The following is a 72,089-nucleotide window of genomic DNA, read 5'->3' on the forward strand; positions in this document are numbered from 1 at the left end:
AACCATCCCATGTCACTATTTTAGTTAAATATTGAGTTGCTTGCCCTTGTGGAAAAATAGCCCGAGCCACTTGCCAATCAAACGTAATCGGCATCTAGTTTTTGATCAAAATGATTGATGTAAATAGATGCAAACACCTCCAGCTCGCAACCTCTACTTCCTAGTCAGTTGCTCTATTGTCTTGCCTATGTGAAGATATTTGCAAAGAAGAAATGACCTATTGATGATAAAGCTAAAATATAGGTTGTCCTCCCAAGATGCACCATGAGAATCCTAGCCTGACAACCCTAGCTCGGCACTTCCACCTACACATAGTCAAGCTAGTCGATATTTAACCTTAGCTCTGTCTCACATGTTCTATCAAAAACTCTCTCTCTCTCTCTCTCTCTCTCTCTCTCTCTCTCTCTCTCTCTCTCTCTCTCTCTCTCTCTCTCTCTCTCAATTAAAAACTCTCTCTGACACTCTCTCTGATATTATCTAGAAAATGACGTGCTCAAAAACATCCGCCACTACATTTTTTGCTGCATATTATGGAAGTTCTGGGTGATGTGCATAACTTGCAATCAATGCACTTCAAAAAAATGAGCGTCTTGGAACAGAAGCTTGAAAAACTAAGCATGTACTTTTGCAAGCATGGATTGTTTGGTGTGAGCGTCAATAAAAGCATTACAAAGCATAACATGGTTTGGATAACATTGAGCGTCTTGACTTGCCACTAACATTGCTACAAGTTGTGGTGAGAAAATTCTTAGTTGCATCTAATGAAAAGGCTCTTGGAGTTGTCAAAAAAAATGTTTTCTATCGCTTCGGATCACAAATATCTTATTTGGCACTAAGGCTGTTGAAGTTTTTTTTGGCCTGGACGAGTAGCTAGTACAACATGAGCATTTGCACTAAAACAAAAAAGGTTTTATAATATGCTAATTCATGGCAATGATCTCACTTGCTCTGCCATGAGAAGTTATTTTTGACAGGCAATATTGAAGATGCCGAACCTATTATCATCATGCTTAAAGTGAAGAAAACTTGAAGACGTTCAACTAGACGACATCGAGGTGATCATACGCATTGTAGAAAGAACAAAGAGAGCGTGAGAAGAGAAAAGTACCACCCACTTCTTCGTTGTTTGGTGTTTTGATAAGGAACCTATGTGCATGATTGTGTGCGTGTGTGTGTGTGTGTGCGGTCAGAGATAACGAGAAAGAGCTTTTGCTCTCTCTGTTTTGCTTGAATTAAAAAAAAAAAAGTGAGCTCAAGATTTCCTTCAAGAGGATTTCCATATTCGAGATAGAAAAAGAGGGGGAGTGTCCTGCTTTCAAACCGAATCGACATGAGGGAAAAAATAACGAAGGTAACCATCCCATAAGAGATGAGGGTCTAGACGTTGAGTGAAGCGATGCTCACCATGCAATTGTGAGGGCCATGCCCGGGGACCACCGACTGTACCATCTCCACATGGATACACTGGGATCTTCGACATCCCTCCCGCTTGAGACCGACACCAAGACAGGACTCCTCCTGCTCTTCGATGCCAACTCAAGGGGGTGATAACATTCAATTTCTCTCATATGGATCCCTTAGCCCCAAAGAACCTTGCTTACCAATCCATCTTACCCATCCAAGTCATCAAACTAATGTGGAACTCAACCTTCCAGGGTCAACTGGTGGGAGCTCTCTAATTCACCCTTGGTTCAAGGTCATTGACGCTTTTTTCCCGGTTAGGACCGAGCACAGCCGTCAATGCGTTCCCCTAAGGTGAGTGTATTATAATCTACACGAATCCCTCGATCCCAAGTTGTTCCCCGCTCCGTAGATCGGAATTCCCTTTTCCCCCGCTTTGGACTTAATTGCTAAGACAACATAAATTGAGTTCAACTTTTCAGCCAACAATTAACCCTCCGGAATTTGCCCATCCACCGAACCGTTTGATAAAAGCACCTTCACCAGGTAGTACTATGATACTAGAAAACAATATTCCAATCATGGCGAACTAAGAATACATTTCAAGCATTTGAAAGCAGCATGCAAACTGTTGCATATCCTTGCAAATGTGCATTTATCAGGTTGTTCCCACCTTTTTCTTTATAGAATATTTTTACTTCCTTTTTCCTTTAATATTAGTAAGATTATCTAGTTATCTTTGAAGCAATCACATATACTTCTCCAGGCATATCCCGATCCTCGTCCCAGGACTCGGGTATCCTGTCTCCTCCGCCACGTGAGAAGGTGGCGCCTTTACACAGATTCCAATTCTTATTTTTCTTTATCTTGTGTGGGAAAGGCTTCAAAAATAATCTACTTTAGGTTCCTTTTAAATCAATAATCCCGAGAAGAAGAGCAAAGGTCCGACTGATGAGGACAATTGCAGAATAGCCCATTTAGGTTCCTAGCCTTTCCAAGGTTCCTTTTTCCCAAACAATTTAAATAGTTCCTTAATTCAATCACATCTTCCTCCCTTATCATGATCCCTCCATGGATCCTTTTTCCTTCCTCCTTTTCCCGTCGGCATCAGGCCTACCCGGACTAGGCCGATTTCCAGACGCATCCGCGGGTCACATCCACCCGGCCGGGACACACTCCCATTCAATCCCATTTCTAGGGCAATGAATGAACCCTGAGCTCAAACATAGACCAACAGTTATTAGCCCTAGCCAAAAAGGACCATCCCCCGTTGTATCCCACAGGTAAACACCTGCACCGGCCTTTTTCCAAACAATGAAGACAAGTTCACACTTAAATCGTTATGTTATGCTAGGGCTATCCACGTCATTCTTCTCGGTAAAGCTTTTAATCCTAGTTTAAATTTTTAGATTAATCTCCTTGAGTTATAAATCCTTAATTCCTAATTCCTTTTAATTTTCTATTCAAACAAGACCTTAAGAAAACAACGAATCTCATGGAAGTTTAAGGTTTTGTCTCTACGTAAGTTTCAAGTTATCCCCGATTTCGATGAATCCCATTTTGGTCCCTTTTCATCATATGCAATCCATGGGGCATCTCCATGGAAGCGATGGGAGTTTTATGTTCAAACAACATGGTCACGACATCCGTGAAGCTATCCCCCCCCTTTGAATTTGCAAAACAAACTTGAAAGCAGACAAACTTGAAATGGACAATGCATATGCTTTCTATAATGAGTTTTTGCTTTGGCATGATCTATGGGTGATACATACAAAAATTCGAGATGCACCAACTTACAACTTGGGCAATTAATCAAAACTTCCTTTGAGTGCTTATGCAAAAGTAAAACCCTTCTATGCATGGTAGTGTAAAATGGCAAAGTTCCTAAGAGTGGACTTACTAGTGTATCGTAAAATATGCATGTAATAGTGTATGAATGATTAACAATTATTCTTTAGAAAGGGATTTAGACGTACCTTTAATACCGTGGAGAGGATTAGTCAAGAGGCTTAAGGTTTCGAAACCTTACTGTGTAGATAGTAGGGTCTTGTCCTTGCTTTGGACGAGTAACGACAAGCGTATTGATGTGGCCGGATATTTTCCGCTTCCCTTTGCTTGAAAACCTCCAATTTGGTTATGGGAATAGAAGGAGATTAAGAAAACTTCAAGCTGTGGAAAGCTTGTAGGTTAAGAGAGAGAAGGTGAAGAGAGTAATGGTGATTTGGATTTTGGTTATGGCTTCTCTTGAGAAGAGAAGTGTGTGTAGGTGTGTATGAAGAAGGATTAGCATTGGCTTTTCATGGCTCACTATCAAGCTTGCACTATCAAAATGTGTAGAGAAATGAAGTGAAGCATAGAGAAATGTAGCGAAATGAAGAGAAGAAGTGTTTAATGAGTAGGGAAGGCCTCTTTTTAAGCTTATTTTGATAAGGCCTTTAACTTATCGTGATAAGTTACTTTACATATTTTGATATGGTTTCTTCCTTCTCAAAGCTTCTCCAACAAGCTACTTATGCAAGAAGCTAATTTCCTACAAGTGGCTTATGCATGAAGCTACTTTTCCTACAAGTGGCTTCTTCAACAAGCTACTTTCAACTAGTGGATTTATTTTTTTCACCAAGTTACTTTTTCACCTTACCCTATTCTTTCTTTGTTTTCTTATGCACATTTATATTTTCTTGAGATAAAACTAATATCCCATGCATTGGTTATATCCACGTTCCCACGGTGATGACCGAAAGTGTCTCATGGATAGCTTTGCATTGATTATATCCATGTTCCCATGGTTAAAACCGAAAGCGTCTCGGGGGTAGCTAGGGTGCTTTACTCGATCGTATTCGGAAAGTCGATGGCTTAGATACTTCAGCAAGAGTAAGGCTAAGAGGAGGACCTTACAAACTCTCCAACAGAAAGAAAGACCTGTCCTCAGCTCGAAATAAATAAGGAAGCTGGGAAATCTTCATTCGCACGTTACACTTTCAACTTCTGGGTAACGCTAATTTACCCTTCCTTGGTTGGATACCCTATATAAGATGCACTATATTTTCATTTCTTCCAGTATTATTCCTTTTGTTTTTCACTTTTCTTTCCATTCCTTGTCAAAATTCCTTAGGTTGGTCTCTTTACCTATTATCTCACGTTATGGATCAGTGACAAGAGCTAGTTTTATCTGTAGCCATTCCTCATCTACAACAAATAAGTGAATCCGTGAGGAGAGATTTTGTGGAGTGATATGGGCACCTGCTATTTCCTCACTTGGGAACTTTAGTAGCTCAAACCAAATGGCGGACATTTCAAAGTGTAACAAGGGTGACCCTTTGGGGTTGGGATCACTTCTGTAATAATGTCCGTTTGGCTATGGTTACTGAAGCTATGGGTTTGGGTCCTCGGTTGTACTGCGTGATGAGGTCAATGCATCGAGGTTTTTCAGAACAGGTCTTTTTGCTTGCTCAATTTCTTCCTCATCAAAATATATATCTTTACCCTCATTTTGGTTTACCACTTAGAGGGCCCTTTAACTTCACACCTCATACTAGAGAGATTAGTGCAATAATTTCAGAGCGAATCTTTCCTATTGATGAGAGGCCTAATATGTGCCCTGCTTGTGATAGTTGCTTTTGTGATCATGTAATGGAAGGGCTTATTGACCTCTAGAAAATGTATCTTTGTTATATCCCTTAACAAGTTCATCATGTTCTAAGATCTTGGTGCCTGTCTTAAGTCCTTCTTTCTTTGATTTTTCTTGATGGATATAATGAAATTGGTTCTGAGTTCTTATATCTTGTATTTGATAGAGTCCTTGAGAGAATTTCAAACTTGGCTAAATCTATTTATTGATTTTGTAATTCCATACACAGATCCAAGTCACAAGATGTAAAGGAAAACGCTAATCTCGTTATTATTTAGCAAAAGATCAGTTACAAAAGATCAGTAAGAGAGAACTTGGATTTTGTAGTTACATGGGTTAACATGGTTTAGTTTGAGTACAAAAAAGAGGAGAATCCTACTAAAAAAGATGAGGAAACTGAGAAGTAAGGCGTTCCCAATCTTCCCAAGAGGCATCTTCAATGGGGTAGCCCTTCCACTGGACTAAAGCCTCCCGAATTGTTCGATGTCGTAGCTTCCGCTCCTTCATGTCTAAAATTTGTTCTAGCTCCATATGGAATTCTTCCTGTGTGATAAGAATAGTATCTTCGTCATTTAGGATGTGAAGGGGATCTGCAACATATCTTTTTAGCAAGCTGACATGAAAAATATTGTGCACATGCAAGTGAGGGGGTAAAGCGAGCTCGTAAGATTGGTCCCCTATCCTTCTCAAAATCTCAAAGGGCCCACAATATCTATATGCTAACTTCCCGTCTTTTCCCAATTTGAGTGAACTTCTCTTTGGCTTGACCCTAAGGAAAACTCTATCTCTTGCCTTAAAAATCCGGGGGGATCAATGTAAATCAGCATAACTCTTTTGCCTGTCACTTGCTCTCTTAAGGTTCTCCCTTATTATTTTGATTTGACGATCCATTTCTTCAAGTGTATTCTTTGCTGCAGGTACTGGGAGACTTGGGTCGGCCATTCTGAGCGGAATGATACAGTCTTGTCCATAAAGAGCTTTGAATGGTGACATTCCTAGGCTTCTATGGTAGGAAGAATTATAAGCAAATTCCACTAAGGGTAAAAACTTGATCCAAAGATGAGGTTGCTGACTGCAGTATGATCTCAACATATCTTCTATGACTTGATTAACTCTTTCAGTTTGTCCATTTGTCTCTGGATGATAGGCTAAACTTAGGTTTAATTAAGTGCCTAAGGATTGGAACATGGCCTTCCAAAACTTAGAGGTAAACTTGGCATCACGATCACTGATTATCCTAGCAGGTATTCCATGTAATCTGATAATTTCTTTTACAAAAAATTGAGCAATATCTGCTGCAGAGGCAGTGGTTTTGACTGGGACAAGGTGAGCTACTTTGGTGAGTTTATCCACTACCACAAAAATTGAATCAAAGTTTCCAGCAGTCTTGGGTAACCCTGTTACAAAATCCATATTGATGCACTCCCACTTCATTGTAGGTATATCCAATGGTTGTAGCTTTCCAGGAATCTTAAATCTTTCAGCCTTCACCTTTTGGCATACCAAACATTTCTTAACATACTCTAAGGTATCCTTTTTCATCTTAGGCCAGTAGAAATTCTGTTTAAGAGAGGCAAACATTTTGTGATAACCTGGGTGAGCTGCAAGGGGAGTTTCATGAGCTTCCTTTAGAATTTGCATCCTTAAGCATGTAGGTATGCACTATCGATTCCTAAAGAATAAGAGTCCATCTTGAATAGAGTAGCCTTCCAGATATCTTTTCTGAACCTGAGCTTGGATTTCTTGGATCAACGGACCAAATTGCTCATTAGTATGGAGGGCGTTTTGAACTTCTTCGGGTAGAGTTAAATGGACTAGCGTAATGGCAAGGGCCACTACTCATCGGCTTAGAGCATCGAGCTTGATTTTCCTTGCCTGGTCTAAATTTGATCTCAAAAGTGAACTCTTGTAGGAATTCAACCCATCGCCTTTGTCGCATATTGAGATATGGCTGGGTGAAAATCCACTTGAGACTTTTGTGGTCAGTATCATGTTCAAACATCTGACCTAGAAGATAGTGTCTCCACTTTTTGAGCGCATGAACCACAGCCAGTAGCTCGAGGTCATGGGTGGGATAATTCTTCTCATGAACCCTGAACTGTCGTGATTCATAAGCTATGGGATGGCCTTCTTGCTGTAGGATTCCACCTATACCTTGTATGCAAGCATCCACTATGACCTCAAAGGTTTTTTGAAAATCTGGAAGTTTGAGAACAGGTTCACTGGTCAAAATCTCCTTTAGTTTATTGAAGGCTTTATCCCTCTTGTCTGACCAGATAAAGGGTTCCTCCTTCTTACTGAGTTCAGTGAGAGGGCCTGCGATGAGGGCATAGTTTTTAATAAATACTCTACACCATCCTGTGAGGCCAATAAATCCCCGTACTTCTGAAACAGTCTTGGGAATGGGCCACTGAACTACAGCTTCCACCTTAGCTGGGTCGGGAGAAAGACCATCCTTTGAAACTATGTATCCCAAATAGGCAACCTTCTCTACAAAGAAAGAGCATTTGCTATGCTTGGCGTAGAGTTGGGCTTTTCTAAGAATCTCCAAGACATGGCGTACATGCCGTTCATGATCTTCTCTAGTCTTTGAATATATAAGGATGTCATCAAAGAAGACTAGAACAAAATCATCTAACTGTGTCCCGAAGAGATCAGTCATGAGACGGTTAAATGTGGCAGGGGCATTAGTTAGGCGAAAAGGCATAACAGTGAACTCATAATGCCCAAACCTTGTGTTAAAAGCCATTTTTGGAATATCCTCCCTTTTTATCCCAACTTGGTAATAGCCTGACCTGAGATCAATCTTGGTGAAAAATTTGGAACCACCGAGTCAATCAAGCAGCTCATCTATGCGAGGCAAGGGATACTTGTTCTTTGCAGTGCACTGATTTAGGCCTCGAAAATCTATGCGAAGTTGAAACGTTCCATCTTTCTTCTGTTGGAAGAGTACAGGAGCACCCCAGGGAGAGACACTGGGTTTGATGAAACCTTGTTCCAAAAGCTGAGTCAACTGATTCTTCAGCTCTATGGATTCAAAAGGTGACATCTTGTAGGGAGTCCTTGCTATTGGTTGGGCACCAGGAATGAGCTCGATCTCGTGTACTAATTTCCTATGTGGTGGGAGAGTTGTCAATTCCTCTGGAAAAATATCTTGATATTCATTTAGCCATTCAGGCTCTGATTCTTCTGATTTGGTCTCTGGTTTATTGAGCCTTATAACAAAAACTGACAATCCTTTCTTTAACCCCTTAACCAAACAACTGGCTTTGACCACTTTCAGGGGAGATTTCCCTGTTCTGCCTTGCACTAAGACTTGTTCACCATTTGAGTTTGAAAAAGAGATGCTTCCTTCACTGCAATGGATGTTGGCTTTATTTTTGCTCAGCCAATCCATCCCTAAGATTCCTTCAAATCGGCCCATCTTCAGGATTCTAAATCTTTGTTGGGTTGAGTGACCTTCTAGTTGAAAGGATAGGTCTACCATCTATTCATCTGTCAGAATGGTGGATCCCATTGCTAGAGAAACCCGTAACTTACGGCCTGTGGGTTGGGGGGTGACTTGCAATCTTTTTACAGTGTTAGGTGACAAAAATGAATGTGAGCTACCCGAATCAATAAGAAAGGAAAGAGGTTTACCCTCATACTCTCCCTTAGTCTCAAGAATGGAGAATTGTCGATTTCGGCCACTGGGGTCCAAGGCAGCATAGATGTGGGCTTGCTCCTCCATCTCATCCTTTACTAAAATGAAGTTCACACTTGATGATCTAGGTGGGTTGTTGGTTGGATTTTGTCCATGAAGATGAGGCATAGGATTAGGTCTTGCTTGTGCTCGATTTCTCCCTCTGGTTTGAAGGTTTCTAAATTGTCCCCATTGATTAGGTGAATTCAGACGGTTAGCAAGAGGCACCAAATAATTTGAGTCATTTCCTTTAGTGCATTCGGCTTTCTTATGACCAAACTCTAGGCACTTGTAGCATTGAATTTGTCTTCCACTCTGAGTGAATGGAAGAGCATTCACACGAACAAAATGTGGTGGCAGTTGGGGTTGGGCAGCTGGCTTTGGGATAAATGGTACTTTATTTGCTTGACAGGGATGACCGTGGTAAGAAGGAAATTCTCGCTTCTTATTAGTTGTGGTGCTTCCCTTAAAAAGGCTCTTATGTTTTGACTTGGCCCGAATTAAAGCGTCTGTGAGTGAAACAGGTCGGAGGGACTCTACTTCAGAAGCCAAATATCCTCCAAGTCCAAGGATGAAGTGACTTAGATTTTGTTCCTTTGTCATGAGAGGAGCATATCGTGAAAGCTGGACAAACTCCTCATAGTAATCTTTGACTGTTGGAGGCTCACCATAGCATAGGAAATCTCCCACAAATCTATCAATCCGGAGAGAGAGAGCATGACCCGGCTAGGGCTTGGAGGCATCACACAAAGAATGTGCGAGAGCGTCATCGGATGCAAAGATTGAGAGGATTCAAGAGCGTGCATCCTCCAATGCAAATAGAAATCATCCCAAATCAACTAATGCCAATCGCACATCAAGCATCAACTTCAAGCAATCATCTACACACATCAAGCAAAGAAGTGAAACACACTAATCTTGGAATCTCTCAAGCACAACTCTAATTACATGCATTGACGATTAAGCACACAAGATCGCATTCAAGTTGGCCACCCCAACCATGCCCATCATGGTGTCCAAATCAAGTCACACATAATCAAATTAAGCTCAAGGCTTCTTAAACCTACGCACACACACAAGCACACCATTAGAGGGCAACTCTAATCCCTCAATCACGAGTACACCCACTCCGCTTAATCGAGAGAGTTAGATAAGGACTCCACTAATCGGAGAAGCTTAGCATAAGTAAGAGTTAGATTAGAGAAGATCAACACTTCAAAACAATGAAGGAAAGTAGATAAACATGATTGACAACATAATAAAGACTAGATTAATTAAGAGAGGATTACACTAATTACAAGTGATTAGCACTAGCCTTCTAAGCATGGGCATTAAGCTCAAAGTCTAAGCCATCAAGACCTCCTCTAGGGAGAGAGTTCTCAAAAGGACCACTCAAGAAAGACCTCTCATTAAGCATAGGGCTATTTTATAGTTTTGGGCCTCAAACCCTTCAACTATAGGATAAAGTGAGCTCTCTAGCCTAAACTCATACATCTTTGGAACTCCTAAATGACCCCAAGCCCTATACAATGAAAAGTAAATATTGTGTACATCCATAACATATCCACAACTTGGTGCATAATTGGTGTAGCCGTTAGCCGCTTCTAACATCGACATACCTATTCCCCATCTTGTATGAAAGAAACTCATTCATCTTAGTGGTGGAGTAGTCTAGGGGAAGATAGCGTTCCTTGAGAAAATGCTTTAACTCATCCCAACTTTGAGTCACTTCTGCTACTTGGCGAGTTTGATAGTTGAGCTTCCACCATGTTTTTGCAGGTCCTTCTAGCTTGGCTCTCCCCATTATTCCTTGAGCTACTGAATTGTAACCAGCAAGAGCAAAGTAGTCATCCATCTGAATTATCCACTCTTCTAGTTGGGTAGGCACATCATCACCCGTGCCTAAAAATGGATGTGGTTGCACAGATTTGAGAAGGGCCTTGAGATCTTTGTCACGCCCAAAATCCTCTACAAGGGCTGCAGCAAGCGACATTTGGTTGGAACGTGGCACAGGTGTAGCTTGGGGTGTTGGTGGCACTTGTGAATCAAGGGGTGCATGATCTGAAGCACTAATTGATGGTACATCCCGAGTAGCCTGAGTCCTTGTGAGTCTACATGGCATTTTGCTGAGACAAAAAAAATATTCTTTCTCTTAGCAATCAAGTTGAAAAACCTTTCAGGTATACAAGACTAGTTAAATTCTTTTTAGAGATAAAAGGTAAACTCTTTGTTTTTTTTTTTCTCTCTTTCAAAACTTTTTTTTTTTCTATTATGTCAAAAGCTTTTTACATTGTTGGTCGAAGAGGGGGGAGATCGACCGCTTAAAATATTCAACACAAGCTTTCAAGCAATCACCATCAACCTGTCCACCTCTTCTTCCAATTTCCAAGCACACACACTCACCTAAACTATGACACACACACACACAAGTAAACATAGAATTGACATAGACATGCTTGTAAGAGAGTGTAAGAGATGTGTAAGAGATGGAGACTAGATTAGAGAGTACACAACAAAATAACCATAGCTTAAGAGAGTAGAGAAGAGAATCTGCAAGAGAAAGGCCTAAATCTAGCCCCAAACTCCACGGCACCTCTCTTGTGGAGTTGGTATTTAATATATTATTTTGAGTTTAAGGTGCCAAAAATTGAGGCCCCTCTTTTTACAACCACTTTACTTTTGCAAATGAGTGAAGCTCATTAGTTCTTGCATGACCCATAAGGGAAGTTCCCACTACAACTATTTACACAGCCATAGTGGCTTATTGAAATGATGTTCTAAGATGCTGTGCAAATATAAAATGGCCAAGAGTAATTGCCGTCGCCTCTTCATCAACTCCCCGCATTCCACTCTACAAGATCATCATCAACTCAATTAGTAAAATAAATAGACAGCACATAATTAACCATTACGCCCAGCTATCCCAATTGCAGCTAACCACTACAACAGGAGGGTGCCCAGTCTCGTAACATCCCTCCCACCAAGGATAGCAACTGTCCTCAGTTGCTCAATAGAGAAATCAATTGGACCGTGAGTGATGGAAAGTGTGGAGAAGGTTGGGAAAGTTGCAAAAAAACTTTTCAGGCATCCATTTGGCATCCTCTCTAGGGTGGCCCTTGAAAGTCAAAAGGTAACAGTTATAAACCATTCCAATGCGTGTAGTGGTGGTTTCATGGTCAACTATTTTGTCAGGGATGAGTTGCTCTTCTTGGTCTACAAGTGAAGGTGGGTCTTCATAAATGTGGTGTGTAGGTAGGGGTCCTCTGAATGGGCGTAAAAGGCTAATGTGAAAGGCATTGTGAATGTGCCAATGTAAAGGTGATTAACTATTAAAATGCTAAGGACATGGAGAATGCACAAGATCTTAAGAGTCCTCATGCCCAACATATCCTGCATTACAACCATAGAAGGTGGCACAGAAGGTGGCCACAAGTGTGATTATCTAAAAAGAAAACTTTACCAAGAATTTAGTACCTGCTAGGGCCAGTAAGCCCAAAGCTACAAGATATGCAATACCATAGCAATTTGTTAAACTTTAGTTTCTATCAAATAAGCAAATGTTATTATGAAGAAATTGGTGTATTTTGTTATATAGACACAGTTCTATGTAGAAATGGAGTTAGCATACTAGTAGTAAATAAAGTAATGATGTTATTTTAGCAACTTAATGAGTTGGCATTCAGCTTTTTGAAAAGAATGTAAGCCATATAGTAAATCTGATGTTTGAAGCTCACAATTTTCGAGAGAATTTTGTACTTACAAGTGATTGTATTTGTGATCTGTCAACATTAGAACTAAAAGTGGCATGATTAGTAGCATGAAGATTGAAAAACATATAACATGGAGTTTATCAATGATAAACCACATTTGTCAAGTAATGATCCATAAATGATAACAAACTGATTATTATCATGAATGAATGTCAACAAATTTTGTTCTAAACAATTAGAAGGGAGAGGAACTTACAAAAGTGAACAATCATATGCAAAAACACACACTCGATATGTTAGATGACCAAAACAAATCCAATGTGGCAGCTTATCGAGTGGAGAGGTTCCAAGGCAATTTATTTGATATGTAGACCCGTGGCGAGATTATCCTTAGCCAGGGATGATGAAACTTGGAGGCGATGTTCCTCAACATCAGTTGTCAGAGCACCTGTTAAAAAATACCTCAACCCAAGACTGCTTGGTCGTGATTAGTAGCTATAGAAAGTTTCAGTGTTGAACCATAATGAGTAATGGAAAATATTGAATAGTAGTTTAGGTATGATGGATGAGTGTTCCATATGTCGGAACCCAATTTAACAATTATCTATGAATATAGACACTTTATACACCATCTAGTTAATGTGTGTCCCATTGGTTGGCTCTTGATGAAATTGGATCGATCATGTTTAGACTAGATGTAGTGAGTTTGTTAACCGAATAACTCACCTAGAATTTCTTCATGTGTAATAAAAAATAAATGAAAGTGAGTCATGTCATTTGCGAAGATCCCGATCGAAAGGATCCTAAAAGCTATATCTATATTCGTCTTTGATTGGTAGTCGGGCAGCTATTGCGAGTATGGCCTAGGTGCCATGGGCAATTAACTAATTGTCTCAATGGTCGAGAAGTAGCAAGGATGGGTGGCTAAGGAAAAGTGGATATCTTCTGGGATTTTAAAACTAGAAATAAAGCTTGCAAATAAACAATGTGAGGGAAAAAAAATGATTTTTCCAACATACAATTTTCCTTTTCTTGAATTTTCCAAGAGGAAATTTTAGAAAATTAGGTTTAGTTTTTTTTTTTCGGGTTTATACACTATCTTTCTCTATTTTGGGGTAGAATTTCTTGTTTACTCTATGCCCTAAATTGGCATGTGTTCGAAATTAAAAATGGCACGATATTAAGCTGAGACACATTTTTTTTTTTGTGAACACGAGGGATGACCATGAATTCCGGGGGGGCAGGGGGGGGGGGGTGGGGCTTTGCAGACTAAAAGTCTTGAGTGAATGGACGCTTTTAGGCTTGAGTGAATTGCCCCTAGGTTAGATGGTAAACATGCAGTGGGCGGCCGGCCAATGCTTAAGTAACCACTGAAAGTTAAGTGGTATGTGAATGCATGGGGAAAAGAAGTGGCAGCGAGCAATCGACAGTGCGTAGGGTCTGAGGACGACAACGCGAGGGAGTTGGTGGCCGGCTCACGCCGTTTCAGGTAGCGGGTATGAATACAAAGGCATTCACAAGTCTTATGCGATCTATTTGATTCCAGCAACTGTCAGTTTTGCTAAGGTCGACCTCGAGCTTTATACGGGTATAGGCTGTCGTTCCTGCCATTTGGTACCATTTAGAATGACATAGATAATTCTCTCTCTGTCTCTCCCCCTCAATTGCAGCTTTGCTTCGGGTACAACACAGCAGTGAAACTGCAAAGTTTGGCAAGCTTGGAGTCCCTCTTGAGCCTCACATCCATGGGCCACCTTCATTGGAAATTTGTTTTCAAAAGACTTCTAATTTTTTCTTTTCTCTGCCCGATGTTATTACCTTCTCTAGAATCACTTCTCTGAACTTTCATAAATTACCAATTAACTTCTTTTTAATTGGCCTCTACTTCCTCCTCCTCACAACCATAACAAATGGCAAAAACAAAAGACAGAGAACAAATAATAGCGATACCTTTCTTTTTCTCTCGATGGGTGTCAATCAAAATTTCAGATGATTAGCCGAGAATAAATTTGATTAAAGCTAATCAAATTTCTAATTTGAAAATTCAATTTTTCATAATGTGGTTGCTCCATCTTCACAGTCCACAAGAGTTAGCCAATAAATTGAATTTTAAGCTTGTCATACCGGATTTTGATCGTCGATAAGTGGAAATAATTAGCCGTTTTGCCAATTAATCGTAAGGTAAGCCTTGATACTGCAAACTCGATGCTGCGATTTCGTAATTTGCTCCTTAAAATTTGAATTCGGTGCCGATTTTCCTCGAACCACCTCGCTCTGATACCACTATTGGTCGAAGAGGGGGGAGATCGACCGCTTAAAACATTCAACACAAGCTTTCAAGCAATCACCATCAACTTGTCCACCTCTTCTTCCAATTTCCAAGCACACACACTCACCTAAACTATGACACACACACACACACACAAGTAAACATAGAATTGACATAGACATGCTTGTAAGAGAGTGTAAGAGATGTGTAAGAGATGGAGACTAGATTAGAGAGTACACAACAAAATAACCATAGCTTAAGAGAGTAGAGAAGAGAATCTGCAAGAGAAAGGCCTAAATCTAGCCCCAAACTCCACGGCACCTCTCTTGTGGAGTTGGTATTTAATATATTATTTTGAGTTTAAGGTGCCAAAAATTGAGGCCCCTCTTTTTACAACCACTTTACTTTTGCAAATGAGTGAAGCTCATTAGTTCTTGCTTGACCCATAAGGGAAGTTCCCACTACAACTATTTACAGAGCCATAGTGGCTTATTGAAATGATGTTCTAAGATACTGTGCAAATATAAAATGGCCAAGAGTAATTGCCGTCGTCTCTTCATCAACTCCCCGCATTCCACTCTACAAGATCATCATCAACTCAATTAGTAAAATAAATAGACAGCACATAATTAACCATTACGCCCAGCTATCCCAATTGCAGCTAACCACTACAACAGGAGGGTGCCCAGTCTTGTAACATACATCTCAGGCAAATACTTACTGATATAGGCTTGCACTTGTTTAGTAATTTCTATACATCAAGTTCTTCCATTTGCTTTTGGACAATTTTGAGTACTTCCTCTTCTTGAGAGGTCCCCATCATCTGCAATTTGAGAAGTTATTTTCCATTACATCACCCTACAAGAGTCAGTTAAAACCTTTATCTACCCAAGGATAGAAACTGCACTCTGATACCACTTGTGAGGGCCATGCTTGGGGACCACTGACTGTACCATCTCCACATGGATACACCGGGATCTCCGACATCCCTCCCGCTTGAGACCGACACCAAGACATGACTCCTCCTGCTCTTCGATGCCAACTCAAGGGGGTGATAACATTCAATTTCTCTCATATGAATCCCTTAGCCCCGAAGAACCTTGCTTACCAATCCATCTTACCCATGGAAGTCATCAGACTAATGTGGAACTCAACCTTCCAGGGTCAACTGGTGGGAGCTCTCTAATTCACCCTTGGTTCAATGTCATTGACGCTTTTTTCCCGGTTAGGACCGAGCACAACCGTCAATGCGTTCCCCTAAGGTGAGTGTATTATAATCTACACGAATCCCTCGATCCCAAGTTGTTCCCCGATCCGTAGATCGGAATCCCCTTTTTCCCCCGCTTTGCACTTAATTGCTAAGACAACATAAAATTAAGTTCAAGTTTCCGGCCAACAATTAACCCTCCGGAATTCGCCCACCCACTGAACCGTTTGATAAAAGCACCTTCACCAGGCAGTACTATGATACTAGAAAACAATATTCCAATCATGGCGAACCAAGAATACATTTCAAGCATTTGAAAGCAGCATGCAAACTGTTGCATACCCTTGCAAATGTGCATTTATCAGGTCGTTCCCACCTTTTTCTTTATAGAATATTTTTACTTCCTTTTTCCTTTAATATTAGTAAGATTATCTAGTTATCTTTCAAGCAATCACATATACTTCTCCAAGCATATCCCGATCCTCGTCCCAGGACTCGGGTATCCTGTCTCCTCCGCCACGTGAGAAGGCGGCGCCTTTACACAGATTCCAATTCTTATTTTTCTTTATCTTGTGTGGGAAAGGCTTCAAAAATAATCTACTTTAGGTTCCTTTTAAATCAATAATCCCGAGAAGAAGAGCAAAGGTCCGGCTGATGAGGACAATTGCAGAATAGCCCATTTAGGTTCCTAGCCTTTCCAAGGTTCCTTTTTCCCAAACAATTTAAAGAGTTCCTTAATTCAATCACATCTTCCTCCCTTATCATGATCCCTCCATGGATCCTTTTTCCTTCCTTCTTTTCCCGTCGGCATCAGGCCTACCCGGACTAGGCCGATTTCCAGACGCATCCGCGGGTCACATCCACCTGGCCGGGACACTCTCCCATTCAATCCCATTTCTAGGGCAATGAATGAACCTTGAGCTCAAACATAGACAAACGGTTATTAGCCCTAGCCGAAAAGGACCATCCCCCGTTGTATCCCACAGGTAAACACCTGCGCCGGCCTTTTTCCAAACAATGAAGACAAGTTCACACTTAAATCGCTATGTTATGCTAGGGCTATCCACGTCATTCTTCTCGGTAAAGCTTTTAATCGTAGTTTAAATTTTTAGATTAATCTCCTTGAGTTATAAATCCTTAATTCCTAATTCCTTTTAAATTTCTATTCAAACAAGACCTTAAGAAAACAACGAATCTCATGGAAGTTTAAGGTTTTGTCTCTACGTAAGTTTCAAGTTATCCCCGACTTCGATGACTCCCATTTTGGTCCCTTTTCATCATTTGCACTCCGTAGGGCATCTCCATGGAAGCGATGGGAGTTTTATGTTCAAGCAACACGATCACGACATCCGTGAAGCTATCCCCTTTCTCCCCCCTTCGAATTTGCAAAACAAACTTGAAAGCAGACAAACTTGAAATGGATAATGCATATGCTTTCTATAATGATTTTTTGCTTTGAGATGCACCAACTTACAACTTGGGAAATTAATCAAAACTTTGAGTTTTTGACACAATAAATTTGAGGTGCACCAACTTACAACTTGGGAAATTAATCAAAACTTCCTTTGAGTGCTTATGCAAAAGTAAAACCCTTCTATGCATGGTAGTGTAAAATGGCAAAGTTCCTAAGAGTGGACTTACTAGTGTATCGTAAAATATGCATGTAATAGTGTATGAATGATTAACAAATTATTCTTTAGAAAGGGATTTAGGCATACCTTTAATACTGTGGAGAGGATTAATCAAGAGGCTTAAGGTTTTAGAACCTTACTGTGTAGATAGTAGGGTCTTCTCCTTGCTTTGGACGAGTAACGGCAAAGGTATTGATGTGGCCGGATCTTTTTCGCTTCCCTTTGCTTGAAAACCTCCAATTTGGTTATGAGAATAGAAGGAGATTAAGAAAACTTCAAGCTATGGAAAGCTTGTAGGTTAAGAGAGAGAAGGTGAAGAGAGTAATGGTGATTTGGATTTTGGTTATGGCTTCTCTTGAGAAGAGAAGTGTGTGTAGGTGTGTATGAAGAAGGATTAGCATTGGCTTTTCATGGCTCACTATCAAGCTTGCACTATCAAAATGTGTAGAGAAATGAAGTGAAGCGTAGCGAAATGAAGAGAAGAAGTGTTTAATGAGTAGGGAAGGCCTCTTTTTAAGCTTATTTTGATAAGGCCTTTAACTTATCGTGATAAGTTACTTTACATATTTTGATATGCTTTCTTTCTTCTCAAAGCTTCTCCAACAAACTACTTATACAAGAAGCTAATTTCCTACAAGTGGCTTATGCATGAAGCTACTTTTCCTACAAGTGGCTTCTTCAACAAGCTACTTTCAACTAGTGGATTTATTTTTTTCACCAAGTTACTTTTTCACCTTACCCTATTCTTTCTTTGTTTTCTTATGCACATTTATATTTTCTTGAGATAAAATTAATATCCCATGCATTGGTTATATCCACGTTCCCACGGTGATGACCAAAAGTGTCTCATGGATAGCTTTGCATTGATTATATCCATGTTCCCATGGTTAAAACCGAAAGCGTCTCGGGGGTAGCTAGGGTGCTTTACTCGATCGTATTCGAAAAGTCGATGGCTTAGATACTTCAGTAAGAGTAAGGCTAAGAGGAGGACCTTACAAAAATGCTTTGTGGAGTGAGAGGGATTATGCGGAAGTGCTAGGTCTTTTGAGAGTGAGAGAGAGTCACCACGGCTGAGAATGATGATGGGGAGTTTGCTCGAGTCGGAGGGTCCGAACCCACACATAGTTAAAAAAAAAAAAAACAACAAACTAATATTCATGATCACCAAATTTTTTGCGTGGTCGAAATAGGGTGAGTGTTGATTGGAGAGTCGCCAGTGAGAGGTTGCAAAGGGGCACCGTGCTGAGGTCCACATTTTTTTTTGGCAGGGGGATCTCTCCATGGATTTGGTTAAGCGAGAGAATTGAGAGAGCCTTGGTGCTCGCTCTCTATAGGGAGTGGAAAGAGAGAGGGGGAGAATAGGGTAGCCTATTCCCTCTACATTTTGAGAAAGAGAGCATGTCCTTTGCCCCTCAGATGGACGTGAATAGAGGGATATAGAGAGAGAAGGGTCTTTTGAGCCATGTTTGATAGAGAGAGAAGAGAGCTTATTGTGAGAGAGAGCCAAAGTTTGGTGCTACTGGATATGATGTGTGCAGTGTTGCCCTATTGGATGTAAACCAAGCGATGCGCTGCCCTATAGGGTGTAAGCCTTGAGTCAGTGCCTTGGCAAAGAGCTGCCTCGACAAAAGTTCACAACATAAGTTTTTGTTAAGCTGTTGTAAAAACAATGTTCTCAATATTCATAATTGCACGATAATTCACACTAAATCTTGTGCTCATCTCTCCTCTCTCTCTCTCTCTTTTGAAATAATGATGATGTTAAATTTCTCTTAGTCTTTATGAATGCTGAAGTGATCATTTTGTTTGTGGATTCATTGGTGAGATCTAACACTGAGACTGCATTGCACATTCCTTGGTAGTAGATTTCAGTAGCACATCTCTAGCCATAGTTCCTTGTTGGTGGGCTTGGGTTGGGGTTTTGAGTATTATCCTTGCTTGGTTTTTCTTGTCTGGATCTGCTCCATTGCCCAGGCCTAGAAAAATATCCATTAGTGATACGCCCGGTGGGACCCAAATTCTAGCATTTTTGCTTGAGCGAAGTACCTACGATTTCAAGAGATAAAGCTAGTTTTTTTGTTATATTTGACTTTTAGGTTGGTTTCTTTCCTCGCGGCCATCTGGGATGCTTGCATATCTAGGCGGAGGATTCCATAAAGAAAATTATTTTCACGTCAGTTGCTACCCAGACCTTGAGCGTTGATGATGATATTGGTGAGCCTTTAGGTTTTTATAGAATTTGGGATGAGTTTTTAGCCCATTTGAGCAATGAAGTTGATGAAGACAAGGGCATTTCCCTTGAGGATATTGCTTCAAGCAAAGTGATGAAAGTGAATGCAACTCTTGATGAGTGCATTTGGGATGGCTTTTTAACCAACTTAGTGGATGATGCCACTTTTGACCAATGTATTCTTGAGGAGGAGAACGTTGACCTACCTCTTGTTCTTTCCCACCCTCCCACCCTTGGTCAGGAGATTTCTGGAGTGGGGTTTACTGCTTCTTTTTTACCATATTGACGATGAGATGCAGCCTTTTAAGGGGTAGTGTTTGTACCAAGAGTTAAGCCATTAGTTGCAGCCAATCTTTTTAAAGATGATGTTCTTATTGAAGATGTTCCTGATGCTTCACCTTTTTATTCATTTGATGTTTCGGATGACGATGAGCCTTCCATTTGGCAAGGTTCTCACTAAGGAGAAACTTGATCCCGTCATTGTTGCTTCTTATGTTGCCGAGTCACCACTTGTTCTCCAAGCTAGGGAGAGACCTATTGATCAGTGGATAGTCAAGTTGACACCCTATGATGGAGTTGGGGTTGCTGCCAGCTGATTCTCATTTATTGCAATTTGTGCAAGCTTGTTGGCTTGAGGGTTATGACAAGCCTAAAGACCTCATACGGTTCTTTCCTGCCTTTCTAACTGAGGTAGCTATGGAATGGTACCATAGTATGCTGCGACATTCTCCACATTTGATGCAGACTTGGATGGATTGTGCCAAGCTTTTGTTACTAGATTTTCCCCTATTATGCCTTCTAATTTAGCCTTTGGGAATCTGTTAAACTTCTTCCAAGGGGAGAGCGAGTCAATTGCTGATTATGTTAATCATTTTCACGCTTTAAAGAGGAATCATTGTGACCCCTACTGTTTTGATGAAAGGGTTTTATTGGAATGTTTTCTTAAGGGTATGTTTAGGGATATCCAACTCCATGTGAGGTTGTAAGATCCAAAGACATTTGAGGATGCATGTGCACGAGCTAAGGTCGTGGGGGAGGCCCTTACAGCTACCAACATATTCGTCTCATGGAGGGTTACCTTCGAAGCTGAGAGATACCAAAGAGAGACTTGTTTGAATTCTACGAGGAGTGCCCTGATGGTGCCTGTTCCACCTTCTTTTGGAGTTAACAATTTGCCTACTCCACATTGGGTACCACATGTGCCCAAGAGTGAGTTTGTTTCCCATCCAAGGGGGTTATGGCAAGATAAAGGGAAGAGAGAAAGTAATAGAAAAAGGGTAAAATTTAAATGGAAAGAGAAAGAGAAGCCCAATGGATAAGGCACTGGTCTAACCCGAAATTTTGGGTTCGCACTAGTAGGCTAGTTTTCCCCGCAGGACGCGGCTATTGGAGGTTTTTGGGCCTGGACGAGCAGCTACTATAGCATGAACATTTGCACTAAAACAAAAAAGGTTTTATAATGTGATATTTCATGGCGATGATCTCACTTGCTCTGCCATGGGGAGTTATTTTTGACAGGCAATATTGAAGACACCGAACCTACGATTGTCATGCTTAAAGTGAAGAAAACTTGAAGACGTTAAACTAGACGACATCGACGTGATCGTGTGCATTGTAGAAAGAACAAAGAGAGTGTGAGAAGAGGAAAGTAGAGCCGCACTGCGCCGCGTTCAACCGCTTCACCGCCACCGTGCTATCATCACAATGCTCGATCACACACACTCTCTCTCTCTCTCTCTCTCTCTCTCTCTCTCTCCCCCCCCCCCCCCCCCCCCAACGCATACACACACACACAAGGAGATGAAGAAGAAGAAGATGGAGATGGAGCAAGAGCACTCTTCAATTGCACAAATGAAAGAATGATGATTTTTAGGTTTAAGTGACTTCTATATGAGCTCGCCCCATTCACACTTGGATGCCCATACTTAGCCAACTAGCCCTTGAATGTTCCTGTTAGAGTGCACCTCTCATCGGCGATCACTCTTACCCTTTTCCTATTGGACCGACAAGCCCGGCCCGTGACTACTAGAAGTGGATGCCAGTGGTTAACATGTCCCCCCTTCTTGATGTAGATTCCGTCCTCGGAATATAATAGTGTAGCATCGGGATCCACGATAGAAGTACCTGTGTCAGAAGAAAAACAACATTGTGAAAGATCAAAGGCAGCATGTACAGGTGTGCAATAAGTGAGATGCATACATGATATTCTAGGAAATGCAAAAACAAATTCATGAATTGTAACATTGACAACTAGAACAAGCGTAGTACCTGAATAAAATGCAATTGAATTAGGGTCTATTAGGTCGACTCTAAGAGAAGTACACAAGAGCTAGGGCTACTAGATTGACCAACGTTAATTAAAAAATGTCGACTAAAGAGTAGTTAACCTTAGGAATGCTCTCCGAGTCTAAGGACTAGTGGTCTTGTCACTTATACCACTTAAGTGTGATCCACATAAAATACAAGGAAGTTTGTGCTATTTGCTTTCTCTTTTCTTTTTTGTTAGGAAATAAGACGTAGCTAAATAGATAATTGAGTAGATTACTTAATGGAGAGAGACAGATTTATACACACGAGATTATAGAGTAGAGAGAGAGAGAGAGTACACACGATATACGTGGTTCACCCAATGTGGGCTACGTCCACGGGAAAGCAGCCACTCAATGGCTTTAGTACTTCAAAACAAGAAGTAGTTTACAAAGGGATTATACCCTTAATGGAGCTCCCGCCTTGCTTCACTCTCACCACCTCACACTCACCTTGTTGCATCAACTTCACACTATGAAATGTGTGTAGAAATGGCCTCCTTTTATAGTCCAAAAGGGCTGCCCTCTCTTATGAGAGACAGCCATGTGTAGCCGCCCTTGTGCGAATAAGTCCAAATCGGACCCTCCAATTCGCCCATGTGTGGCTGCCCTTGAGAAGACAAGTCCGCTTTTGAATTCGGCCACCGGTGAGTGATTTTCCTTCACGCACGATGGCTTCTCCTCATAATGGGGGCCTTACAAATGTGCGCTTTTACCACAGAAAATTACAAGGGTAAATCAGGCTCCATACTTAACAATCTCCCACTTGGAGACTGATCTCCAAACCAAACCTACGACTGCTTTCCATTCTGGCTTCTTATCCTTGAATGCCGATTGAAGATGAGCAAAAGCTCAACTTCTCCTTGTTGACCACCTTTGTAAACATGTCTGCAGGATTTTCACTTGTATGCACCTTTCCTAGCTTTAGTTGTCCCTCTTCCAAAAGAGTGCGTATGAAGTGATATCTCACCTCAATGTGCTTTGTCCTTGAATGAAAGGTTGAGTTCTTCGCAAGATGGATAGCGCTTTGGCTATCACTGTACAAGACACAATTGTCTTGTTTGAATCCAAGCTCTTCTAAGAATCTGTGAAGCCACAAAATTTCTTTGCTTGCCTCCGTCATTGCTACATACTCTGCTTCCATGGTAGAAAGTGAAACCACTTTCTGCAGCTTTGAAGCCCAGCTTACTGCTGTGCCTCCAACCGTGAACACATAGCCAGTAGTGCTCCTTCGAGTATCTTTGTCACCTGCCATATCTGCATCAGCATACCCTTCTAGAAAAATATCAGTTCCTCCAAAATACAAAGCATTTGTTGTTGTCCCTTTTAGATACCTAAGTATCCACTTCACAGCTTGCCAATGCTCTTTACCTGGGTTGTCCATGAACCTACTCACAACTCCCACTGCATGTGCAATGTCTGGCCTTGTCCAAACCATAGCATACATTAGAGAACCTACCGCTGCAGCATATGGAACTTTAGACATATAGGCTATCTCCTCTTGTGTCTTTGGACACATATCCTTCGTTAGTTTAAAATGACCAGCCAAAGGTGTAGAAACTGGTTTTGCATTTTGCATTGCAAACCTTTCTAGTACTTTCTTGATGTAATCTTCTTGAGATAGCTTTATTGTCTTCTTCGTCCTATCCCTTGATATTTTCATACCAAGTATCCTCTTTGCACCACCTAAATCTTTCATTGAAAAAGATTTGGACAGCTCCTCTTTTAGGTCTTTGATGTCCTGCATGTTAGCACTTGCAATCAACATGTCATCAACATACAACATTAGGATGATGAATTTCCCATCTCCCAAATTCTTCGTGTAGACGCAGTGATCGGAGTTGCATCTTGTGAATCCATGATCCAACATCCATCGATCAAACTTCAAGTACCATTGTCTTGATGCTTGCTTTAAACCATACAAGCTCTTCTTTAATCTGCAAACCATTTTCTCCTTACCTTTTACTTCATACCCCTTTGGTTGAAGCATGTAGATTTCCTCCTCTAAGTCACCGTGAGGGAATGCCGTATTTACATCCATTTGCTCGAGATTTAGATCATGAGTAGCCACAAGGCTTAAGACAAGCCTAATTGAGTTCATTTTTACAACAGGAGAAAATATTTCATTGAAGTCAATACCTTTCTTTTGAGAAAAACCTTTTACCACAAGCCTAGACTTGTACCTTTTCTTCCCACCTTCTTCTTCCTTTAGCTTGTACACCCATTTGTTTTGAAGTGCCCGCTTACCTTTAGGCAACTCAACCAACTCCCATGTTTGGTTGCGATGTAGTGAGTCCATCTCCACTTGCATGCTCTTCGTCCATTCTTCTTTGGATTTATGTTGCATAGCTTCTTCGTATGATTCCGGCTCTCCAGAATCTGAGATCAAGAGATGGTTGAAGGAAGGAACAAACCTTTCTGGAGGTCTACTTGCTCTTGTAGATCTTCGGGGAATAGGTTGAGGCTCCTCATTTGGTTGACGTTGTTGCACATTGTCACCGTTTGCAGTCCTTGAGTCTTCACCGTCCTCAAGCTCCATGTACTCATCACCTATTTCTTTTGTTTGTTTTCTTTCCAAGTAATCTTTGTACATATTTTGTTCGTTAAAAATTACATCCCTACTCCTTAAGATTTTACCATCTTCAGGATTCCATAGGCGATACCCAAAGTCTCCTTCTCCATAGCCAATGAAGAAACACTTTTTGGACTTTGCATCTAGCTTTGATCTTAGGCTTCTATCTATGTGCATGAAAGCCTCACACCCAAACACTTTGAGAAATGCATAATTTACCGGTTTACCTGTCCATGCCTCTTCTGGAACTCCTCCATCCAAAGCCGTTGAGGGTGACCGATTGATTAAGTACACAGACGTACTTACAGCTTCCGCCCAAAGCTCAAGCGATAGGCCTGCATGTAGCCGCATGCTTCGTGCTCGTTCCATGATTGTCCTGTTCATCCTTTCCAAAATCCCATTTTGTTGAGGTGTCCTTGGGGTTGTCCTTTGCCTCCGAATGCCATTGCTAGCACAAAAGCTTTCAAAAGCTTGGCTGCAATATTCGCCTCCATTGTCGGATCTGAGGCATTTAACCTTGGTACCTGTTTCATTCTCCACAAAGGCTTTCCACCTTTGAAATATGGAAAATACATCGGATTTATTCTTCATGATATAAACCCATGTTTTTCTAGTCGCATCGTCTATGAATGTTACATAGTACAATGAGCCACCAAGTGATGGTGTACTTGCAGGACCCCAAACATCAGAATGAACCAACTCAAGTTTTTTATTTTTTCTTTCATTTCCTGATTTTTGAAATTTTACCCTCTTTTGTTTACCATAAACACAATCTTCACAGAACTCTAAGTCCACTTCTTTCAAACCTGGTAGAAGCTTCTTTGTTTGAAGGATTTGCATTCCTTTGGCACTCATATGCCCAAGTCGGTAGTGCCACACCGCACTGTCAATTTCTGTAGTTGCTGCACAAGCTGAAGGTTGCGTGCTAACAATACACAAGTAAAGTGTACCGACTTTTTCACCCTTGGCAACCACCAAAGATCCCTTTGAGATCTTCCACCGTTTGTTTCCGAATGCAATGTTGTGACCTTCATCGTCCAATTGTCCTGTAGAGATCAAATTTTTGCGAAGAGAAGGAACATGCCTAACATCTTTAAGCTTCCATTCATTTCCGTTAGCAGTTTTGACAGAAACTGTACCTTTGCCGACAATCTCACAAGCTTCATCATCTCCCAAGTATGCATACCCAAAATTACCTTTGGTGTAGTCTTGGAAATGTTGCTTGTGTGGTGTCGCATGGAATGAAGCCCCGGAATCTACTATCCAGGAATTAGACACATTGTCTAATGAGAGAATTAGAGCATCTTGCTCTACTTTACCTGCCACATTGGCCTCCGATGTTGGCTTGTTGTCTTGAGACTCTGTCTCCTTCTTCTTCTTGGACCAGCAATCCTTCTTGACGTGGCCCTTCTTGCCGCAGTTCCAACATTCAAGAACTGACTTTGTTCGTGACTTGCTCCGTCTTGAGCGATCACGACCCTTTTGGTTTTTGAACCTCTCCTTAGGCCTTCCTCTTGTTTCCACTGATAGTGCAGCACTTGATGATTCTCCTGTGCTTCTCCTTCGCATTTCCTCGCTTAGGAGAACACCCACAACATCATCAAACTTAAGAGTATTTGTGCCAGAGATAGAATTACTTACAGCCATCACAAGGCTGTCCCAACTATCCGGTAGAGATGATAGTATAAGGAGAGCTCGCACTTCGTCATCGAAATTGATTTTCACTGATCGAAGTTGACTTATGTTTGTGTTAAAGTCATTTAGGTGTTCTGCAACTGAACCATTCTCTGCCATCTTTAGATTGAACAGGCGCTTCATAAGAAATACCTTATTGGATGCCGATGGTTTCTCGTAGAAGTCGTCAAGTGACTTCATCAAGTCCTCCGTGGTCTTCATCTCTGAAACATTGAAGGCCACCGTTGACGCCAAGCTTAACCGGATTGTTCCCAGTGCCTTTCGATCAAGGACAATCCATGCTTCATCTGCCATTGTTGCGGGCTTCTTCGCAAGACCGCCTAGTGGCAAATAGAGGTCCTTCTGGTAGAGATAGTCTTCAATCTGCATCTTCCAATGTTGGTAGTTTTTGCCGTTGAACTTCTCAATCTTGAGCTTCCCCTTCTCCGCCATAACTCCCACTCAATTCAAGGAATCCTTTCCTTGAGATAATTTAGCTACGAGCAAACCTTGCTCTGATACCAGTTGTTAGGAAATAAGACGTAGCTAAATAGATAATTGAGTAGATTACTTAATGGAGAGAGACAGATTTATATACACGAGATTATAGAGTAGAGAGAGAGAGAGAGAGTACACATGATATACGTGGTTCACCCAATGTGGGCTATGTCCACGGGAAAGCAGCCACTCAATGGCTTTAGTACTTCAAAACAAGAAGTAGTTTACAAAGGGATTATACCCTTAATGGAGCTCCTGCCTTGCTTCACTCTCACCACCTCACACTCACCTTGTTGCATCAACTTCACACTATGAAATGTGTGTAGAAATGGCCTCCTTTTATAGTCCAAAAGGGCTGCCCTCTCTTATGAGAGACAGCCATGTGTAGCCGCCCTTGTGCGAATAAGTCCAAATCGGACCCTCCAATTCGCCCATGTGTGGCCGCCCTTGAGAAGAAAAGTCCGCTTTTGAATTCGGCCACCGGCCACCGGCCATTGACTTCCGACCACCAGCCATCGGCCATTGACTACCGGCCACCGGCCAACCGATCGGTTGTTTTCCGACAACTTTCCGGCCGCCGTGCGGCCATAATATTCCGGCGAAAAAAAAAAAGTCTCGGGGGCCTCCGCCCCCAAGGCCTTTAAAGTTGCCCCTGATTCTTGTCCATGAAAATTTTGGTTTCTGGTGAGTGATTTTCCTTCACGCACGATGGCTTCTCCTCATAATGGGGGCCTTACAAATGTGCGCTTTTACCACAGAAAATTACAAGGGTAAATCAGGCTCCATACTTAACATTTTTCTCCATTTTTTTCCCTTTTTCTTTGTTTTCTTTTTGTTGTTGTCATAGTTGGTACAAGTAGCTGGGCAACTAGAGGTCTCAAATACCAGCAGCTGGGAGACTCAAGGTCTCAAATACCAGCTTGAGCATAAACTAGCCGGGAGACTCGAGGTCTCAAATACCAGCTTAACACATGGGCTTCCATAACACAAGTCACACTTAGGTGGAATAAAGTAGAGAGAAGTATATCCTCATAGCCTAAAACATTACTAAAGTTACTGCATTTAATAGACTATTTAGAAATTAAAGTCAGCAATTAAGTGGCCTAGTTTAGCCTAAGGTCCTGATACCTATTTAAAACCAACTAATAGACCAAACTCAAAGAGAAGAACAAGGTACTAGAAGTTTGAAAAAATTATAGCATCTAAATTGGCAATGTCACAACTTCATAAATTTTATGCATTTTAGAATTCAAATGACAAGATGCAAACATGTAAATGTGGAAGCATAGATAAAAGAAAGTAGTACACCTGATATAATGGAGAACATCCGTTGTAACATGTAAACATCCATTGTTGTTGTCTTTCAAAGGCATCCTTATGTAGTCACAAACTGCACAATAGTCACCACCAAACATCCACTTTCCAGAGGCACATCAGTAGGAAAAGGTACCAACACTTATTGAACACAATTAAAAAACATAAGGAACCCTAACCTAATTATTTGCACTCCCCCTAGAGAGTCAAGGGAATAGGATATTGTAGAGATTGTGGGGGGATCGTAAGGCTAAACCCCTATCCTTGCTGTTGACAAAAACAAAGTCATCATCCATGAGACCATATGTGCCATCCGTGTAATCATGTAAATCTTCTTCTTTATCAAAGGCACCAACGTTTACTAAGAAGGTCACTAGACGCCTTTAGTCATATTGGTCAAAAGGGTAGGCTTGTGCAATGGGAGAAACACTCTCTACTAAGTATGGATCAGTCGTGGTCAAGAGATGTATCAACCATTCTAACTCCTCAAAATTCCTCTCACATGCTAGCATACCTACCAAATCCCATTCACAGGCAAGCACCGGAAAGACCATGTGAAACACTTGTGAAAAGTAACAAGGGTACCTCTCACCCAAGGCAGGAGTGGATCTCTCTAGTGTACTAGCCATATCTGTACACATAGATAGATGATGGTTAGAGTGCAAATATTACAAGGGTCGTATTCTTGTGCATAATGTGTTTTTATGATTTTGTGTTATGTTAGAACTTGTAAGTTTCCACATTATTGTTTGGTGGCTCTTCCTCTTTTACTTTTTGTTCTTGTTTTTGTGAGTATAAGGCTCTATATATACATTCCCTAGGATTGGAGATTGAGAGGTCAGGGAGGAAGGTTGAGAGGGAAGCAAGTGAATGATGGATGTCAGCAAACACTCCCCCCTTCCTTGAGTAGATCATACTTTTTGGGAAGATGTCGTCACCTTTTGAAACCAGTTGTTCCAAGTTGTTATGGGTGAAGGCTTTAACCAATAGTTTTCAATCGCCCTATGCGTTTCATCTAGTTGCAAGGGTGGTAAGGTACTCTCCCATGATTTTATTTGCAACGTTGTTGTAGGTGGTGAAGTTACAATGGGAGGTGCAAACTCTTCCTTGTTTGTATGGATATGTACAATGGTGGGTGGAGGTTGTGTAAAAGCTTCTATTTCCGTATAGGAACTACATGAAGAGCAAGAAGCTTCATTTGACTTCCTTGTTCTTGAGCTAGTTGGAACAAATCGTTCTTTCTTTGGTACCCAAACTAGCTCTGGAGAGGGTGTGTAGCATTCCGTGATTTTTTCCTTTCCCCAATATTCAATTTGTTTTGGAGCCACAGGATTGGTCTCACATGGGCCAGGTGACAAGTAAGAGCACAATTTACCTTTTGGCACCCAGATTTGATAATTTCCTTCATAGTAGCCTTGGGCTTCCAATAGTTTTTTAGAAATCCAACGCAGCGTTTCTTTACATTTCTTGGGGCGAGTGGGACGTCTCTTACAAGGCTCCTATCTTTTAGCACTAGCTATGGTCACTAAAGAAGCTTTAGGGACCCATTTGTATGTTTTCTTTGTTATATTGGGATGGGTCTTGTGTGTCTCAAGCTTTATTTCAACTACATTAGTTGAAGCTCTAGAGAGTTGGGCTATGGGGAAATATGGTTCAACCTCTTGGACATGCAATGTTCTGGGTTTTATTTCCTTAAGAGGTAATATCTCAGGGACTATCTTGAGTGGCAGGGCTAAGAGTTGGTTTCTGCGTTGTGACACCCCTTGTCCCTCAATCAATAGTGCATTTGGTGGCTATCATCCACGTGCATCCTAGGTTTATATTACCCTCCATAGTTCCAACATGCATGACCAAAAAGTCTTGAGCTACAACCCCATTGTCATAACTGACAAAAGTGTGCTAGATTCCAAAAACCACATTTTTTTTCTTGTTGACACCCTTGCCCTTGGGTAATACTTTCAGATAGAGGTGGCTTCCCTAACTGACACCACACCCCATATGATAGCAGATTATATTTAGCACCCATCTCTAATAAGGCATTATAGCACTTTTCCATAGGTGATGTTTAGCTCAATAGGGTATCGTAGAGGTGTGTCAGAGTCCAACCAATCCTCATCGGTTTCTCGTTGGCGTCTTATGCGTTGTTGTCGCTCCTTAGCCTCAGCTTGAGCTTGTATCTTCTTCAATTCTGTTTGTGCCTTGGCTGCCTTTTTCTATGGATGGCACGTCGCTCCTCTTGGCTTAAAGGATCCTACTATCTTTTAAATTTGCTCCCATTGAGGAATCAATGGTTTGAACTCCATCAAGAGTCTCCACATGAATGGTTCCTTGTGGGATGATCTCACATACTCTATATGGTCCTTTTCCTGCATATTTCAACTTTTCTTTTCGTTACACACTCCATACATAAGGATTTTATCACCAACATTGATATCTTTGTTCTTTAGATGGCGGCCAAATCATTTCTTCCTCCTATCTTTCTCCACAAGTGCATTTTGCATAGCTAATTGCCTCTCTTCATCTAGCCTTTCAAGGATATATAATCGCTCAACTAGGGGGTTACCATCCCAACCTTCTTGAGAAGCTACTCGAAGACTTGGAACGACAAACTCCCATGGCATAACCGCTTCTTGGCCATACACCATCTTAAACGGTTTGCAGTTAATGGCAACTTTGTACGCAGTACGATAAGCCCATAGAGCTGATGTAAGCTTTAAATCCCAATCTGTGTGATGAGCTTCCACCGTTTTGGTCAAGATAGAGATTAAGGTCTTGTTGGTGCTCTCAACTTGGCCATTTGCTTGTGGATAATAAGGTGTGGACTTATGGTGAGCTATCATAAAGTTGGTAGTGAGTTCTTTTATTAATCCATTTATAAAATGAGTACCATTGTCACTCACAATCTCAAAGGGACAACCAAATCTTGTAATAATGTTCTCAAAGAGAAACTTGGTAGTTGACCTTGCATCGGCCTTACGTGTCACTCTGGCTTCCGCCCAATTTGTCACATAGTCAGTGGCAGCGATAATATATTGAGATTGAGTGCTACGAGCTGCCGAACTAATTGGGCCTACAAAGTCCAAACCCCATTTTGCAAATGGTTGAGTCACTTTAACAGGATGTAAGGACATCTTATCCTTTCGTTGTGTGATCTTGTAACGTTGGCACTCATCACATCCTTTTGCAAAAAGTGATGCATCCTTGAATAAGGTAGGCCACCAATAACCTGATTGCAATACCTTTCTAGCTGTTAGTTCCCCTGAGAAATGTCCTCCGGCTATACCCATGTGGGCTTCTTGTAGTATGTATAAATACTCATCCTCACGGGCACAACGTCTAAGAATATCATCCTTCCCTAGCCTGTAGAGAGTTCCTGCAATGAGAGAGTAAGGCTCACATTCTTTTAACGATTTTCGAGCTATGTCCTTACGAAGCTCTTTGGGTGGAAAATCATTAACTAGAAAGTTCACAATCTTCTCACTCCATTCAGGTATGGTTTTGACTAGGAATAGAGAAGTATCGGGCAACTCATCATCGATTCCAATAGGGGCTTCACCATTGGGTATGCGAGACAAATGATCCGCCATGACATGTCTTTTACCAAGTCTCACCACAACGGTAAAATCAAACTCAAGGAGAATTAACAACCATCATGTAATTCTTCCCGTGGAACAAGGTTTATTTACTAGATACAACAAGGCTTGATGATCAACATAGAAAACAAATTTGTTGGCTAGAAGGTAGTAGCGAAATTTCTTCACTGTATAAATCATACCTAAACCTTCTCACTCTGTAGTGGTGTAGTTTCTCTCGGCATCATTCAATTGACGACTTGCAAAGCTACTGGGGTAGTCCAGTTTATGTTCTCCTGGTTGAGCTAGAACACACCCAAGAGCAAAGTTCGATGCATCAATATGCACATGGAAAATTACATTCCAATCGGGTACTCGTAGAATAGGAGCACTAGTCAAGGTCTTTTTCAATGACTCATAAGCATGGTCACACTCCGCGGTCCATTGGAACTCAATAAGAAGCTTGTACAAAGGACGAGCTATCTCGGCAAAGTTTAAAGTAAACCATCAGTAATAACCAACATGGTCCATGAACCTTTGAACTCCTTTATAGTTTGTAGGTGGTGGCAATTCAGTAATGGTTTTAATTCTGCTCTCATCTGTGGAAATCCCATTTTTGGATACTATATGCCCTAAAATGACTCCATTTTTAACCCAAAATTGGCATTTGAAAGGGTTTAAGGAGATGCAATACAATCTGCACTTCTCAAACACTTTTCGTAAGCATGATAGATGTTCTTTCCAAGAGGAATAAACACAAAAGTCATCTAAGAAAGCTAACACGCAATGCGAACACTCCAAAGTTGGTTATAAAGGTTGTTTTAGCTTGGTCCTCCAACGCAATTGTGCTTTGATTGTAGCCAGAGTACCCATCTAAAAAGCTATAAGCTTCCTTCCCTGCAACTCTTTCAAGCACATGTTCTGAATATGGCAAGGGGTACTGGGCCCTCCTAGTGGCGGCATTGACCTTCTTGAGATCCACGCACACTTTGAGTTTCCCATTCTTTTTTGGCACAATCACTATTGGAGGTACCCATTCTGAGTGCTCAATAGGGTATATGAATCCACATTTCACAAGCTTTTCAATCTCTTCTTGAACGATCTTTGCATATTTAGGATTCATTGGATAGGGTCGCTGCTGAACTGGTTTAGCCATGCTATTCATGGGAATTGTGTGTTGCACCACGGAAGGTGGAACACCTTTAATATCATGGTACGTCCAAGCAAATATATCCCTGAATTCCTTGAGAAGTTCTTTAAGTAAGTCTATGTCAGATCTTGGGCAATGAAAACAGGTTTGGACTCTTCTCCTGGGTCTGCTAACTCTATTTCCTTAACTATTGATGGACCGTTCATAGACTCCATTGCTCCCATCGACAGGTTTTCTTTGAGCCTTTGTATACACAACCTTATGTTCCTATGTGGTATAGGATTTGAAATGTTCAGGTGCAGGGTGTAAGTTTGTGGGGTCCTGTTGTTTTGTGGACTGTGATTTCACTTCCGATTCCTTTTGTTGTTGAGCTAACTCTCGATTTTGTGGTCTCCTTATGGTACGGCTCAACTTTGGCTTCTTTGTAGCCTCTAGTTGTGCGATGTCAATGGGTTGTGGACTACACCACATAACGCTTTGAAGGTATTCACCCCAGTTATCTACCAACTTCTGATGAGCATCACATGCCCCTATATAATTAAGCCATTCTGCGGTAGATTTCTTTTCATTTATTCTAGCACGCACATTTGCTCGATATCGGCACCTCTTATATCTCTTACTCTTCTTGTCTAATTTTCGATTACGGCCGATCTCTAGTGAAGAGTCACTAGATGAATCGCTACTTGTGTCTTCTGCTCCCTTGGATATATTGTCATCTAGGGTACCACTGGGCCCTGAATGGTTTGTCCCCACCTTTGCACTAAGGTTTAACTCAGATTCTTTGTCCTCAAAGTCAATTTCAATTGATGATTCTGACCCCAAATCGTGTGGGCTATAGTCTTGTGAGACGCTACCGGTTCCTTCATCTTGTAGGTCATCAGAAGCTATATGCATTGCTTCTAGCATATTTAAGGGCATGAGTGGTGGCGTTTCATCCCCCTCAGGTGTTACCCAAGTCGTCTCCCTATTTCCCCAAGTGTCTATGGTTGCTGCTAGGTGGACCCAATCCACATTGTCCGACTCAGTCATCCCAAGTTGTACATCCATATAAGGAGAATCTTCCCCAACATCAGTGTCCGCTTTACATGTGTAGTAATACTGCAATGGGGCTGAGTGAACTGTGGTGTCAGATCTCTGATCAATTATAAACCTGTTTCCTAGGGGATGTGCTCGACCAGTTACAAGATCCACTCAAATGATAGAATCTTGGAACTGGGGGTAGAAATGGTTTTTAGACCAGTCATGAACCATTTTTGCTTCCCTCATGAAAGGACGTCCTAAGATCATCTCCGATGCCATAGTGTGCTTGGAGAAATCCATAACAATGAAGGTAATTCTTATTTTATGTCCAAAGACCTTGATCTTGAGATCTTCTAGCATCCCAATAGGTTTAACAATAGAGTCATTGGCCATCTTCACTACTATGGTTGTGGTTGCAAGGTGAGGTCTTCCCATAGTTTCCCATCAATTTTTAGTCACAATGCTAACCACATCGCCACCATCAAGGATTCCTTTCACAATTAATCCCTTAGTAGTGATTGGTATGGTTGCATTGGATTCATCACCCTCAAAGTAATGTCCCAACTTGTTAACATGTATTTCTACCACAAGGTTCTCATCTATGTTGGGTTGTGGATCTAAGTGTTCCTCCTCTATTGGCATCTCCCCAGCTCCATCCATCTGTGCAAATTGTGGTAGCCCAAACTTTAGTTCTCCATTGAGGAAGGCTCAAAGAGCTGAGACTAGCTCAGAGTCTTTATATAGTTTGGACATGTTGGTGGTTCTAACTTCTGAAGACATGAAATCCATCAATTTGGCAATGTTTAACGCCACCTTTTGGGCTTCAATCCCTTGACATGGGGAAGATGGGATCTCCATTTCTTCGATAGGATCAGGTAGTCCCTCTGTAAACATTCTTTCCATCAAGAAGTGAGTACGCCCACGTTCCCATGACTTTAAGTCACTTTCTTCTTGGATAACACTAGGTATGGCTAAGGGTCTATGGACTTGGTGAGGTTGTTGTTGCGTATGGAACACGGTGTTTGTAATCTAGATGTACCTAAGTGTTGGTTCTAGATCCCTTTGGGTATCTTCTACTGTTGGAATTAGGGTTGCAGAGAAACACACACAGCTTGGAGAAGACGAAGGAAGCTCAAGGCACACAATAGAGAGAGTCTTACCATGCACCGAGCGAGTTTTTCCGAGCAAAGACAAACCCGAGCAAGTATTTGTACGCATACTAAATTTTATCATCAACATAATATTTATTGTTTGTTATATATTGATGCACTACAACAAAAAGAGTTTTTAATGGATAGAATACCTCCTAAATTCCAAAATATCAAAGTTTCCTTAAAAAAAAGTAACACAATATTTGAAAATATTGTCTTCTGGCTCAATCTCTATTTATTTAACTATAATCACCTCTGCTTCTACTCTTCTTTGGCTTGGAATTTTCTCGCTTGGGCTTCATATGTTTGAGCAATTTTTTTTGTCAAGAATACGGATTGGGATTGGCTAGGGTTGAGCGATCGAAGCTGGCACTTGCACGTACAATACCTCATACTATAGAAACAAAGTTGCACGATATAGTCGAGCATTGGATGGCCTGTATCGAAAAGCACCTGGATGGACGAGAAGAGAGAGGTAGAGGTGATAGAAAGGCAACTTTACAGAGCTTGCCGACGAGCGAGAAAAGAGATGACGAGTGAGATGGCTGCAACAACACACACACACAGAAACCCTCACTCTCCTCTCTCTCTCTCTCTCTCTCTCTTAAAAATAGAAGGAAGCGTCAATGCAAATTTGCATTGACGCTTCCTTCTCTTTTTAAAAGAGAGAGAGAGAGAGAGAGAGAGAGAGAGAGAGAGAGAGAGAGAGAGAGAGGGATGGCTTTTGGCAAGTGTATGGTCACAGTGTTTCTGGTGCTAATGGTGGCAATGGCCGGACTGAGTGGTGCCGCAGCATAGCCGCCTCCTCCGACAGTACATTGCACGTCCCTACTGAATCTGGTGCCGGCCTGCTAGGCTCTGACTCTCCATGTGTGAAGCTTACCTTGCCCAACCTATCGCTAACCACTTGCCCTGGCCTCAACATCAACATTGCTTGCATCATCTTCGGCAACAACGGAAGCTGCGTCTGATCACCATCGCCTGCATCGACCTGCCTCATCATGCACTTCTCTTCATTTATGGTCATTTGTAGTTAGATTCCTGCATGTTGAAATCAACTTTTGTTCTCTATGATACTAACTGCTTTCCCACACAGATGTTCTCTCTCTCTCTCTCTCTCTCTCTCTCTCTCTCTCTCTCTCTCTCGGAGTAAAAAGCAGCTCTGAAGACTCTTGCTCATCATAACAACACAATATAAAACTTAGATACACCTCTGCAAAATTCCTCATTTGAGATATCAAAAGCACAACCTTAATCCTAATAACAAGCTTGGATACACTCATATTAAAATGTCCCAAAAGTAAAAGACATCGTAGCATTCAAAATTAGCTTGAGCTCAAAAATTTCACATGAGCATAAGACAAGCCTGATTCAAAAAACTCTTTGTGTTAAGAGACCCTAGTACTATACCTCAAAAGGGAACATCAATCTGCAAAAGAGAAGCCTGCTCAAAAAAGAAACTCAAGCCACAGTTCCCTTTAGAGCTCCTGCTTTTTTCTTGGCTTCTTCAACAATAGACAGCTTAATACCCTTGCCTCTTGGTAGTGTCACCCAAGGCTTTATTCCTTTACCAATAGTAAACACATTGCCAAGCTGGGTGGCAAACTCTTGATCGGCAGTATCTTGTACGTGCAAAATTTCAAAACTTCCCTTATGCTTTTCACGGTGCTTGATAATCCCAATCCTGCCTTTGTTGCGACCACAGTAACCATAACAATGTTGCCAATGTCAAACTTGATGAACTCTACAACCTTTCCAGTCTCAATTTCAATTTTAATGGTGTCATTGGCCTTGAAAAGGAGATCTAGATAGCCAATGGTGCACCTATCAAATGTAGTGATGTAGGGAATCCCCTTCTCACCGAAGCAAGCAGCTCAGACCTTGCATAGCTTGTACTTAGACTCTTCAAGGCTGATGGAGTGCAAAGTGAATCTCCCCTTGCAATCCTAAAGCAACCGGAAGTTCCCTCCGGTTTTTGCAATGGACACAACATCCATAAACCCAGCACGGTAACACTTGTCCGTCCTTACTTTCCCATCCATAGAGATGAGTTGCTACATCACAATGGCAACCACTTCACGATAGGTCAAGGCATACTTCATCCGATTCCTCAACAAGACAACCATTGGCAGACATTCCCTGGTCTTATGTGCTTGCTGCATGGGACGTGGTGAGCCGAAAATTGCTAGCATGGCTCAGAGGTGATGCTCAACAGAGAGGCGACATATCCATAGTCCAGCTAGAGTTGGCATCATGTACAAGAGGTAGAGTTGGCCAAGGAGTGCATGCAGTAGCACTATTGTGCTTGGACAACGAGAAGCAATGGCAAACACTGAGAGTCAGCCACTGTAAGGAATATCTGGTTGATTCGACTCCCTCTCTCAGGTGAATACTATCAAGATGCACCTGAGTGATATAAATTAAAGCTCCACTTGTGGGGATGCACCCCTAATGGGGTTTTCAAGCTGAGACTAGAAGGGGGCAAGGATCATGAGGGACTCGGGAGAATGGCAAGGCTAGCGCCTTCCCAAGGTTCTGAAGGAAAAAGACCAGGACTAGGTTCGAAGGACGGTTGTCCAAAAGGCAAGGCTAGCAAGGACGGTTGTCCGACTCCGAAAGGACATAGCAAACAGGAAGAGCTCTATGAAGTCGTCTAGAGGAGCAGAGTAGCGCGTCCGCAAGGTGTTTCGGAAGCTGAGAGAAAAGGCTATTGCTAACTCTCTAGCCACTTGAAAAACTCTCTCTCTCTCTCTCTCTCTCTTGGCGCTGATGGCTAGAGGGAGGCAAAGAAGCCTGAGGGATTTTGAACACCTTCGAAGAGCATGAATGAAAAAAAAACTGTCTGTAGCTGTCCATGCCGGCGTGGATGGCTAGAGACAGATTTTTTTTTCAACCCTGCAGCAACGTGCGTACCCTCGATCTCCACCCGAACCTAAAGTAGTAATAAGACATGTCACCTATTGGTCCTATCAAGCTTCTCTCTGTGCGAGGGTGCCTGAATCGAGGGCTGGCAGCGTGCAGAGTTGACATAGCGTCTTCGGGTAGAACTGATATCATATAGGCTAGAGTCCTCTAGCTCCTACTGTGCCCCCCCGCCCCCCACCCTCACACACGGAAGTTGGAACACGAGGGGCCTGCCGCTGCTCTCTCTCTCTCTCTCTCTCCCCTATGTGCGTTAGTACGAGTGAGTGAGAGAGAGAGAGAGAGAGAGAGAGAGAGAGAGAGAGAGAGAGAGAGAGAGAGAGAGAGAGAGAGAGAGAGAGAGAGAGAGAGAGAGAGAGAGAGAGAGAGAGAGAACAAGAAGAAGGCGATAGAGAAGAAGCAATTGTAATAGTGATGCTGGGAGTACACGTCTGGCGCAGCATCTTGGACTGCAGGAGAGGCCGCAACACACAACTCCGCCTGTGGCCGTCGCCATGCCATCAATTGATGCGATTGTCCATGAGGCTGGCATGCGCGGGCTTCATCGTCACTTTTATAGTGAAAAAAAAACTATTTGTGGTTGTCCGCGCCGGCGCAGATGGCTAGAGACAGATTTTTTTTATTTTACTTGGTGAGCCCAAGGCTCTTTTTGCAATTTCTGAAGCAGAAGCCACCATGTGGCATTAGATATAATTATTTTTTAAAACATCACTGCCATGAAAAGCTCTAAAAAATACCCAGCGCGAAAAGCTTAGAAGCAGATTCAACAACCCTGTGCTACAGGCGAGTAACAAACTATGGAGCTTGTCTTTCTGTGCATGAGAGTGAATGTGCATGCATCCACACAAAATCCAGTTCCACAAAGATCCTACTCTATCTAGTAGATTTTGCAGCACCAGGCGCAGGTTCTGAGAGGAGTGTAAGTTATCCTCTCGTGGCTTCATCTTTCTCTCCTCGGCCATCCTTCAATCATAGCAGCTTTCTATGCAACAAGATGCAGTGGCTAGCTGAACAATATGTCCGGCTTCAACTACCTTACTCAGCTCGTTTCTGCAGGTGCAACTAGTTATAGTTATGTGGCTCCAAGTATATATTCTGATGTAGAAGGTTCCCATGCCTAATTCTCAAGATTCACACCAATTCTTTTCCGCGCAGTTTGCCTGTGCAGCAATAAGCCGGGCAAAATCGGAAAGGAGTACCGGAGACCTTTCAAACCCTGGTTATATTTCGTAGATCATCAAGCTGGAGGGTACTTCGGATGCTTGCCGACGTGATGAGCATTCTCAAAGATCAGATATTTCGTGCAATCCACCAATGGTAGAGGTCTGTTCTAGTGCTACTGAAACAAAAGATAATCATATTTCAATCGATGATTAGTTGGCCTAATCTGGAGTCAAACCACCAAAACTCATTGCCTTCGTAGGCTCGTTCAACACATTTTTTTGTTGATGCTATCAGGGTGTTGGCGATGCCATCAGGGTGTTGGCTATCCATATTAACCCAAACGACTTTTGACCTAATCGTAAGACAAAATATCAATGTAACAAGCAATAAATTGGCAGATCCCTTTAAAAAATAATGTGTTCTCTTGCTCGGTGATCTTGCCCAACTACCCCTAGTTTGTAGTCACACACGGGAGCTTTGTAACACATGCCATATCACAAGTTCTGTCCACTGGCTACATGCAACTTTGTACAAGATGTCATGCTCTATAAGACATGCAACGGACCCTGAATCTCTTCAGTTTCTCACCATTTTTTTCATGAAAGAAAACCAGTAGATGAGAACAATTGTACCTTGGGTGCATGTATTCTAGATGAAGCGCATGTGCATGACTACATCAACAATCTACTACGATAATCTGTACTCAGATGTCAGACGTTCAACACCATAACAACCTTGCCTTGAATAAATTGTACAATCAAATCGACATTATAAAACTTGAAATGAAGATGAACGCGGGTAGCATAAATGTCCTTCAGTAGTGGCTCCTAGACCCTAAGTTCAATGAGCTAGATTTGATCACAATTTGTGTGCACTGCATGATCACTGAAAATATTGACTTGACAATCGATGTGGCAAACGGTGCAACATGCATTGTTGATGCCATAACACAGAACACAGAAGGTGAAGTTACATGTATCATTGTCATCATTCATTGTATTAGGAACAACTACAAAATAAGAAAGGAAAAACACAAAAAACTATAAAAGAAGAAAGGCAAAACACACTCCAATCCATTAAATCATGGGGCCACTATGTCCAAGAATTGTTAATGTCGATGTCGCAATAACGAAGGTCCATAGCATGCAATAGCAATAGCCAAAGTCAATAAAAATACAATATCTTTCATTTGTTGTACCATTATCTGCGTGACATGCCCATAAATGGTTCCAACTATTACACCCAAGGGGGATGTTCCCTCAAGGCCATAATCAAGGAGAATAAGAAAAATTCTTCTTTTACACTTGTGGTGGTGTTTCAAAGCAATAGATAAACCTTGACGGGTTTGCCTTTTTTTATGAAGTACCTTGTTTTTTCTTGCTCGGTTTAAAGCTCGCTCAAAAAATCTCGCTCGCAATTTGGAATTCCTCCAATAGAGAGTGTGTTACTTAGTGTGAAATGGAAAGATAGATAGCCCTAGAGTGATGGGCTATATACAATGCTCGGGGGAAAAAACCTCCTAAAGAGGGAAAAAATGCCCCGGCGGTCCTAGTGTGTTCACACACATCACTACCACATGTATATGGTAACAAATCCCCCTTGGAGTGATGCGGTGAACGAGAGCTGGCACATGAGTAAAGGGAAGTGCCATGCCCTGAGGACATGATCAGTCCACAAAGGGAAGTAAGCCCAAAGCTTTGCGGAAAGCTTCAATCTTCTCACAAGACAATGCCTTTGTGAAAAGATCTGCAAGGTTGTCCTGTGTTGGCACATAAGCCAAGCTGATCTCTCCTGCTGAGAGCCTCTCCCTGACATAGTGGTAATGCACCTCAATGTGCTTTGTGCGAGCATGAAAAATTGGGTTCCTCGCAACTGCCAATGCGCTCTGACTATCAGTGTAGATAGTATTGGCAGTGTCTTGTCCAACACCCAAATCATCCATAAGGCGTCTGAGCCATACACACTCAACCGTAGCTATGAAGACTGCCCTGTACTCAGCCTCAAAACTCGAAGTGGCCACAGTAGGTTGCTTCTTGCTCAACCATGATATACATGAACTGCCAAGCATGAAACAAAAACCACTTGTGGACACTCGCGTGTCAAAACAACCAGCCCAATCTGAGTCCGGAAAAGCATGTAAGTTTGGCGGCAATGACCCCCCCTTGGGATAAAACAAGCCAAGATGTAAAGTGCTACTAAGGTAGCAGAAAATCCTCTTGACAGCCTGCCAATGCTTAGACCCTGGGCTATGCATAAATCTGCTGACCTGTGAGACTACAAACTGAATATCTGGCCTCGTGTTGCATACATAAATGAGGCAGCCAACAACAGTTTGGTAAAGAGTGACATCAGTAGGATCGCCAGCATCATGTAGACTCAACTTCAAAACTATTTCCATGGGAGTGGCAATAGGTTTGCAATCCTCAAGTCCAAACTTACATAGCAATGTCTCTATGTAACTTTTCTGACACAAGGCAATACCACCATCACACTGCTTAAATTGTGTACCCAAGTAATGATGCAACAACCCCAAATCTTTCATCTTGAAAGTAGCATTCAAATCAACCTTAAATTCAGCAATATGTCTCTCATTTGGTCCAGTGATCAGCAAATCAATGACATAAAGAACCACAATGAGAAGTACATCACCCTCACGCTTTACATACAATGTGCTTTCTGTTTTACTGTTACGAAAGCCTCGTTTGACCAAATGAGTGTCAACTTTCTCATACCAAGCATGAGGAGATTGATGAGTCAACCCATACGAAGCCTTCTTACATCTGCACACTCTGTCCTCTTGTCCTTTTATGATAAAACTGCGAGGCTGCATAGCATAAACTTCCTCAATTATGTCACCATTCAAGAAAGCAATAACATTGTCTGATTGACGTACATCCCAACCAAAATGAGTCGCCAATGCAGATAAAAAACACACAGTAGTCATACGACAAGTGGGAGCAAAAGTCTCTTCATAATCTATGCCTTTTTGCTGTGCATAACCCTTTGCAACAAGTCGAGCCTTATGGCGATCGATCTCACCATCCGGCTTGCGTTTCAACTTGTAAACCCACTTCATACCAATGGCCTTTTTGCCAGGAGGCAAATCACATAAAGTCCATGTGTCATTTTCTATAAGTGCATCATATTCTGATTGCATGGTAGCCATCCAATTTGCTGAATTTTGTGCTTCATCAAAAGACAGAGGCTCCTCAACATCATGTAAGCTAGACACAGCCAAAGCATAATAATCTGATGTATAAGATGCATGGTGAGAGCCTGAACGAGTACGACTAGACAAAGGTGCATCCAATTTACTGTCACGCAAAGTGTGCACCAGCCATTTTGGCATACCTCTAGCCTGCTCATTTTCAGCCCTTTTCTCATCAAGTACATCATGTACATTTGCATCAGTAATAGGCTGATGTGTAACATTTTCAGAAACCCCCATAGGATGTACATTTGCCTCATTGGAACTTACATTCGTATTTCCACCACTGAAAAGAGGCAACAAAGTGTTATAAATGTCCTGTGAGCTTACATTACTGTCTCTAGTACATGACAACAAGGGCTGAACAGAATCTTCCACAAACACTACATCTCGTGAAACCAGAATACGTTTTGTTTGCGGATGATACAACCTGTAACCTTTGCTTTTAGCACTATAACCAACAAAAATACATTTGACAGCCTCATCATCCAATTTTCTGTGCTGTGTTTGTGGCACCAAAGCATATGCCAAACAACCAAAAACATGCATGTGCTCAATAGAAGGCTTTCTATCATGCCATGCTTCATATGGAGTAATAGACTGCGAAACTTTCATAGGACACCTGTTAAGTACATAAGTGGCACACATGATGGCCTCAAGCCAAAAAGAATGCGGCAAAGCTTGACTTTTGACCATACATCGCGTCATTTTTGTCAGTGACCTATTTTTCCTCTCAGGCAACACCATTTTGCTGAGGTGTATAAGGCACTGTATATTGGTGTTTTATCCCACAACTAGCCAAAAATGCATTAAATTCATGAGACATATACTCCCCCCCTTGATCGGAACGAAGGGTGCCCATAGTACATTTCGAGACATTTTCAGCCATAGCCAGAAATTGTTTGAAGCACATAAAAACTTCGGACTTCTCTTTAAGCGGAAATACCCATGCATGCCTGGAGTAATCATCAATGAAAGTCATGAAGTAAAGGTAATCGCCCAAGGATGGAGTTTGCATGGGCCCACAAACATCACTATGCACAAGCTGCAACCTGCATGTGGCCCGAACTGAACCATCCTTTTGGAAACTTAGAACGCTGCATCTTACCCAAAATACAGTCTTCACAAACATGTTTGACAGGTGCTTCAAGAGGCGGCAAAGAAGCAACCATATTAGATTTTTAAAACGCAGCAAAGTGGCAAAATTCTGATGACCAAAACGTGCATGCCAAAGTTTTGCATCTGAAATAGCCCTTGAATCTGTAACAGCATTTGCAAAAAAATTTCCACACTTGTCATACAAAGTGAGCTGATACAGCCCAAGACACAAAAGGCCAGATGCAACAATTCCATCACCAAAACTGAGATCATGAACTGTACATCTGTCATCCATAGATTTGACTACAAGTCCAAGTCTAGCAAGTGCGGATACAGACAAGAGATTCTTCTTGATCCCAGGTACATAAAGTGCATCAACAAGTGTGAAGGAACTGCCATTTGCAGCAGTAAGCACAATCTTTCCAACTCCTTGAACCGGATAAGAGGCATCGTTGGCACAAGTGACTGAATTCCCATGAGGGACAGACTCGAGAGAGGTAAACAATTCACGATGTGAGGTAATGTGCTTTGTACCACCACTATCGAAATACCACACATGTGAATCTGCAGCAACTGACAAGCATGAATCATGGATAACAGGATTGTAAGTGCACTCTGCAGTAAAAGCCCATGCTGCATCAACATCAGCAACACAGTCTACTTTCATAGAAGACTCAACAATGGTTGCATTTGTAGTGGAACCGGCATTTGCAGTGGAACCACCCTCTTTCTTCTTAGCCTCTTTGGCCTTCAACTTAGAACACGACTTGATCAAGTGATCATTAGCTTTATAATAATGGCAACGCATCTTCTTTTTGCCCTTATCACCAGAATTTCTAGACGAATTGCTGCCAGCAGAAGCATTAGGAACAGAAGTTTTGCCACTCGCAACAGAACGATAAGAAGTCGCCGCATTGCTGTTACCACCCTTTCTTTGAAAAGCAATAAAAGCCTGTTCAACTGCACGCTGCCTAGTTCTGTTTATTCTGGAAAGTGACTCTTGCAACAGCAATGTGCATAATGCATCAAACTTGACAACTTTAGGATTTCCTTGGGTCATCAGTCTCCAAGTACTAGCAAAAGTCTAGTAAGAATTTGGTAAGGCATCGAGAACAGTCTGCACAAGGGAACTATTTGAAATGACTTCACCTGCAGAAATAAATTGCTCATTAATATCCTTGACACTAGCAAGGAAAGTGTCCATATCATCTTCCTCAAGCATAACCTTCGACTCCAGCTCTTTACGCAGCAAAGCAATTTTAGCCTCATTGTGGCTTGCATAAAGACCAGCCAAAATATCCCAAGCCTGTTTTGCAGATTTTGCTGAACGGATGTGAGGAACAATAGTGCGCTTCACAGACAACGCAATCAATGCATGAGCCTGCGCATCCTTTACATACCAACGAGCTTGTTCTGCCGTAGGCAAAACAACTCTAATAGCAGCAATCCTTGCAGCAAGACCTGCAACATCCTCAACATCGCCTACATCCTCAGAACCAGGACGTATAGCAATGCCTTGCACAATGTTCTAGACGCCCTTTGACACAAGAACATGTTGCGTCATATAAGCCCACATAGGGAAATTGTCCCCATCCAACCTGTCCTCAGTAGCAAACATCTTGAAGACATCTGTGTTGTTGTCAGCCATGGTAAATGCTGCACCTGATGTGAAAACTGCCCGAAGATAGGAGAAATGAAGTGGGAACAACACGTTCTATATAGCACAAACCGTAGAAGACTGTAAGGCACCTTTTATGCAAAAAACGACACCGACAAAATTTTTGCACAAAATGACAAAATGCCTGTGCAGACTTGCCTATACTGGAAACGGAGGCCGACCTGTGAACGCTCGCCAAACCTCACTGTAATTGGAGGAAGTGAGTAGGCGTATGCTGGCGCAGCTGGCGACCAAGACCGGGAGGACGTAACCTGCTCTGATACCAATTGTTGGAATTAGGGTTGCAGAGAAACACACACAGCTTGGAGAAGACGAAGGAAGCTCAAGGCACACAATAGAGAGTGTGTTACTTAGTGTGCAATGGAAAGATAGATAGCCCTCGAGTGATGGGCGTATATACAATGCTCCGGGGAAAAAACATCCTAAGGAGGGAAAAAATGCCCCGGCGGTCCTAGTGTGTTCACACACATCACTACCACATGTATATGGTAACATCTACCAAACTCCTTATTTGCTTGACTCGCTCGATCTCCTCTGTAGGGTTTGGATAAGTTCCTATCTTCTTCTTGGATCCTAGCGATTGTGGCTCGTGAAGGTCTTCCTTGTTGGTTTCTATCTTAGTGGTCGTTTTGGTCTCCATGGTTTCACCTGAACCAGAATCCTCTTCAACGTCGTTCATATATACGGGGTCGTTACCAGTTCCTAAGTTGGTCTTTGAACTGGGGTCTGACTTCGCTGCTTTTTGCGATCTCTTCCTTCGTATTTTCTTCTTTTTCTGAGATTGGGCAATTAATGCCGTGTCTCTTTCCTCAAGAATCTAATTTTGTTTTTGGAGCATCGATCGTGTGAATACATTTACCGGTACCATATGTGTACTTTTTGATGGCTCCTCGATAACCTCAATCAAGTTTAATGGCGTGATCTACGGTGCATTTGGATTATTTGGACATTGGCAATCAAATGATCTATGCCACATCGATTACACATGAGTATCGACATTGTAGACGTGCTGGCTTGATTGGTTTGCATTAGTGCGGCGTTCTTTTGTAGCCTAATAGGACACTCGGCCACACGATGTGGACCTCCACACTCATAGCATTGAAGAGGTGGTCTCTTAGCAGTGTAATTGATATTTTGGCCTCTTGCAAAAAGAGCAGCTACTTGATAGACAGGTTTGACTTGTCCCCAATAGTCCTCCATGTAGTATTGTGGACTTTCTTCAAGCGCATCCATCCCATAGGCAATATTAGGGTCTATATCTTCCTCACAGTCTTCCAAACAAGCAATAGATGACTCACAACCCACTTGATTCACATAAGTGATTCTCGGATGTGGTGGTTGCGGTCCTAGCACTGGAGGTGGTAAGGGTGTTGTTTGAACAACATTTTGGGCCCTAGGGACCATGTGTTGTGACGTTTGTTCAAGAGGTGGGGCCAAGGTGTGTCTGCCCATGCTAAGGTTGGTCTATTCGCCATCGCGCACTTAAATACTATGCAATCCTTAGCTTGATGACCATACCTCCCACAGGCATTGCAGTTCCCATTAAATTTTACTCTAAAAGTAGGGCATTCACTGGTACTATGCGGTCCATAGCATACTGAGCACCATTGTTGCTCCCTTCTTGGATACATATGATTGTTTTACGGAGCACGATTGTCTCTAAGACTCTCTTGAATGGCCTTGGTGAGATCTGCTAAAGTCATCTCAGACATCTTTGGCTCCTTAGCAATAGGCTTTAGGGTCATTGACTGATGCCCCGATGCTTGTGGGCTAATAGATTTAGGCTCAACAGACACTCTTTCTCCTTGAATCATTAAATTACCCTCCAATTGGATTGCATTGGTGGTGACTGCTTCCCAAGTGGTGATACCTCTAATGACTAGGCCATTGTAGATATCCTCATGTCGTAATCCCCTAATGAATCTATCAAGCAATTGATCATTATTGAAGCGCTCATTTGAATTACAACGAGAATTCAAATGCTTCAAGCGACTAATAAAGTCTCTCACCGATTCTCCTTCCTCTCGTTGGGCTTTCTGGAGCTGAGAGGCTACACCCCAAAGCACTCCCTCTCGTATGTCTTCTTTTAAGAACAATCTCCTAAGAGTAGGGTAAATCGTTTTTTCTTCCACCCTTAAGGTTCTATACCAATCCCCAACCTTCCCACTTAAGGTTAGGCTTAAAGAATTACTCTTATGCAGGTCATTGTGTTCTCCTAGAGAATTGCATATTTGTTCAAACACTTCGATATGCTTTCTCACATCCCCGTCTCCACTAAATTTTTGTGTGAGCTTGGCTATTTGTACTACCTTACTTCTAGGCTCTCTATCAGGCGTGTTACGCACATTCTCAGCAATAGATCGATCGATAGCTTGAGCAAATGTTTCCAAGTCACCTAAGTGAGCAGGAACCGTGGGTGGAGGTGCTACAGAGACTACATGTGGAGTAGGTATTGGCATTGGGCTTGGTGCATAGGAAGCCCAATGCCAATATCTACTCCACATGTTGCCAAGTCACCTAAGTGAGCAGGAACCGCGGGTGGAGGTGCTACAGAGACTACATGTGGAGTAGGTATTGGCATTGGGCTTGGCGCATAGGAAGCCCTTAGATTTCACGTTTGGTACGGTGTTGTGCCATGTGGTAGTCCAAAGTTCATATGTGTGACCCTAGGCATAGCAGACGTCGGATGTGACATGCTAATGCTAGCCAGTATGGTCCCATGGAAATAAGAGCTTGGGTGTTGTGGTTGTGGAGCATAGGTAGTTGAAACAATGGGAGGGGTAGAAATTACACGCGTACAAGGACCCATGAGTGTATACGATTGATACACACTTGTAGGTACTGTTGTCGGCATTGAGCTACCATGTAGCGATGCTTTACTAACAAATGAGGTCCAAACAGCTTACTTTTTTAAGCGTCCATTTTCACTCGTTTTTTTAATGTTTTTCAATGATCGATTTTTGGATTAGAGCGTGTGATAGCTCAAAAAGAGCGTATCGCTCAAGGGGTCATGGTGTGCTTTACAGCACAGCGTTCGATTACTCGAAGCTCCGTTGGTCCTGAAAAAAGGTCAATTTTTACCTACATGTGAGGCTAAAACACGTAATTTTAAAGGGGGACTAAGGCCCGAACCTGAGCGTGGGCTTGGGCTTGGGTCTGGGGGATATTCCCGATCCCGGTCCTACCTTTAATATATATATTTTTTTAAATTTTTTTGGGATAAGGTCGCCGCAGTCGCGCTGTGCGCGCGAGCACACACACAGACCTTACCTACCTACTTACAACTGATACAACTACTGTTACACACTAACACACTACTACAACAACTCATTAGCTAACATACTACTTACTGTACTTTACATAGAACTAACATTATAGATCTACTACCTTAATCCTAACACCTTATCACAGAGAAAACACCTTACGAACAAAAAAAACACAGTACCTTTCAATACCTTATTAACAAAACAATACACATCAGCAAAACAAACTCCTTCTCAACACACACGCCTTCCTTCTCTACCTTTCCTACATTTCAAAATGCACCACAAAGTAGCATAGAGTGCTACTCAAGTATAATGCAAGGCATTCCTCGGCAACGGTGCCAAAAATTTGCACGTCTATCGCACGTGTCAATGTAAGGGACTTGCCGATACATTGTGTGAGAGCCACAAATGGCTCCAAGCACACAACTACACTAATCTAGCAAGCTCAAGAGAGCAAAGATGTGTCACTCACCACCCTACGTTCGCCTTCGTGGAGCCTCCTCGCGAAGAAGAAGGAGCCGCCGCTGCACCGCACTCAACCGCTTCACCGTCGCCGTGCCGTCGTCGCAATGCTCGATCACACACACACACACTCTCTCTCTCTCTCTCTCTACCACGCATACACACACACACAAGGAAATAAAGAAGAAGAAGATGGAGATGGAGCAAGAGCACTCTTCCATTGCACAAATGAAAGAATGAATGATTTTTAGGTTTAGGTGGCTTTTATATGAGCTTCCCCATTCACACTTGGGCGTCCATACTTAACCAACTAACCCTTGAATGTTCTTGTTAAAGTGCGCCTCTCATCGGTGATCACTCTTACCCTTTTCCTATTGGAGCGACAAGCCCGACCCATGACTACTAGAAGTGGACGCCAGTGGTTAATATTACCTCACAAAAAAGGGCAATTATGTTTAAAAATAATGAAGCAATTGGTCTCCAAAGCCTACATAACCAACTCAGATTCTAGTTTTAGCATCTTGTATTGATAGGCAATCAATCTTCGTATCTATCTTTGGAGAAATTTTACCTCAATTCCAGGGGTATTTTGGAACTTTTGGAAGATTTGAAGGGCATTTTGGGAATTTATGACGAACTATCGGGGATACTTTGGGAATTTTTGAAATTTGAGGGGTATCTATACTATTATAAAAGGGGAAGGGATCCCCCCCTGCGCGCGCCGACAAGTGGCGGCTCTTTCTTCATCCGGCCATGTCCGATAGTGTAGCTTGCAGTTGTGCGCTTAGAAAGAGCACGAAAAAAGAGAAAGAGAGAGAGGCGACCGGAGGCCGTCGACAAAACTAGTTTTGGTAATTTTCCCTTTAGTTTTTTCTTTGGACGTTGCAGACTCCAAAAGGCCCAATCCCGCCCTCAAGAATAAGTGGCACGGGCATGAGGAGGTGGGATCTACGACGAGAGGACTGTGGGCCGTAGATCTTTGCGCGGATACCCTAGATTACTTTTTCTAGATTACTAAAAAGTAATCTAGGGTACCCTAGACCCTAAAAAAGTAATCTAGGGTACCCGTATTTCGAAGTAATCCAAGGTACCCCATTTCACGAGCGTGGGGTTTCACGAGTGTGGGGTTTGAACTCGTGACCTCACCCATGGAAGGCACATGCTCTAACCACTTCGCCTTGTGCACGTTTTTGAATCATGGGGGCCCTAATTTACTTAAAACACGTGTGCAAGGCGGGAAGATCCCACCGCGCCATGCTCGTGCCACTTAGTCCCGAGGCCCACATGGTCAGGCCATCGTATTGCATCAACAAAGGTGTTGGGATCGGATCCACGGGCCGTGCGATCGCTTTTTTGCTTGCCGTCCATCTCCGATTTACACACGTAGTTTGTCCCCATGACGGCCGTGGCTTTAGTCTCTCTCTTTCGTTTTGTGTGTGGGAAGCTCTCTCTGCGTGAAAGACAGCTGAAAAGGATAAGACTAAGGTTTTAGCTTCTTGTTGCATTTCTCTTGGAGAGGGTGGCCAGGCTAGATGGCCATGGCGGGGGCAACAGCAATCTCAGCTGCATCTTCATCATCGTATATGAGCTTAACGTCTTGCGTCTCCATTCGCAGCAGCAGCAACAACAGCAGCACAATCGTATCCTCACCTCCCTCGCCCTCCATCTCCACTCAGAAGACCTCTTCACAGCAGGCGCAGAGAAGGAAAACCTTGGCTGATCAACTGCAGCCCCTATCGACAGAGTTTCTGGAGGCGCCACCCCCTGCACGCGTGTGGCATTCTCCCACTCGCAAGAAAGCTCGAGACTCTGTACCTCAGCGCAGAGTAAAGCCCTCCTCTGAGGGCTCTACAATCAGCAAAGTCATCAGCTTTCTCACAAAGGAACCTGATGCCAACCTCTCATCTCTTCTGGACTCTGAGGTAACCTTTCTCACCTCTAAAGACATTGTTGCCATCCTGAATGCACAAACCCGCTGGCATCAAGCTCTATTCTTCTTTGAATGGGCCAAATCGAAGTCCTCTTTTCCTATCAATAGATTTGTTTACAATGTCATGCTCAAAATCTTGCGCAAGGCTGAACAGTGGGAAACTGGCAATGCCCTTCTTGAGGAGATGATCAAGAATGACATAGCTCCAGACAACATTACGTACTCTACCATTATCAGCTTTGCTCTCAGGTGCAACAAGACGGAAGAAGCTCTTAGCTGGTTTTCAAGGATGCAGGATGCGGGCTGTGCACCGGATTCTGTTACCTACAGTGCAGTGATTGACATCCTTGTCAAGGCTGACCGCATGCAGGAGGCCGATGATGTTTGTGCAAAAATGCAGCAGGACATTAAACCATGGGATTCTGTCGTCTATTCACAGATTATGAAGCTGCATGGATTGCGGAATAATTTTGATCAAATGTGGGATGTATACAAAGAAATGCGTGCAGTTGATATATTTCCGAATGTGGTGACATACAATACCCTTATCTCCATGCTTGGAAATTCAGGAAGGTCCATTCAAGTAGTAAGATTGTTCAATGACATGTTGAGTGAGGGTTTGAAGCCTTCGCCTGTAACCCTCAGTTTGATGTTTCGGACTTTCTCAAAGACGAGAGATCTTGAGGAAGCTTTCAAGCTGTTTGAGCGAATAAAGGAGGAGGAATGGGTTGTAGATACAGTAGTATTTAACAGTTTGCTTAGCTTGTGTGCACAAATGGGCCGGGTGAATGAGGGCGAGAAAGTGTACAGAGAGCTTTTGGCATCAAAGGAATGTCGTGGTGATGACTGGACTTGGAGGATTCTGGTGGACATGAATGTGAAGGGAGGCAGGTTTGAAGAAGCACAAAAGATTACGAAAGAAATGGTGGGTCGCGGTCGATCAATTGATTTGCCAGTTTATATGAATCTTATCCAGGGCTATGGAAAGTCTAAAGATTTCAAGAGTGTGCTTTCTGTGATGAATGACATTAAAGCAGCTAATGTGCCATTTGACCACATGTTGGCTGGGGCCCTGCTCAGTGCGCTCGTGTTGTGTGAAGAGGCAGGATCTGAAGAAAAGTTACCCCTGGTTGAAGAAATTGGTTTAGTGTACCCAAAATTGAAAGCAGTTATTGAGAATTTATATAAAGAAGAGAGTATTAGCACAGCAAAGGTGAAAGAAGACATTCGTGCCATGTTGAACGGTGCTGCAGAGGACTGCAGGAGGCCTTTTTGCAATTTGTTATTGGATCTATGCTGGATGAAGCAGTCAGCTGAGCAGGCACAGGAGCTTCTAGGTATTGCGATATTGTTTGGTATTTACTCAGAGTTGCAGATACGGACCCCTATGGAGTGGTCCCTTAGGTTGCGCACATTATCTTTTGGTGCTGCCCGCACAGCTTTGCAAGGCTGGGTGAGTTGCCTGCGTGCTGTCTTCCAAGAGGAAGGGAGTGAGATTCCGTGCGAATTCAGCATTGAAGTTGGTTTGGGCTTGCAGTCTTTCCCCGATGACTCGGTTCCTGTCATGAGCACTGTCATTTTAAAACAAGTGCAAGAATTGAAAGCACCTTTTGAGGAGAGCAGAGCTGGCTGGCTCACAGCTTCGGCAGCCAGTGTGAAGGATTGGCTTCTGGGAACGAAGGGTTCTGAGGAACCCCTTCTTGCTATAGAAGTTTAAAAAATTGTGCATCTTGCTCACTTGTTTGGTGCTGGTGCTATGAGGATCATTGATGCTTGGTACTTGGGCAACAAGTGAACAGAGGACACTACCTGGACAGGTAATCATCGGGATTGTTTGACATTGGCATTTGCTGGGTTGAGGGTGTGGCTGGAACTTTTACTGTTTTTGGTTGACCATGCGACAAGCAGGTGGATTATGTCTGGAATGTTGTCCCTCTGTATTCTGTTCTCAAACTGCCCCCGCCTCCAACTATGGCTTACATGTGTCCAGCTTATAGCTGCTCAACTTGCTCTTTACACAACCTGTGTATGTTGTAAAGTTCATGTGCCAGCTGTAGCATGTTGAAAGGAAGTTAAAGGAAGTAAACTTATTATCATTCTTGAATTTTCAATGCAAATACATTTCAAGCTGTTTTGGAAACTGTAGCATCAGGTGGTCTACATCTTTTTTTTTGGCCTACATAAAGCCTCAGTAAGCAGCGATTGCTTGGGAGCAATCATGAACCGTTGGATAAGGGTTGTTGACTAAATCCACTTGGCAAGTTAATTTTTTTCTTATTTCTTGTAAAAGATAAGCATTGTTTTTCGTATATGTAGGACACTGTGAGAGTTAGTTTTCGTAGTTGTAAATAGAGGAGGCATTGAGTAATGGGTCACACGTGCTCTTTCTCCTCCTTTTATGTAGGCCATTGTGACTTTTCACGTTGTTATGGTTAATGTTAAGGTCGAGCTGTAGTGCACATTGTGACTGTCAATGTTAAGGTAGATCTGTACTGCACATTGGACAATGCATCAAGTCTTGGTTGATTGTCAATTTCAAAGAGCTTTGGGATCCATTTGAGGTATAGTTGAGTCCATCTTGTAAGGTGTGAGCTTTGTCCTAGAGTCACTAGAGTATGAGTCAATGAGTAGCCCTACAACCTTGCACCACTACATGTGGGATAAAGCTCCTTTTATGAATAAACAAATCGTTATGGTCCATTGGCATTGTTCGTAACTAGTTGCACCTCTCACTAATGAGGCCTTAATATAGGTATGTGTGGGCATGTCCTTGGCACACCGAAGAGGCCACTACTCTCCATGGTTGAATAGGTTTGATTAGGGAGAGGACTAATACCATTTGTGTTTGTATTTAAAACACTTTCGCTAGTTTGCACCTTCAATTAATTCATTGAGTTTATTTTCTCCTTGCATTGGTCACATAATCTCAAAGTGCTCATTGCATGCTTTCCATAGAGCCTTCAAACTCTAAATTTAGAGCCAGGAGCTCCTCCAATCACCATCCTCAATTTTACCTATTATTAGGTGTGTGTGTGTGTGTGTGTGTGTGTGTGTGGAGCCTTGCTAAGTCGAGTTTCTCTTTGCTATTTTCAGCTTTCCTCACACAAGAAGCCTTGAGGCCTTGTGGCTTAGAGCATTGACTTTAATTTGGGGTGTGGATGTGGTCTTGTGCTCCATTTGGGTTGCTTATTTTTTAGGGAGAGGGAGCGGACGCAAAGCAACGTCTCAAATCGAGCACAATGCTTGAGGTTGGTCTTTAGGGTGGACTCCCACGCAGCATGGTGCCTTTTGGAGGTCAATCAGACACTTTTTCCTCTCATTGCTCGTCTCTTGAGGGGGCGATTCCTATACATTACAAGCTTTTCCAAAGCCCGTCCACATAAGGGCGTTGTCTCACGACCCCGCTAACCAAAGCACCGCCTCTATTCGACCCCATTTTTGCGAGCAAAGGCCTCAAAGCCTTGAGCCTCTAAATATAGAGGATATTTTCACGATCGGGCTTGCAATATAGGCTACCATTGGCTCCACTAGAGTTGATTCTTACAGGCAAGACTTCTAAGCTCTTGAGCCCCAAACACCAAAGGCTCAAGCATTTCAAGGATTGAAGGAACCAAGAGACGAGTTTCAAGAGCAAAGACATCAACAAAACTTTGAGCATTCAAAAGCTAAGGGAGTTCACAACAAACTTTAAGACGGGCCTTCAAGCAATAAAAAAAGACAATTTTTTGTGTGAAGGGTGATGTCACTTGCGTGAAGAGGTACTTCATATTAAAGGGGAAATCCAAAGTACGCATTAAAATTGAAAATCTTGCAGCCAAGCAAAACAACTTCTTGCAATGTATGCAATTATATTTGTCTACATGGATGAAATTATAATTGTGCTTTTGTAAGGGGATAGATACTGACATTGTAGAGTCTCCAAATTGCTAAGACCTCTCCATGTATGAGAACATTGTGACAATGTGTATGAGAGACACCGCATACTTAGGCTCTTGGAGTATCACCAAGATGGAAGAGGATGCATTAGTTTTTTGCATAGTTTTTTTCATAGGACCTTTTAGCATGTTGTTGCATGCCATTATGATGCATGTAATAAAGCTTGATTGCACAACAAAAGAGGAAAGAAGCACTTGTTCGAGGGGAGGATACGAAGACAAAGACCATGAAGCAGTTGAAGACAAAGCATTGAAAACGACGAAGGTGCTCCCAAATTAGAGCGGAACGAACATTTTCAGGATTTTGCTCTTGGATTAGAGCGTTGTTTTTCTCCTGGATTGGAGTGAGGCTCTTGGATTCAAGTGTTGTCTTTCTTCATCAAGTTGTAGCCTCTCTTCAAGGGGAGGATTTTTTGTCATCTTTAGTGGATATGTATTAACATCCTGTGTGGATGATGTATCATCCTCAGTAGATAAAAAATCTTCAATGTATCGTCCTAGTCCAAACCTCAAGGGGAGGATTGTAAGGTGCGAGCTCTGTCCTAGAGTCACTAGAGTATGAGTCAATAATAGAAGAAGAATTATCCCACATGTAGTGGTGCAAGGCTGTAAAGCTACTTAAAGCTACTTTCATGAATAAACAAATCCATTCCAAGTTTGCATTACATCTCGCTTGTTTATAGTGAGCTTGTGATGGGTTATCAATTACTCAAGATCGTGTTTATGAGTCCAAATTAATCTATCTTGGAACTTAATTCACTTGAGTGATAATCTAGCCTACACATAGTCACTTGTGTGCTTGATGTTTGTCTTTCATCCACCGTAGTTGGCACGATTTCATTCGTATCAGAGCTCCATGGTTTGTTAGCTAGGTTTGTTGTCATGCCTTTATATGTTAGTGATTAGCATCTTCATTAGAGTAATTAGCATTTCTTAATCATCATTATGATCCATTGGCATTGGCCGTAAGTAGTTGCATCTCTCACTAATTAAGCCCAAATCTAGCTATGTGTGAGCATGTCCTTGGCACACCCAAGAGGCCACTCACCTCCATGGATGGGTATGCTTGGTTAGGGAGAGGATTAGTATCCATTTTTGTTTGCATTCAGAACACACTTTTGTGTCAATTTTTTTTGCTTATTTGCACCCTCAATTAATTTCATTGAGCATTTTCTCCTTGCATTGGTCACATAATCTCAAAGTGCTCATCGCATGCTTTCCATAGAGCATTCAAACTCTAAATTTTGAGCTCGTGAGCTCCTCCAATCACCATCCTCAATTTTATCTATTATTAGGTGTGTGTGTGTGTGGAGCCTTGCTAAGTCAAGTTTCTATTTGTTATTTTTAGCTTTCCTCACACAAGAAGCCTTGTGGCTTAGAGCATTGACTCTAATTTGGGGTGTCGACGTGGTCTTGTGTTTGATTTGGGTTGCCTATTTTTAGGGGAGAGCGGGTGGACGTGATGGAACGTTTCAAATCAAGCACAATGCTTGAGGCACCTCAGTAGGGTAGACCCCATGTGGTAGTGGCGCCTTTTGAAGGTCACTCCAGACACTTTTTCTCCTCGTAACTCGCCTCTTAAGGCGGCGATTCTTGCGCACTACAAGCTTTTCCAAAGCCGCCCACACAAGGGCGCTGTCTCATGACCCCACTAATCAAAGCACCGCCTCGATTGGACCCCATTCCTCCGAGCAGAGGCCTCAAAGCCTCGAGCCTGTAAACATAGAGGATATTCCCATGGCCGGGCTTGCAGCATATCCTACCATTGGCTCCACTAGAGTTTATTCTTACGGGCAGGACCTCTATGCTCTTGAGCCCCAAACACCAAAGGCTCAAGCACTTCAAGGATTGAAAGAACCAAGAGACAACCTTCAAGAGCAAAGGCATCAACAAAACTTTGAGCATTCAAAGCTAAGGGAGTTCAAAAAAAACTTCAAGGTTGGCTTCCAAGCAATTAAAGAAGACAATTTTTTGATGAAGGGTGACTTCACTTACGTGTAGAGGTGTTTCTCATTGAAGGAAAATTTCGAAGTACACATTAAAATTGAAAATCTTGTAGCCAAGCACAACAACTTCTTGCAATATATGTAATTATATTCGTCTACATGGATGAAAAAATAGTTGTGATTTTGTAAGAGGATAGATACTAGCATTGTAGAGTCTCCAAATTGATAAGACCTCTCCATGTGTGAGAACTTTGTGACAATGTATATGAGAGACACCGCATGCTTGGGCTCTCGGAGTATGACCAAGATGGATGAGGAGACATTAGTTTTTTGCATAAGTTTTTTCATAAAATCTTTTAGCATGTTGTTGCATGTCATTATGATGCATGAAATAAAGCTTGATTTCACAACAAAAGAGGAAAGAGGCACTTGTTTGAGGGGAGGATACGAAGACAAATACCATGAAGCACTTGAAGACAAAGCATTGAAGAAGACGAAGGTGCTCTTGAATTAGAGCGAAGCATACATTTTTCAAGATTTTGCTCTTGGATTAGAGCGTTGTTTTTGCTCCTGGATTGGAGTATGGCTCCTGGATTGGAATGTTGTCTGATCAAGTTGTAGCATCTCTTCAAGGGAGGATTTTTGTCATCTTTAGCGGATATGTATTGACATCCAGTGTGGATACTGTATCATCCTTAGTGGATAAAGAATCTTCAATATATTGTCCTAATCCAAACCTCAAGGGGAGGATTGTAAGGTGTGAGCTTTGGCCTAGAGTCACTAGAGTATGAGTCAATGAGAGAAGAGTGGAATTATCCCACATGTAATGGTGCAAGGCTGTAGAGCTACTTAAAGCTCCTTTCATGAATAAGCAAATGCATTCCAAGTTTGCATTACATCTCTCTTGTTTATGGTGAGCTTGTGATGAATTAGCAACTACTCAAGATCGTGTTTATGAGTCCAAGTTAATCTATCTTGGAAACTAATTCGCTTGAGTGATAATCTAGCATGCACACACTCGCTTGTGTGCATGATATTTGTCTTTCATCCACCCTAGCTAGCACAATCCCATTCCCATCACATGTTTCTTTGAAACGAACATTTTTGCCGCAGAGTAATCTCATTTTGTCTTCCAAAACCTATGTAAATGTCATGATAGATGATTTTTAAGCTTTTGGGTGGTTTGTTTTTTGAGAGAGAGAGAGAGAGAGAGAGAGAGAGAGAGAGAGAAAAAAAAAATCCTAAAATGCATGACAAATGGACGACGACTTAAATGAAAAAATGGGAGGGGGCAAGCCACATGGTGGTCCATAATGCCAGTGAATACCATGATCCACTTAGAAGAAAGGTCATGGTGTCACCTCTCAGCCTGTTGGGGCTGTTCTGGATTCTATCATATGGTAGTTTGGTGTGTGAATCAGCTCGGCTTGTACATCCAATGCGGAAGGCTTCATTATTTTTAGACATAATTACCTGTTTTTGCAAGGTAATTTGTGGCAAGTTACATGCTAGCACTCAAACACGGATCTTGATTGTCAAAAAGAAATAAAGATTAGAAAATCTTGAGCAATCCAATTAAAATAGATACAATAGTATTTTGGTAATTTTCCCTAAAAATAATGACGCAATTCATCTCCGATGCCTACATAATCAGGATGTTTGAGCTAAAAGGCTTTCATCCAGCTTGCTATTTAGCCAAGTGACAAGGTCATGGACGGGCACAACATTTTGAGAAAATATTGTTATTTTCTCTCTTGTCTGTTCCTCAAGATATCGTAATGGGTTTGAATCTTGTTGACACAATTACAGACCTACATGGTACGGTTCTGTTTGACACATGTTCTCACATGGAACACAACATGTTCTAGGAACTCAAGGAGTTCGGTTTAGCCAACGTGGGGCAAGGATAATGAGGGTCCCTCTCACTCACGTCGCCGAGTGTTTGCAGCTACCTCCACACACAAGTACATCTTGTGCTTGATGGATGTCACTTTTCCGGACGTCCTTCTTAGAGACATATTCCACATGTGGAGAGTATGAGTCTCTGTGACTGACACTGGCGCCTATTTCCTAATGATGTGTCACGACGAGGTCCCTACGTGCTGGTCGCATCCGTTTATTCGACCATTTGGAGCACACCGTATCAGGAACAATTTCAGTGGCCAGAAATTGTCAGGTACTAAGTACATACTTGTTCCAATTACAAGTGTTGTGAAACCACCTTAACGGAGGGTCGTTTCTACATATAGCCAAGTATGCTACGTTCATGACAATGTCTCATGGTTGGTACCTAGGTGTGATTGGGGTGTCACATTCTGTTATGGTCCGACTTTTGTTGCCAGGCTTTCCCGTATGTAAAGTGGAAATTCTCGTCATGGAATTGCGGTTTGGATAAGTTTGTGTTAAATGCATGCACACCAGGTGTTATGGGCCCTAGTGTTTAACACTGATTTATTTTGGAGCGGCATGCTAATTCATGGACTTTTTTGTTTCTGCAATTTTTTTACACTTCAAGTGCAACTTTTCAAGCAGATTTATAAGTTTACACCCTACCGTACAAGGTAATGGTTAAGTAGGTGTGTCTGTGGTTGGTTGATTTAAAATCTATGAGCTTACTCCACTCCAAACCGTTTTCAACCTAGTTGGTTGTCTTCATTCCATATCAAGTATATGGCTGGCTACTCAATGGTTGCGTCATAGTTTATCGTCAGTTGTGGAAGATTGTCTGTAAGTGGTTGGGGGGAAGCACCTCACTCTTACTGCTGCTATTCATCCCATGTGCATGGGCAGCTTACAAGTACTTTTTGCTAAAGGATCTGCTAAGAGCATATGTTAGCACAACGCATTCTGAATGGGTGATTCTCTCCCTATTCTAGAATTTGCTTAGGTTAGGTTTTCAACTTTGACCACCTTTTGTGGTGGGGTTGGATACCGTTTCAATAGCTTCATACGTCAAGGACCTAATAGGTGTGCTGACAAAGTATGTTAGCATGTAACCTACATTAGGGGTGAACATGTAGTTATATGTGTTCCAAAATTTTCAGAAGTCTGACATGAGGACTCTCTCTATTCTATCCATTCGTAGCTATGAGCTTTTCAAGATACTCACGCGAGTTGGAAATATGGCTCACAGCTTCATGGAAAGTTACGCCAAGGTTTTCTTGCATTATTCTAATATCTTCAGAAATTCTGAAACCTGGGTTTGCATTAAGACACCTCTTGGTTGTGATAACTCGTTTAGCATTCTCAAGTGAGTTCTACATGGAGTCCTCACGCTATGTTGGTTCTGACTCGGTTAACCAAGACAATTGCAAAAGGACAACAATGTTCAAAATCAAGATGTTGCTCTTGGTTTCATCGAACCTCCTTACTTGTGTTTTCAAGGACAAAAACTCTCAAGGGGGGAGTAATGTCAGGACAAGGTTTCCGTATGGTCAAGGCCCAAACCTAAGGACTAAGGTGGTCACGGACTACGACCAGGGGCCACGACCAGGGGCCGGCCTAGGCAATGTGGATAGGGGATCCGTCTAGGGCAAGGGGCTAGGAGCCCGCCTATATAATGGGGGGTTGGGAGGAGGATCCTATGGTCTAGCATCCCTAGTTCTTACAGGAAGTCCCTCATGGGAATTCAATCACTTGTGCTAACAATGCCCTCTTATCCAGTCAAGGGAGTTGGAAAGCAAATGGCAGTTCTTTCACACTTGTTGATTCATTGTATGTACCTGGGATCAAGAAGAATCTTTTGTGTGTTGCTAGACTTGGACTTGTAGTCAAATTTGTGGATGATAGATGTACAATACATGATCGCAGTTTCGATGAAGAAATTATTGCATCTGGCAATTTATGCCCTAGGCTGTATAAGCTCACTTTGTATGACAAGTGTGGGTAAAATTTTGCAAATGCAATTGTGGATTCTAAGGCTATTTCAGATGCAAATATTTGGCATACAGGTTTTGGACATCTGAATTTTGCCAGTTTGCTACATCTGCAGAAATTTGATATGGTTGCTTCTTTGCCACCTCTTGAAGCACTTGTCAAACATGTTTGTGAAGGCTATATTTTGGGTAAGATGCATCATTCAAAGTTTCCAAAGGATGGTTCAATTAGGGCCATGTGCAGGTTCCAGCTTCTGCATAGTGATATTTGTGGGCCCATGCAAATCTCGTCCTTGGGAAATTACCTTTACTTCATGACTTTCATTAATGATTATTGTAGGCATGCATGGGTGTATCTGCTTAAAGCGAAGTTCGAAGTGTTTTTTTGCTTCAAACATTTTCCGGCTAATGCATTGCTGGCTAGTCGTGGGATAAAACACCAATTTACAATGCCTATACGCCTTATCAAAATGGTGTTGCTGAGAAGAAAAACAGGTCACTTACGAAATGGCATGGTGTATGGTCAAAAGTCAAGCTTTGCCGCATTCTTTATGGCTTGAGGCAATCATGTGTCCCACTTATATACTAAACAAGTTTCCTACGAAAGCTTTGCAATCTATGACTCCATATGAAGCATGGCATGATAAAAAGCCTTCTATTGAGTACATGCGTGTTTTTGGATGTTTGGCATATGCTTTGTTGCCACAAACACAACACAAAAAATTGGATGATAAGGATGTAAAATGTATTATTGTTGGTTATAGTGCTAAAAGCAAAGGTTATAGGTTGTATCATCCGAAAACAAAGTGTATCTTGGTCTCACAAGATGTTGTGTTTGTTAAAGATTTTGTTCAGCCCTTGTTGTCATGTACTAGAGATAGTACGTCTCTCTTGTATTCCTTGATCTTCCTTTGTCTTCTCCAAGTTGTGCATGTTTTCCTGTAACCCTCATTCCAAAATGTCCTAAGTTTCTCATGATCATGTAGATGAGTCTCTCATGCAGTGTTATGGTCATGTGAATAACAATGGATTGTGATCTTGTTTGATTTGGTTAGTATGCATGAAGTGATTAGTGACACTCGTGTGAAGAGCACACATGTAGAAGCTCTCCCCATAGATCCCCTTGTGATCTCTAGATGTTCTCTTGGCATGCACTCTTCTTTCATGCATGAATGTCTTGACGTGACATTGTTCGTTCAAAATTTTGCAAATCCAGATCTCATGATGTACTTGATGTAGAATAGGATGAGAATGAGGAGGCTAGAGGTATGCAAAAATGGTTGGTGCATACTTTGCATGACAGTAAATTGGATACACCTATGTCTAGTCATACTCAGTCAGGTTTTTGTTGTGCATATTATGAATGAGATTGTTATGCTTTGGTGGTTTCTAGTTTATGTGACAAGGAGGAACATATTTCTTTTGATGAAGCACAAAATTCAAAAAATTGGATGGCTACCATGCAATTAGAATTTGACGCACTTATAGAAAATGACACATGGACTTTATGTGACTTGCCTCCTAGAAAAGGCCATTGGTACAAAGTGGGTTTACAAGTTGAAACGTAAGATGGACGGTAAGATTGATCGCTACAAGGCTAGACTTGCTACAAAAGATTATGCATAGAAAAAAGTCATTGACTATGAAGAGACATTTGCTCCCACTTGTCCTATGACTACTGTTTGTTTTCTACGTTCATTGGGAGCTCATTTTGGATGGAATGTATATTAATTGGATATTGTTACCGCTTTCTTGAGTGGTGATATATTTGAGGAGCTTAATGTAATGTTGCCTTATAGTTTTGTCAAGAAAGGACAAGAAAATAAAGTGTGCAAATGTAAAAAAGAGTCTCATCGTGTTTGGTATGAGAAAGCTGACACTCATTTGGTTAAACGAGCCTTTCGTAACAATCCAACTGAAAGCACTTTGTATATCAAGCATGAGGGCGATGTATTTCTCATCAGTATTCTATATGTAAATGATTTGTTGATTACTGGTCCGAATAAGATACACATTGCTAAATTCAAGGTTGATTTGAATGCTACTTTCAAGATGAAAGACTTGGGGCTTTTGCATCATTACTTGGGGATACAGTTTAAGCAGTGTGATGGAGTTATTGCTTTGTGTCAAGAAAGCTACATACATACATACATTATTTTGTAAGTTTCGCCTTGAAGACTGCCAACCTATTTCTACTTGTATGAAAACATGATTGAAATTGAGTCTTCATGATGCTGGAGAACTTTTTGATTTCACTCTTTATCAGAAAGTTGTTGGATGTTTTATTTATTTATGCAATATGAGGCGAGACATTCAATTTGTAGTCTCATAGGTCAACAGATTTATACATAGCCTAGGGTCTAAGCATTGGCAAGCTATCAAGAGGATCTTTTGCTACTTGAGGGACACTTCATATCTTGGGTGTTTAATCCTAATGGGGATCATTGCCACCACATTTACATAATTTTTTGGACTTAGATTGGCTTGGTTGTTATGACACATAAGTGTCCACAAGAGTTTTTTGTTTTCATGCTTGGAAATTCATGCATATCATGGCTGAGCAAGAAGAAACCTACTATGGACACTTCTAGTTGTAAAGCCGAGTACATGGTAGTCTTCACAGCTACGGTTGAGTGTGTATGGCTCATGTGCCTTATGGATAATTTGGGTGTTGGGAAAGATACTGCCAACATCATCTACACTGGTAGTCAGAGCACATTAGTAGTTGCAAAAAGCCTAATTTTTCATGCTTGCACAAAGCACATTGAGGTGCATTATCACTATGTCAAATAGAGACTCTCAGTGGGAGAGATCATCTTGGCTTATGTGCCGACACATGACAACAATTGAAGCTTTTTGCAAAGCTTTGGGCTTGCTTCCCTTTGTGAAATGATCATGTCCTCAGGGAATGACACTTCCCTATACACTATGTGCTAGCTCTCATTCACTGCATCACTCCCAAGAGGGATCTGTTACTATATATGTGGTAGTGATGTGTGTGAACACACTTAGGGCTGTGGGGGCATTGACTCGTGAGAAATTCAAATCTTTCTGCAAAGATTTGGGCTTGCTTCTCTTTGTGAATTGATCATGTCCTTAGGCATGAAACTTCCCTATACACTATGTGCCAGCTCTCACTCACCGCATCACTCTCAAGGGAGATTTGTTACCATACATGTGATAGTGATGTGTGTGAACACAATTATGACAGTCAGGGGCTTTTTTCCTCTCCCTAGGAGGTTTTTTTTCACTGTGCATTGTATATACGCCATTATTCTAGGGCTAACTTATCCTTCTATTAGCACACTAAGAAATATACTCTCTGTTGTCTACCTTGAGCTTCTCATATTCTCCAAGTTGTGTGTGCTTCCCTACAACCCTAATTCAAACACAAAGATTGGTGCCCCTTTCTATATGTCTTTATTCGATTTCATATAAACAACCCAAACACTTTCAACAAACTCCTCACCAAGCTGTCCAAACCTATCAAGGGCTGAAATTTCAGGTTTTCAATCCTATTATGGCAGCATAACGCTGCTAAACCCCATGTAGATCAAAAGTACACGTCTAGAATGAATTTTCTTGCATTTTAGAAGCTTTTAGTGAGCTACATGTTGATTTCAATATGTTGTAATTTCTTGTTTTGGTCATTGCCAGGTGTCCAAAGCCCTATATAAGCACCCCAAGCCTTTCCCAAGGCTCCCTTGGTGTTTCCTTGTTTAGTCGTGAAACCCTAAACCTACAGATAAACACGGCAGACTATAATTTTTGTTTTGGATCATTTTAAGCAGACACAACATGTCTATTTGTGTCTCAAGAGCTCTCACATCCAATGGGACAAGTTTTCACGCCAAAAAAATCTCCATTTTTGCAATTTGTTGTGATGGAACTGTGTGTACCTATGGAGGATTAGCAATTAGCTAATCCAGTTCTTGTTTAGAAGGTTCTTGCCTTGCAAATGCATATAGAACCCACAAAACCGTACATGGTCATCTAGTGGGGAATTACCGTATGTGCAAATGGGAGAGAGAGACGCACAAGAGAAAACCATTGCATTGCATGAGACAAGGGAGAAGGCAAGCTTTCCATTAAAGCTTTGATCACGTGCATGCACTACTTGCACACACATTGTAGTCACTTATGAGATGCAAATCAGCCCCCTTCCAATTTTGGGCACCCTCTCTTGGGATGAGCCTTTTGGATGTGTGTGTTGGCCTGCATGTTCCTCTCCAACTTCCATGTGTCCAATTTGCCCTTTTGGTTTAATTTCTAGTATCCATCAACTTGTAAAGTACTACCAAGCCTATAAATGACTTTAACTAATCCTAGTCACTTATTTACTAGTCAAATGACTTTAACTAATCCTAGTCACTTACTTACTATAAAGTACTACCAAGCCTATAAATGACTTTAACTAATCCTAGTCACTTATTTACTAGTCAAACTCCAGTGCCAATCGGTCCCCAACCATCTCCTGGTTGCCTAGCCTTGACTCTTGCAGGTGAAACTCTCGGCCAACGTCCATTTCACATTGGCCATGCAATGTCTAAGAATTTGTGATTTTATAAAGGGAGTCCCAAAAATCAAATAAAAATAAATGGAAGGAAACCAACAAATAAAGTTAGTGTTTGCCACAGTCTCGTGGCAGACACCATTACAAATTTTTGCTTTGCCAAAATCCAAATAGGATGGAGTACCATTGTCAATGTTGTAGGCCAAATGATGGAAGCTTAGGCCAACAGAGAGAGTTCCAACATTGACCAGCTAAGGCATCAATAGAGAGAGTTCTAACATTGATTAGCTAAGGTAGCAACAACTAGAATAAGAAATCATCAATGCCAACAAGCGAAGGCTTGCAGTAATCGGGCTTAAAGAGATTCTAATAGATGAGTTAGTAGATAATGAACAACAAAACCATTAAAGACTTAGAGAAGCAAACAAAAGAATTGAAAATTATGAATTATAATCTAAACATTGAGAATAGAATTTGGGGAAAGAACTAAAAGAGTCTCACCTATCAATGTTGGACTAGAAGCAAGCAGGAATTGATAGTTTAAAGGAGGCTCACAATGCAATCAAATTGTCCATCGTGGATAAGTATATCTACTAGTTTCTAGTAGATATCAGAGATTTTGATGGAAACCTATCTCTAAATTTGCCAGACCTCCAAAATTTGGTTGCAAATATGAAAGAGGACATGGAGGAGAAAGCCACGAGATATACAAGTGCTTTATCCAATTAGACACTTTTGGATCACCTCCAGACTAGCCATGATGAAGAAGATGAGGAGGATGACACGATAGAGATCGATCCAAATTCTAAGGAAAATAATGAAAATGATCATACAAATGCTCTGGATCAAAGCCAAGGAGTGGGTCAAGCTAATCACGCCTAACCAATTCCAATAGTTAGTCAAATAAATGCCAAAAAATAAACTTGATCAAACAAGGCAACCAATATACTAATCCTAGTTAACATCAAATGGTGTTTACACGCAATAACACACACTCATAACATAGCTTTGACTTTTCTAATCAATGTCTCATTGTGAATAAGAAGCTACAAAGAGAAGAAGAGATCTAGATTTAAAAATATCTTGAGGATAACGATGCCTACTTGGACATTGAGTGTTTTGAAATGTGTAGCAGTTAGGAAAATGGTCTAGAAATGGAAATCTTTGAGATACCATGACCAAGAAATATGTTAGCTATGTACTCACCCAAATGGTGTCCAAGTCTTGGATAAATCCCAAAGTATATGATTTCACAAGCCAACATTGATAGGAGTCCCCAGATAAGAAAAATGACAACAATGAACATCCAGATTCTAGGACATCTAGTCAAAAATTCTTTTAGGCAATCAACCAACCTACAAATATATAAAGGATGTTAGAACAAAGCTCAAGGAAACCATCTAAAAAATGCAGATTGGTGGATGATACTAGACCATAAGGTAAATGTTTTAATAGAAAATAATGCTTCTAGTAGCAAAGGCACAATAGCTAGCAAGAACAACTGATAAAATGGCTATTCCATCTGGTTACATTCGTTCAAAAAGTTATGGCCTTTGAAAATGAAATAGTAATGAATTACATCAAAACCATGTTGTTAACCACTAAACACGAGAAAAGCCCATTTTTTGTATTATTTACTCCCTCAAACTCAATGTAATTATTTTTTGGGACTCGATCGAGTTTCCAGATTTTCATATACTAAATATGCAGATTAGCCAAACCCAATGGAGAAAATAGGAGATGATTTTGAGAAGTTAGAACCTCCAAGGTTGCGGCATAAAAGCCAATTTTTGTAACCCTAATGAAAACTTTTGAATGAATCAACTTTTGAGCTCATCTAAGTGTATCGTGAGTTTTGTGTGAGAGAGTGAGTAATCTTCTTCTACTCTCTACATGCGCTATGAATGCTACATTGTGAAGGCGTCTTCACCATCATGCTAGCAATGGAAACAGCTACGAACCAATGCCAAGCTTGTACAGTTTGGATCTCTTTTCAAAGAGCTTTTTTTTTGCAAGAACAAAGGGGTGGAAGGCATAAAAGGAGGAGGGAGGTGATCAAAGAAGGAAAGCTTAGATTCTTGTGTTGGCAGAGCAACAAGAGGGAATCCCTCTTAGTGAACTTTGAGACCTTCAAGCGGACATCATCGGGAAAATCAAGCAGTGCAAAGGGATTGTTGTGCAAGTTAGAGACCAAGCAAAACTTGATCAAGCAGAGGATGGAAGGGGAAATTATGAAAACTGAAAGGTAGGGAATTTGTGCTTACACGGTGGGACTTTTGCGTGGCCAATTCAGGTTGCTTTCATCGTATTGGGGATTTTTGATCACGGGATTTGCAGATCAATAGGCGTACCGATGATGGCGTATGCAATCGATTTGTAACAAGGTTTTAGATATCAATTTATTGGAAGCATCTTGTGACTAGCAGCATCAATTAAGTGTCAATAATTGGTTGTAATTTAATTTTCACTGCTATTTGTGTTTTGAGTCGTGATTTGCTTCTAGAATTTCTTTGTAATCATCTCTATATCTTATTGTTAACACACAATAACTCCTATCTGCATTGGGTTCCCTTGGGTTTGAGGCTACACTGATTATCCATCTACAGCTAGAAGCCCGCCGGCGCTTTCCCGGTCAACCCCAGAGAACGGCGCACTCCGACAACGTGTATGACGTTTCACAGTCAGATTTAGCACAAATTTCACCTACATGACTTCATACACATTGTACATACCCTAAACATGAGGCACATATAATTTCATAAGAATTGGATCTAATTAGGGTACTCAAGAGCCAAAAAATGCAAAGTCTTGGCGTAATCCCATAATTTGGCTTTGGACTTACCACCAAAAGTGCTCCAAATTAGGTGAAATTTAACATAAAGCAAGCACATAGCCTACACATCATGTCCCAATGTTCAAATATCCAGTTTGCAATTTGAGACATCATACGTGTATGATGTCTAGACCCGTTAACAGAGGGGTTCAATCATCACTCTGGGCATCCATATTTGTAAAGCATGGTACATATAGCCTCTACACCAAATTGGGCACCTTTGGGCATGTTTTGATCACCACCCTCATCATTTTCCCAATCAAAGTGTCATAAACCCACTCTATGGCCTTGAGCACATAAGCACTAGTCCAAATTCATAATTGCACACATCAAAGCAATATACACATCAAGAGCTACCTCTGCACCAAGTTTGAGCCATAAATGCCAACCTAGATATCATACATATATGATGTCTAGACCCCTTGAATTGACATGTTGCTGTGATTGTGGACACTCTAAAACTTTACACACATCATTATGAGCTCCCCATCAATTTTTCATCACATTTGGATATCTTTTGACCTCCATTACCCAAAAAGCCAAAATCTTGATGCACAAGCCCCTTCAAGACCTTTGACACCCATTCACAATCTCAATTTCAAATTTGAGACCATGGACACAATGCAAATGCTATACATAACTTACCCAAGGAGTTTCATGATATTTTGCACCAACAAACATCATACACGTATGATGTATTTTCTCTCATACAAATCCAAAACTCCACAACTTTCATCATGAGCATGTTCACCACATCGTATAAATGCCATGCATTGAATTTGGACAAGTTTGAGCAAGGACCCAAAATCACAAAATCCTGGCAAAAGAGACATTCTATGCCCCCAAACACATGACTCATCTCCAAATCAAAATTTGAGATGATCAAAGCATTTCTCATCACCTGAGGATGCTACAGTTCTAGGCCAAAAATCTCAACAATGACATCATACACGTATGATGTCTCCAAATGCCAAAATGACCAATCTGAGGGGATTTCTCACTTCCAATGCCATTATCCCATTAATCTTAGCCCACAACCCAAGTCTCATCAAGTTTCTACACCCATCTAAACCTAGGTTTTGTAATCCTAAGCTCTATACCTGATTTTTGGCTTCAAACACATAAGACAAAAACCAAATCAAAGTCTGACCTCATAGAAGGTTAGGCCATGCTAAAACCTAACTATAGTACAAGTTTGAGCCATTTTGAACAAATTAGACATCATACGTGTACGATGTCTCACTAGCCTAAACAGGAACCTGGAAGCTAGCTTGACCCCTTCTAAGCCTTTACCACATGATTATGAGAGCATCTACCAAATTTCATCCAATTTAAATCTCATTTTCTCAAATCTAAGCCAGAATCCAATGTCAGAGCCTGAAAGGAGTTTTAATGGTCACAGCTTTCCCAAATGACATTCAAATTAAAATCCAGGCATATATCCATGATGCACATGCTATGAGCTATGCACGTATGAGAAATCACTCAGTTCTGAGCACATAGACATCATTTGCGTATGATGTCTCACAACATAAATCTGCACCCAAAATCCATTTTTGAACACATGCGTAGCACCCTTAGGCCCTAATTAGCTTGTATTTCAAATTTGAAGTCAATTGAATAGCTAAAAACTGAGAAAATGCCAGATTTTATAAACAACGCTAACTTTTTCACTTGGAGTGCCCGCAGGATCAATGGAAGCTAGCAAATCACCAGCTAAAACAAAGAGGCTATCCTTGAAAGACATCATTGTGGCTGCAACACCTTACACTATCCCTGAGGAAACACTAAAACCAAACAAAGCTTGGATAGATGAAGCACACTGGAAGCTGAAGGATTTAGACTTTATCAAGGTACATTTAGAGATCCGCAGGGCAATACAATAGATGTGCCCATGATCCATAGAGATCTTAGTGAGTATACCAGCAAGGAAGACATCCTCAACCACCTAGAGAGGTCCGATCTGCATAATTTCTTTGCAGAAAAACAAGCAGGTGTGGATACACAGAGGGTCTATGAGCTAGCAAGCTCCATTCAGAAAGATGGCAAACCAGTGATCACTGCTTTGGACGGCCATAAGACTGAGGTGGTAATTACCCCTCAAATCATTGCAAATGCTCTAGAACTCCACAATGAGGGAAACTCTCTCAGAGAACAAAGAGATGATGTGAAGGTCTATGCTGACAAGAAGACAAATCCCACCTTCAAAGACCTAGAGGATCCGAGGGCTGCAAAAATCTGCAAGCTTTGCAACCAATATTTTCATGTTTGTAGCAAACGACTGCAAAAGTACACCACACTACCCCATGCAATAGCCACCACAATCACATGGGCACTAAGAAGTAGTGTGCGTAAATATGCAAACCTTGTCCAGTATCTGCATGAACAAGTGGTTGGAATGGGAATAAATAAGTCAAAGTACATTGGTGGGGCAGAAGTTCTCACAAGGATTGCCTATGAAGCAATTGGAGCACGAGGACTACGGCTAGAACAACCCACACAGAACGAGTGGTATCGATGGACCATCAACAAGACCTACAAAAAGAAAATGAACAACTCCAACTCAAGCTAGAGCACCTGCAAGAGCTGTTAGTTGATCAAGCAGAGGAGGCCACGAGAAGGGATAGCCTTGCACAACAACAATTTTCGCAGCTCCAACATGAAAAAGAAGAGACAAGAACGCAAGAGACAGAGCAAGGGCCTAAAAATTTGGGGATCAACGCACAAAGTGAGCCCATGGAGATCCCCAAAGGAGCCAAAGACCTACAACACCTCGAAGAACAACTACACTGACAAAGCCACTGACAGCAAAAGAAGAGGAACGCCTCCAAACCTTAATTGAACAATGCATAGTGGAGGACCAAAAGGCAGCCTTGAATGGGAAAAGAGAATGATTCACTTCGTTGGAGTCCAAGGCCTAGCCACATATGTACTTAGGGAAGAGTGTATGCAACCATCCCTCCCCTACCCTCTCCTAAAACATGAAGTTATGGAAATAAATAAGAGAGTGGAAGCAAAAGAAACATAGCCAGTATACAAAGGGGATCTCAAGGACCCAGAGGCTGCCAACAAGATAGTAAATTCCCAACCAAAATGGAGAAAAGGGTGGCTCCTCTAGTACTCAAGATTTTTGCAATACTTGGTGGAAGCCCCAAAGAACATAAGGAATGACACTTTATTTTGCCCGTTACCTTGCTTATGCACTTGGGGAAACCATGCTAGGCTACTAAAGAAACACCCTACCAGGATAAACTACCCATCAATGCCACCACCTAAGGAAGGAGAGGGAATATGTATTTTTATATGGTGAAAACCCTAAAGGGCACCATTAAGAATTTCACTGGCTCTCCAGACTTATTGTGCATGATGACTCAAAAGATATGCAAGACCCTATTGGCCTGCCTTGACGTGTTCACCCCATCAAAAGAAACGGATTCCACATTACTATTGATGGGCAACACTGTAACCAGAATGACATATGACTTGTCAAAGCAACCACAATAGGAAGAGAATGGGGTCTAGGAGGGCCTCTTTATTTGGCAGTTTAAGGAAGTCAAACCTTTCATATTAAGAAAGTAATCAAAGAACAACTTTTAAATTCAAACAACCAAAACGACTAGTTTTTTGAATTCAAAATTTCCCCCTGAATGGAATTTAAAATCCAGTGAATAAAACCATATCATGTAGCATATCTATGGAAAGAGCTTGATGTGTAGATTTCAGATCTATGATCTCCACTCAAATTGGAGATAATGTATGGGAGTTATGGAAGGCCAAAAATCATAAAATTGTCCCACCTCCTTTTTGGGGGGAAAAGTGCATGCTTTGACCACTCTTATACATCTCTTACACACCCACCATTCTTGCACACATGGCGTATACCTATTCGTCAAAATGTTAATCACCTCCATAAGCCCATGGCAAATAAAGAGGCCCTCCTAGACCCCATCCTCTTCCTAATGTCCCCGGAGGTTCTACGCTCGTTTTACCAAAGGCTAATGTTCTTTCCAAGCTATCATATGCAAGCCTTTTAGGAAGCCTTCTACACCGGCTTTTTCACTTATGACAGCAGGATCTTCAGCCCGACAATCACCTTGGGCAACATAAGGTATGAGTTGTACTTAAAGTTGTTGAAGCCTCAAGGTTTCCATTGACACAAATGCCTCAAATCCTGCTACAACGACTGGACACAGGAGCCAAAAAGCCTAAGACATGTCATGTCAGGGACGACATGGATGCGGAGG

The 72,089-nt window shown here is 41.7% G+C and overlaps 1 protein-coding gene and 1 pseudogene across 1 annotated transcript; one reads left to right on the plus strand and one right to left on the minus strand.

Moving 5' to 3' along the window:
- Positions 1-36,458: 36,458 nt before the first annotated feature.
- On the minus strand, positions 36,459-37,130 carry LOC147417475 (small ribosomal subunit protein eS4 pseudogene; annotated as a pseudogene).
- Positions 37,131-50,239: 13,109 nt separating this feature from the next.
- On the plus strand, positions 50,240-52,883 carry LOC147417476 (pentatricopeptide repeat-containing protein At5g46580, chloroplastic-like). The gene has a single exon (XM_086506793.1). The coding sequence runs from the start codon at positions 50,346-50,348 to the stop codon at positions 52,458-52,460; it is 2,115 nt and encodes a 704-aa protein (XP_086362919.1). The 5' UTR covers positions 50,240-50,345; the 3' UTR covers positions 52,461-52,883.
- Positions 52,884-72,089: the final 19,206 nt, after the last annotated feature.

The sequence above is a fragment of the Adiantum capillus-veneris genome, chromosome 30 (genome assembly GCF_014529385.1).
Source record: "Adiantum capillus-veneris isolate H3 chromosome 30, ASM1452938v2, whole genome shotgun sequence".
Lineage (NCBI taxonomy): Eukaryota > Viridiplantae > Streptophyta > Polypodiopsida > Polypodiales > Pteridaceae > Adiantum > Adiantum capillus-veneris.

Excerpts from the sequence above, each read along its gene's own strand:
- LOC147417476 (XM_086506793.1), top strand. The coding sequence starts at position 50,346 with ATGGCCATGGCGGGGGCAACAGCAATCTCAGCTGCATCTTCATCATCG.